At 46.9% G+C, this 72089-nt stretch overlaps 1 protein-coding gene across 1 annotated transcript; it reads right to left on the bottom strand.

Annotated features, from left to right (window-relative positions):
• Window positions 1-20074: 20074 nt before the first annotated feature.
• Window positions 20075-51311, bottom strand: LOC120998317 (gastrula zinc finger protein XlCGF26.1-like). The gene is made up of 4 exons (XM_040428977.1): window positions 51272-51311; window positions 44276-44446; window positions 21114-22400; window positions 20075-20693 (listed from the first exon to the last, which is right to left on the bottom strand). Exons 2-4 carry the CDS (start codon window positions 44283-44285, stop codon window positions 20089-20091), a joined length of 1902 nt encoding a protein of 633 aa, XP_040284911.1. The 5' UTR covers window positions 44286-44446; window positions 51272-51311; the 3' UTR covers window positions 20075-20088.
• Window positions 51312-72089: the final 20778 nt, after the last annotated feature.

The raw sequence follows: 72089 nt of genomic DNA, 5'->3' as shown, positions 1-72089 counted from the left end.
TTCGGTACTGGGCCTACGAGGTCCATCGTGATTCGCTCAAACGGTACCTCGATGATCAGGCTAGTTGCCTGGCAGGTTGAGCAAGACTTACAGAATTCGTCCACCTCTCTAAACACACTGGGCCAGTAAAACTGTTGTAGCATCCGGTCCTATGTTTTCTGCATTCCCAGATGTCCCCCGAGAACATGTTGGTGGGCTTACTCTAACATGAGTTTGCGATAAGCCTGGGGCACCACCAACTGTTCAATATGTTCACCTCGCAGTTGGTCTATCCGATACAACATAACCTGCTAAACCACAAAACGGGGAAACACCGACTCTGCCCCCGGTTGTGGTACACCATCTACTATTAATACATTTCCCCAAGCTTGGGATAGCGTTGGGTCTCGGTGTTGTGCAGTACCAAAATTATCCCCGGAAACATTGAGGTCTGCCAGCTCAGGCCCCGGTGGCAAGTCCTCTACATCTCCCACCATTACATTCAGTAGGGTGGTCCCCCCTCTTCCACCGAAGTGTTCCCAGGGTTCTGGCCTCCCCCTGGAGCAAGCCACTCTGCTGGGGTTACTCCTGTCTCATGGGTATCAGTCACTCTCGTAGCAGGCCATAGTGCCGGGAAATCTCTCCCTATTATAAGTTCGTAGTGTAAATTTGTTGCAACTGCCACTTCGTGAGTCCACCTGCTGGCCCCTGTGGTTAGAGACACCAGGGCAGTGGGATAGTCTTTTAAGTCTCCATGGATGCACATGACCCCGACTTTCCAGCCAGTATACTCCGCGGACCGTACCAGGGGAGCCCTGACTAGGGACACCAGACTCCCTAAGTCCAGCAGCGCCTCCACTGGAGTGTCTCCCACTTCCACCCGGCACAAGCGGTTTAGAGTTTCTGAGGTACCTGCTGCACACAGCTTCCTGGCATATAACGACTAACGGTAGACATAGTTAGTATCCATGGGTTCCACCTGATGTGGACAGTCAGCTCTTAAATGGCCAGGCTCCTGACACCGCCAGCAGACTATCGGAGCCAGGTCTGTAGGGGGTACATCCCGGGTGGGTTTGGTTGGTACAAGTCGCCAGGTCTGGGATGGAGATTTACAGGGTTTGACTGCCCCCCTTCCAAAAGAACTCCCTGTAACATTCTTAGTAGCCTCGTAGCACTCCACCAAGTCCACCATTTCCAGGGCATTGCCAGGAGACACCTGGCCGATCCAGTACTGGAGAGGGGGTGGCAGGGCCCTTCAGAACATATCAGCCAATAGTCTATCCAGCATAGCCGTGGGACTCAGCACATTAGGCTGTAGCCACTTTTGCAAGAGGTGGAGTAAGTCATAATACTGGGGTTTCGTGGCTCAGCTGGCTTAAACCCCCACCGATGTACCCGCTGGGCCTGGACCAACACATTCACCCCCAGTCTTGCCAAAATCTCACCCTTTACTTTTTGGTAGTCGCCGCTTGATCGTTCGGCAAGTCGAAATACACCCTCTGGGAATTGGATGCCAGGACTGGAGTGACTACCTCAGCCCACTGGTCTCGGGGTAACTTCTCCCTGATGGCCACTTGCTCGTACATCGCCAGGTAGGTTTCGATGTTGTCTGCGGGGGCCATCTTAGGAATCGCGGCATGGACTGCTTTCCAGGCATCGTGGATGCTCGAGTTTGCTCCTGAGGTCTGGAAAGCCATCACGTGTTGTAGCAGCAACTGGTTGGTCTCCTGCTGCTGCTTATTAGCCTCCCGTTGATGCAGGTTTGTCTCTCGCTGCTGCAGATTAGCCTCCATGAGGGCCTTCACAACAGCCTCCATTTTGTCATGGGGCACTGGTTGCAATACAGCTGGCTTAATGTACGACATACAACCGTGCCTGGAAAAATGCAGAACCCAAAAATATCGGCGTTCACGCCAACCTCACCGCTTTTGCTTGCTTCCCTCACTAATTGTGGGGACTCGCTCTGGTAGTCAGGACAAGCGGGCGCAGTATAGAGGCAAATACCAGTTTATAATTAAAAAACTTCAGTGTTTATTCACACTTGTTGCAAGTACACAATACGACAGTTCATTTTCAGTATTGGTATTAGTTCACACCCAGATAGCTCAAAAACAAAGCAGTCACCTTTTGTCCTGGGTGTTAAGCCAGACCTGACCGGCATAGCGCAGAACATAGCAGCAGTCCTCCCGGATTCAGGCCTCCAGCCTGGCACAAGGCTCAAATCCTGGTACAGAGATTGCCAGAGCTTCAATGTCAGAGAGAGAGATAATTCCTCACACCTGACACTGCTGGCTGTTTCGGCCTGTAACGTGGGGAGTAGTCACCCACCCAACACTTTGAGTACTCCCAGTAAGAGCCATCCCTGATCAGCTATTTACAGCCATACTAAATAGCAAAGTGTCAAACAGCAACTGCTGCTGACACATGAAAACTGGCTCTTACTCCACCGAGGCCAGGAACCTCGGTGACACATACCTATCATCCACAATGATTCCTTGTACCTTCTTAGATTACCCATATTCGGCATGTATCGGCATCCTAAAAAACCAGGGCAGATTCTAGTAGTATTCGATTCGAGCACCAGGTGCGAAGGCGTCTCGCTAAACGATGTTTTACTGTCTGGTCCAGACCTCAACAACAGACTTCTAGAGGTACTTCTTCGCTTCCGCAGAGATTCTATAGCATTTATGGCCAACATACAACAGATGTTCCACTGCTTTCTCGTCAAGGAAAAACATAGAAACTACTTGAGGTTCTTCTGGTACAGCAACAACGACCCCAATAAAGACATTGTAGAGTACCGAATTATAGTGCACATTTTCGGAAACAGTCCTTCCCCTGCAGTCGCCATCTATGGTCTCAGACATTCAGCCCGAGAGGGTGAAGCAAAGTATGGGTCAGATGTCAGATACTTTGTGGAAAAAGATTTCTAAGTGGACAACTGCTTGAAATCCACACCCACGCACGAGACCGCAATCAGTTTCCTGAAAACGGCTCAAGAGATGCTTGCTCTATCTAATCTGAAGTTGCACAAAATAGCCTCCAACAGCTGAGTAAAGGAAGCCTTTTCACCCCAAGACGATTCAAGTGATCTAAAGGACTTGGATCTTAGTACCGACTCCCTTCCAATGCAGCGGAGCCTCGGTTTGTTCGGGGATTTAAAGGCAGACACATTCACCTTCCAAATCAGCAAAGAAAAAAAGCCCTTCACACGCAGAGGAGTTCTGTCCACCATAAACAGCTTATATGATCCTCTGGGGTACGTAGCGCCTGTAACCATCCAAGGTAAAATTATGTTAAGAGACTTCACCACAGAGACGTCTGAATGGGATGATCCGCTTCCCACAGAGAAAAAGGACAGGTTGAAAGAAATCTATCGAAGATTTGACCAGCCTTCACGTGGCATGACCTTATGCTTCCGTACCATCTACTGAAGTCAAGATGCAAAGACTATATTTCTTCTGCAACGCTTCAGTCAAGGCGATTGCTGCCTTAGCATACCTTAAGACCATTGATGTCAAAGAACAATGCCATATAGGATTTGTCATGAGCCGGACCAAACTGGCGCCACTCCGTGAACACACGATCCCCAGACTGGAGCTCTGCGCTGCTGTGCTTGCAATGGAGTTGCCTGAACTTAGGAATGAACCTGGAAATTTAGGAAGTCGAGTTTTATACGGACAGCAAGGTAGTTCTAGGATATATATGCAACGAAACCAAACGCTTTTAAGATCCACTTGTCCTAGACAGTGGCACTACATGCCCACACACCATAATCCTGAGGACCACGCAACTAATTCTGTTGCAGCAAGCCACATTTGTTATGCCTTTTCATAAGAATACAGCGATGTCTGCTTATTCTAGTCAAGATGGACGTTCATTGCCTTTAAGAATAAGTTCGTCCTGAACCATAGTTACAATTTGAGGCCTCATGCACACGACAGTATTTTTTCACGGTCCGCAAAACGGGGTTACGTTTTTCCGTGATCCGTGACCGTTTTTTCGTCCGTGGGTCTTCCTTGATTTTTGGAGGATCCACGGACATGAAAAAAAAAGTCGTTTTGGTGTCCGCCTGGCCGTGCGGAGCCAAACGGATCCGTCCTGAATTACAATGCAAGTCAATGGGGACGGATCCGTTTGACGTTGACACAATATGGTGCAATTTTAAACGGATCCGTCCCCCATTGACTTTCAATGTAAAGTCAGGAGTTAATATACCATAGGATCGGAGTTTTCTCCAATCCGATGGTATATTTTAACTTGAAGCGTCCCCATCACCATGAGAACGCCTCTATGTTAGAATATACCATCGGATTTGAGTTAGATCGTGAAACTCACATCCGACAGTATATTCTAACACAGAGGCGTTCCCATGGTGATGGGGACGCTTCAAGTTAGAATATACTGAGAACTGTGTACATGACTGCCCCCCTGGCAGCACCCGATCTCTTACAGGGGGCTGTGATCCGCACAATTAACCCCTCAGGTGCTGCACCTGAAGGGGTTAATTGTGCATATCATAGTCCCCTATAAGAGATCAGGGGCTGCCAGGCAGCAGGGGGCAGACCCCCCTCCCTCCCCAGTTTTAATTTCATTGGTGGCCAGTGCGGCCCCTTCCCCCCTCCCTCCCTCTATTGTATTATTTTTATTGGTGGCACAGTGTGCGCCCCCCCCGCCCCCCCTCCCTCTATTGTATTATTTTCATTGGTGGCACAGTGTGCGGCCCCCCCCCTCCCTCTATTGTATTATCATTGGTGGCCAGTGTGCGCCCCTCCTCTATTGTATTAATATCATTGGTGGCCAGTGTGCGGCCTCCCCTCTCCCCCGCCCCCCCCCCCAATCATTGGTGGCAGCGGAGAGTTAGAAGCATCATACATACCTGCGAGCTGCGATGTCTGTGACCGGCCGGGAGCTCCTCCTACTGGTAAGTGACAGGTCTGTGCGGCGCATTGCTTAATGATCTGTCACTTACCAGTAGGAGGAGCTCCCGGCCGGTCACAGACATCGCAGCTCGCAGGTAAATATGATGCTTCTAACTCTCCGCTGCCACCAATGATCGGGGGGGGGGGGGGGAGGCCGCACACTGGCCACCAATGATATTAATACAATAGAGGGGGGGCCAGGGGGGGGCCGCACACTGTGCCACTGTGGCGAAAATAACCTCACCACTGGGTTTTGGAGGGGCCTGGTTGCCAGCCTCTTGCCCCAGGATTACGGGCCCTCTCATCAGCCCATGCAAAACTTAAACCCCATGGCGATTTGACTGTGTTTGTGGCATCTGAGCGCTCAGATCCAAGCCATATGGGGACATGTGGGGTTTTGAGGTGTGTGACAGAACCATCTGTCTGTGTAATTGTATTGTTTGTTATGTGAGGGTACCCAAATAGCTAATTGTATTGTATTTGTGTATTCTGAGTGCCATTCACCTAATGATATGCACTCAGACTTGAGCTATCTGGGAATATGTTAAATGTCTGTGTTTGCTGTGGGGGTGTGACATTGTGTGTTTGGGTGGTGATTCCTGTCCTGTTGTATCCACATGTGTATTGGTGATTTCCCTTTGTCCTGAGAGATAATTGAATTACTCCTCGGGTGTCTCCAGGGCAGAGAGGAGGAAACCATGATGCATTGTGGGGATGTGTTGTGTCTGTGTGTCCTGAGTGCTACGTATCTGTCCTGTGTCACAGTCTTCCTTCTGGTCCCCTAGGGGCGTGTACACCAGATGGGGACCTGCTTAAATACGGGCGGGTAGCCCTCAATAAAGTGTTCCTGTTTTACACTCAACCTAGAGCCTCGTCTCATGTGTGTGGGGATTGCTATACTTGTATACTCCCCTGGCTATTACTCCTAGCTCTTGTAAGAGCTGTTCCTGGTTCCTGTGGTGGTATCGGTGTCGAGCGGAGTGCTTGGAGTCCTCGGGAGGCACTGGGAGCATTTATCAACGGAGGTACCCGGTCGGGGTGCTAGGCGTTCCGTTATATTGGTGGCAGCAGTGGGATCGTTCCCACAGCCAGAAGGACAGCTACGGGAGACACCATTCCATGGATTTTACAATTTGAGGGCAACGCATGTCCTAGTACAGCGACCCTGACAGCACCAGATTGGAAACAGCAGTGGAGTACAATGAGGGTGTCATGGATGACCGAGATGCAGTCCGCAAAGGCATCTGGTACCAGGTACTTGGTATTGTGGAGTATATGCGGGACGAGAGACTCCCCACGGAAGACCAGCGGTTGCAGAAGCGAGTAGCCCTGCGGATGCCCTTCCTGGGAGAGCAGCCCCGGGAGGAATGGGTAAAGGAATTGGAACTCCTAGCATGGCAGGAGCTGTGGCTGGAAGATGCCTACCAGGCACTCTGGTGGTATGGGGCACAGTACCTACCCAGGACAGCTGAGCATGACAAGCCGGAGGGAGAGGAGTTTGATGGTCCTGGCTTGTTATGGGAGACTTTTTCAGAGCCGGAGTTTGGGAGCCCTACACAAGCCCGATACAGGGATCTCTTTGAGTGGCGGGAGAGCAGCTATGACTGGGACGACACTCATGAGATTGAGCAGGACCTGGTCCACCTGGTGACCCGGGAGATGAAGCTGGAACAGGGCTACCAGCAGCTGTTCCACTCCAGTGAGAAGGCTCAGCAGGAGAGCAGAGTGTCAGACCCAGGTCCAGAGCCCTTCAGCTGGGAGGATATTGTGTATGTTTACTGGGAAGAACCCCAGGTGGCCGGTGGAGATGGGACCGAGGTCTCTCCACTGCTCCTGCAGGGAATTGGGAGCCCAGTCTCCATTCCCCAGTGGCAGGCTGAGTTACAGGGGGCAGAGAGAGTCGGTCCTGTCCTCCAGCGGCAGAGTGTCCTACAGGGAACAGAGAGCCCAGTCTCCTTTCCCCAGCAACAGGACACTGTATTGGGAGCGGAAACAGTCGGTCTCCCTCCCCAGAGGCTGGAAGTATGTATGGGAGAGGAGCTTGTCACCCCCTCTCCCTATTGGCAGTGTGAATTGCAGGGAATTGGGAGCCCAGTCTCCATTCCCCAGCGGCTGGGTGATTTACAGGGAATTGGGAGCCCAGTCTCCATTCCCCAGCGGCCGTGTGATTTATTGGGAATTGAGAGCCCAGTCTCCATTCCCCAGCGGCCGTGTGATTTATTGGGAATTGGGAGCCCAGTCTCCATTTCCCAGCGGCAGGCGGAGTTACAGGGGGCAGAGACAGTCGGTCCTGTCCCCCAGCGGCAGAGTGTCCAGCAGGGAATAGAGAGCCCAGTCTCCTTTCCCCAGCAGCAGGAAGAAAATGTGTTCAGGAGCAGCACAACATGCGGCTTGTGTAGAGCAGTGATGGAGGTCATGCAGCAGCTGGGCAAGAGATCACAGATCCAATGCGATCCATAGGCATGTAGAAAAGATAGAGGGCCACAGCAGCATGTCCAGCAATTCTTCTTTATTAGTCGATATCTTCACAGCATGGCATAAAAACAATGGCAACGTTTCGGCTAGAAGTAGCCTTTGTCAAGCAAGATGCTTGACAAAGGCTACTTCTAGCCGAAACGTTACCATTGTTTTTATGCAATGCTGTGAAGATATCGACTAATAAAGAAGAATTGCTGGACATGCTGCTGTGGCCCTCTATCTTTTCTACTTTCCCCAGCAGCAGGACACTGTATTGGGAGCGGAGACGGTCGGTCGCCCTCCCAGCGTCTGGAAGTATGTATGGGAGAGGAGCTTGTTGCCCCCTCTCCCCAGCGGCAGCTTAATGCACCAGGGGGAGACAGTAAGCCCCACAACAGTGCAGATGGGACCGTGGTCTCTGCACTTACAGCACAGGGGGTAGGGACAGTCGGTCCTGTCCCCCAGCAACAGGGCTGTTTAGCCAAAGGGGAGACAGTCGGTCTCCCCCTCCAACAACCAGACTCCAACCAGGCTTCTTCCGTGGTAGCGCTGGCACCAGGGCAGAGTACCGCTGATCCCTGCCCACAAAGCAACCTCCACTCCAAGCCAGGGTGCAACACAGAGACCGGGAGTACCAGCTACCAACATAACCTTGGTGGACTCACTGGACAGAGACAGGCTACCAAATTCAACAGGTCCAGTATTTGGTTCTGGGTGGGCTGCCAGACTAACTCAGGTACCGACCGGCGTGAGGTCGGGTATCTGGTTAGTCTTCCCTGGGAGGGGGAGATGTGTGGCGAAAATAACCTCGCCACTGGGTTTTGGAGGGGCCTGGTTGCCAGCCTCTTGCCCCAGGATTATGGGCCCTCTCATCAGCCCATGCAAAACTTAAACCCCATGGCGATTTGACTGTGTTTGTGACATCTGAGCGCTCAGATCCAAGCCATATGGGGACATGTGGGGTTTTGAGGTGTGTGACAGAACCATCTGTCTGTGTAATTGTATTGTTTGTTATGTGAGGGTACCCAAATAGCTAATTGTATTTGTGTATTGTGAGTGCCATTCACCTAATGATATGCACTCAGACTTGAGCTATCTGGGAATATGTTAAATGTCTGTGTTTGCTGTGGGGGTGTGACATTGTGTGTTTGGGTGGTGATTCCTGTCCTGTTGTATCCACATGTGTATTGGCGATTTCCCTTTGTCCTGAGAGATAATTGAATTACTCCTCGGGTGTCTCCAGGGCAGAGAGGAGGAAACTATGATGCATTGTGGGGATGTGTTGTGTCTGTGTGTACTGAGTGCTACGTATCTGTCCTGTGTCACAGTCTTCCTTCTGGTCCCCTAGGGGCGTGTACACCAGATGGGGACCTGCTTAAATACGGGCGGGTAGCCCTCAATAAAGTGTTCCTGTTTTACACTCAACCTAGAGCCTCGTCTCATGTGTGTGTGGATTGCTATACTTGTATAATCCCCTGGCTATTACTCCTAGCTCTTGTAAGAGCTGTTCTTGGTTCCTGTGGTGGTATCGGTGTCTCGAGCGGAGTTCTTGGAGTCCTCGGGAGGCACTGGGAGCATTTATCAACGGAGGTACCCGGTCGGGGTGCTAGGAGATCCGTTACAGCCACCAATGAAAATAATACAATAGAGGGAGGGGGGGCGCGGGGGGGGCCGCACACTGTGCCACCAATGAAAATAATACAATAGAGGGAGGGGGGCGGGGGGCCGCACACTGTGCCACCAATGAAAATAATACAATAGAGGGGGGGCGGCCGCACTGGCCACCAATGAAATTAAAACTGGGGAGGGAGGGGGGTCTGCCCCCTGCTGCCTGGCAGCCCCTGATCTCTTATAGGGGGCTATGATATGCACAATTAACCCCTTCAGGTGCAGCACCTGAGGGGTTAATTGTGCGGATCACAGCCCCCTGTAAGAGATCGGGTGCTGCCAGGCAGCAGGGGGCAGTCATGTACACAGTTCTCAGTATATTCTAACTAGAAGCGTCCCCATCCCTATGGGAACGCCTCTGTGTTAGAATATACTGTCGGATTTGAGTTTTCACGAAGTGAAAACTCAGCTCTGAAAAAGCTTTCATACAGACGGATCTTCGGATCCGTCTGTATGAAAGTAACCTACGGCCACGGATCAAGGACGCGGATGCCAATCTTGTGTGCATGCGTGTTCTTTCACGGACCCATTGACTTGAATGGGTCCGTGAACCGTTGTCAGTCAAAAAAATAGGACAGGTCCTATTTTTTTGACGGACAGGAAACACGGATCACGGATGCGGCTGCAAAACGGTGCATTTTCAGATTTTTCCAAGTCAATGGGTCCGTGAAAAAAAAACGGAAAACGGCACAACGGCCACGGATGCACACAACGGTCGTGTGCATGAGGCCTTACTATGTGTCTAGAGTAGGCCAATGGAAAGGTCACAGAAAGTGTACTCTGTATAAGGTTCAGACTATGTACGGAGAGCATTGTTCGTTAAAAGTTATTGCCACAGATGTAGGTTTATCTAAAGGGAGTAATTTTACCTCATTGCAAGGATATGAAGGAGGTAACGCCGTTTCATGAGAAACATCTGATGTGTGTGTTTATTCATATAATCGAATGTATAACGTATGTATACATATAGTGGATTTATTTAGTCTTAGCATGAACCAATTGATAATTCATATATATATAATATTCTATATTGACACATATTATAATAAGGTATTGATATATATATATACTTTATGCCGTGTGTGTCTCACTAAGAGAATGTGTATTATTAGGATATATGGAAAGCATTTAAAGGGGTTTTACCATCTTCATGATCATATTTTATTTAATTATATAACCCCCAGGGAACATTTTGCTAAATATATTGCTTTAAAAAAAAACTACTGTTCGCTCTATATTTGAAGTCTCCTATTCGATTGTTTATGTTCGCTGCCCATGGATACGGCCACCGCTCGCCTCTTGCATCCATGAGCCGCGCTTGCGCAGAAGAACTCCGGCGATCCAGTGGCCGGCCTCCATTGCAGCGCGAACAAGCACGGCTCCGGTCGGCCGTGCATGCACAGATCTATATTCCTTTGTGCTGCGCATGCGCGGCTCCATTCTAAACACGGCACAAATAATTATAGATCAGCACATGCGCGGCCGTCCGAATAGTGTAGAGTTAGTGGAAGAGGGGAGCTGTCTGGGCTTTCAGAGTTCAGCAGCGCAGCCCAGATCTCCTCAGTGAATGGTGACGAGCTCGGGGCTGCGCTGCTGTGTATAACTGTGCCCCCCCCACTTCTTTTGATTTCAGGATGGCCGAGTGGAACCCCATGCTGGGACCGCTGTATGGAAGGGGGAGCTCCCTCCACCATCGGGCGCTGCGCTGCTGTGTCAGCCCCGATGGTTACCAATGGCAACCGGACGCCTTCACAGGCATCTGGCTTTCCATGGTATATCTAAGCCTGATCAGGCTCCTGCTAAAGGCTAAGTGTAATAGAAAATACACTGCAGTACACTATACAGTGTACTGCAGTGTATTATAGAGGCATCAGACCCACCGGATCTTCGAGAACCAAGTGGGTCTGAGTCAAAAAAGTGTAAAAAAAAAAAGGGCAAAAAAAATCTAACATTTTCCCATATACGGACGTTTATAATTCAGTAAAAATTAAGAAAATAAAATAACCTAAACATGTTTAGAATCGTCACATCCGTAACGACCGGCTCTATAGAAATGTCACATGAACTAACCCCTCAGGTGAACACTGTTAAAAACTAAAAATAAAAACTGTGCCAAAAAAGACATTTTTTTGTCACTTACTATCACAAAAAGTTCAACACATTTTCTGCCACAGTGCAGGAGGGTACTGGCGGAGACAGATGTAGCAGAGCTGTATAGGAAGCGGTTCTGCCACAGTGCTAGAGGGTACTGGCGGAGACAGATGTAGCATAGCTGTATAGGAAGTAGTTCTGCCACAGTGCTAGAGGGTATTGTCAAAGATAGATGTAGCAGAGCTGTATAGAAAGTGGTTCTGCCACAGTGCAGGAGGGTACTGGCAAAGACAGATGTAGCAGAGCTATATAGGAAGCTGTTCTGCCACAGTGCTAGAGGGTACTGGCGAAGATAGATGTAGCAGAGCTGTATAGGAAGCGGTTCTTCCACAGTGCTAGAGGGTATTGGCGAAGATAGATGTAGCAGAGCTGTATAGGAAGTGGTTCTGCCACAGAGCTAGAGGGTACTGGCTGAGACAGATGTAGCAGAGCTGTATAGGAAGCGGTTTTGCCACAGTGCTAGAGGGTACTGGTGAAGATAGATGTAGCAGAGCTGTATAGGAAGCGGTTCTGCCACAGAGCTAGAGGGATCCGGCAAGCAGTTCCGTTGCCGGAACTGACTACCGCATCCAGCCAACTGATGGCATTTGTAAGAATGATCAGTCAGAAAAATGCATTGAAATGCCGGATCCGTCATTCAAAACTGATCTGGCATTTATTCTTTTCACCTTCGTTTTCGATCTGTGCTCGCGCAGACCGCAAGGACAGATCCGGCATTCCGGTATTTTGAATGCCATATCCGGCACTAATACATTCCTATGGGTAAAAATGCCGGATCCGGCATTCAGGCAAGTCTTCAGTTTTTTTGGCCAGAGATAAAACCGTAGCATGCTACGGTTCCGTCCTGATCAGTCAAAAAGACTGAACTGAAGACATGCTGATGCACGCTGAACGGATCGCTCTCCATTCAGAATGCATGAGGATATGCCTGATCAGTTCTTTTCCGGTATAGAGCCCCTAGGACGGAACTCAGTGCCGGAAAAGAAAACCTTAGGTGTATACACAACTGTAGTAGAGCTGCAATGGAAACAAATCTGCATCAGTGCTGGTCGGTGGGGGATGGTAATATTTTAGGGGAGGCAAAAGCACAGATCATTTGGCTACTAGCTGACATACTTTTGGGCTGATGTATAGTAGGGAATTATTGTTTTGCTGCTCAGAATGGGGTTTGTGTGTAAAACTGTATTAGAATGCAGGACAGCCACATGTTACTGTCTTAGCTCATTCCCATGGCTTTCTGAGTAATGATTCCCCAGCAGGGGGAGGGGCCTCACAGACACTGCAGGCTGCCAGACTGATGACTCATACTCTTCACATGAACTAGGACAAGGACTGAGTTCTCAGTGTGATGTCATAAGGAGGTGTGGCCGGCCTTTACTCAAACTGCCTAAGCCTGCCCTACCTTAGCAGCAGGAAACCAGGAAGTGAACAGCAGAGCTGGCTGCAGGTGAGGGTGAAGTAGCAAGATGGGAATACCCCTTTAAGTTTATTTTCTGCTAATGGAATTTACTCAGAGGAGCTAATGTTACTCTAACCATGATGAATCAGTCGTTTGGACAGTTAGAATATACTAACCCACGATGCGAGTGTAAGGCCCATTGTATTTCTTATCAAACCCATAATTTCCCATCAATATAATTACTTTAGAGTGTCAAAGAAGTATCCCTCCTCATTGATTTAGGTTGCAAAGGTTTAAGATATAATGGGTAACATAAAGTCACATTGTATAAGTTAATTCTTGAAAAGTCTAATGTTAATATGTTACACAACAGTGCCATCTGGAGACAAATGGATATCATGACACCAATCACAATAGTGCATTCTGGGTAAATATGATCTCATAGGATCATTACAATATGAGCACACCCAACCAACATGATTGGAAAATCCTAATCTGGAAGGGTGTGATCATTAGATAAGGATGGGGATAATTACCACGTACCAGGAGATCACAAAAAATAAAGGAAAAGGGGAAAAAGAAAGGAAAAATAACAACAGACTTCACGAGACAGAGAACACATAGGATCCCCACTACATTACAAGGAAATAAAACCCTGGATTAGTTCCTGACTACCAGAGAATCCAATCCCTGAGAGCTGGTTATCCTCTGCAACTCTGCTCATCCTTTGATCTGGTAACATATATTTTTGTACGTATTGTATTCATAAATCACTTTGCTTGGTATATAGTTAAGATCCCCATTTTGTGTGGATTCATAGTGTTAAGTGGCCACAGCAATATTATAATTGATTTAGTGAAAATGCATATCACTAAATAATACATACGATATTGCTATCAGAGAAAGAATCTCCGAATGTAATTTTATATTCCATAGCCATACCAAGTTGAGGAATTTATAAGTTATATCATACTAACATATACAAAAATTGTTCATAGGTGACAGAGCAAAGGGTTAACATCTCTAAAATTTTCGGTATTGAATTGTGTCTGTAAAGATTGTAGCAGACTTGGTATATTCTCGTATCTTCGTCATGGCTTGTTAGAGGGTGCTGGTAAATTAGTGCTGTGTCATCACCATCTTGTGGTATATTTGGGGTATTATTTTACAGCTTCATTGTTTGTCTTTGCAATTGTATTGATTGTATATTCTTGGTTCGTATTGTGTGTAATAAATTACATATATATTTTTGCATAGACAATTGTCCCTTTGTTTCACTGCTTGCACAAAACAAATTTAAGATACTCGATAAAAAAAAACTTAGGCAATTATGTCTACCTGAAGAATCATATAATTTTTATATTTTTCTTTGATCCTCTCTTTTATATGAAAATTATTTTTATATAAAAGATATACGACACCTTATGGACACTACATAGTTTAAGGGTCCTGCGTTCCTGTACCGTTCAATGTCTTGCGACATCAGATCCCACACGTTCAAATTGGTAGACCCAGATGCCGATGAAGTCCGACCTGAAGTATCTGTTCTATGTACAGTGACTTCAGACCACCAACTCAATTGTTTCCACAGGTTCTCCGTCTGGATGTTGCTCGTTTGTGCTATAGCCTGTGTAGTCCATACAGCTCAGACATTACCTGTGAGCAAGAAGCCCTGCAAAGGTTGGCATCACTGCAAACATGCCTTTACCGCTCCTAATCTCGAAAGGTCCAAGAACATAATAATTTGCAAGATACAATGTGAATGTCATGCTAAGGAAATAGACTACCTCAGCAAAGGCCAAACAGCCTCTAGGAATAACGCTTTGAAGAAGCTTGATCCCATCATTGACCAATATGGGTTGCTAAGAGAGAAGGACCCAGTAGTGGCGTCTGTTGACACCAGACAGGGAGTGTTCTGCCCCAGCAGAGGGAGAATCATTTCAGATCACGTTCTGCTTCAGTTTCATAGTTATTAGTTTCATTATAGCACGATCTAGAGGTCTTAAAAATGTATTGCACCTTGTTTTTCTGTTAATAAAGATTATTGTATTGTGTGTGGTGCAAGGTGGGAGTGTAATGCATTCTGGGAAAGAGAAGCCCAGTCTCCTTTTCAAACCCCACCATCCTTGTGCCAGCATATGTGGTAAGAGATCTACCTCTGTCTTAGGGATATTGTGTTATGCAGAGCTGTCCAGCTAGTTCTAATCAGTATTTAGTAAGTTGTTGTTTGTTAGCTATGCAATCCTATGTACACACAGCCATTTTAAAATGTGCCCAGTGTTAAAGGGGTTGTCCGGGATCAAACTTTTCTTTTTTTTAAAAACATCTTACTCACCTTTAGTAGCCGAGTCTATGTTCCCAAGATAGTTTTAGGTAGCTTTTACACTGTTGGGGACGGTAGGAGCCATGCTCCAGATTGTTTACATATCTGTTTATCTGTGCGATCACTTCCTGCCGCACTGCGGGTCTCATGGTTTCTACTGTCTAACATCGCATCCCTGCACCCACCCCCCTTATACATATTCATGCCTCCTGCACATCGTCCACTCCTCCATTGATCCGCCCTCTCATACATATTCATCCTCCTGACTCCATTCATTATAAAGCTCCATTCCCGGTGATGTCACCGAACTGGGGGGGCGGGGCTTAGCGCAATGTCGCCCGGCCTAGTTACCACCCCTCCATCCTCTCTGCATAATTACCTAGGCTGCCAATGACATCACCGGGCTCCCTGAGCAGTGGAAGATGAGGCTTTGCTCGCCTGCCAGGGACCTGGAACATCACTGAAGACAAGAAAATACTTCCGGCCAAGAATTTACTGGATTCAAACAGGGCATGAGAAATATGTTCAAAAGGTAGTACATGCATGTTTGTAATGTGTATGTCAGTAGATTACTATTAGACCAATGTCCCCAATCCCGGACAACCGTAAAGTTATATTCAATTCAAGACGTAAACCCTATATTTGACCCTTGATATATTCAATTTGATAGATCCAAATAATTTTTATATTCGTTATAAAACTTAACATTTAATAAACATATACTTAAAATATAAAATGTCTATTGCCCAAAATACTACCACTAGTAAAATTTGTAAGTGACAATCTGTGTATTTTTGTCTTTTTCAGTGATTTTTTTTTTAACAGGTGTGAGGGATCCACTGGGATATTCACTTCATATCCCTAACCCTTATAATTACTATGCTATGATTTTGTTCACTTTGTATTGCTTTGTAACAGATAGTATCAAATAGTGTCAATATTAGCTGTTATTGTTGCCACCCAATTAGCAGCTTATTGCTAGGCTGCTAATTGGGTGGCAAAAATAACAGCCAATATTGACACTATTTGATACTATCTGTTACAAAGCAATACAAAGTGAACAAAATCATAGCATAGTGACTATAAAGGAATAGGAAGTGAATATCCCAGTGGATCCCTCACACCTGTTAAAAAAAATCCCTGAAAGAGAGCAAAATACACTCAGATGGTCACTTACAAATTTTATTAGTGCTAGTCTTTTGGGCAAAAGACATTTTAGATTTTAAGTATATCTTTATTAAATGTTAAGTTTTATAACGGATATAAAAATGACCTGAAATGTAAAGTTATAATACATGCTGTTCTATGCCTTTTACTTCTACAAGTTCTTGTATTCTTATAGTTTTATCACATCAATACTCCTGTTTTGTGAATAAACAAGTTAGACTACAGAGAACAGTCCTCTTATTTGGAAGACAGCAATGGTTTATACTGAATGTCACACTGCACATTGTGTGAACATGTATGAAGACAGAACAGGCCTGATCATAAAAATTTTGGGCATCCGTAGTTTCACCTTGTTTTTCACCTCCACTGTATCTAACTTACTTTTCCTTCTGAGTTCCTTCCTAATGCTGGACTTATGCTCATTGATTCTGATCCTTATAGCCCAGATGTTTACACAACATATATCTTACCACACGGGCATTTCAAGCAGTATATGACATTACATGTCTCGCACGTTGCAAAATCCTTAATTTGTATCCTGTCTCCCTGTGTGGGGTGCACTACAGCGTCATCTTTAATTATAGCACTACAATTCCCACAGCTCAGGCAGAAGAGAACGCCCCCTCCTCTGAGTTGCAAGGAAACGCTGTCTTTCCATTTTTTTTGTGCGTATGTCACTTCTAATCAGCATGTTATTCAGAGAGGCAAAAAGGGGGTCATCAACAAACATTCCCCCATGTTTTTGATCATGTCTTAATACCTCAGAATTATATTTTTTATTAGTTTAGAATGTCGATCATATTTGGAAACACACAAATTGTTTCTTTTGTTATCCCTCTTTTTAACTCGTCTGATGTCGTCTTATTTTTTTTTTTACCAACCTCTATTTCAATTTCAGTCACCTTTTTCTTAAAACCCCTCTGTATAAATGTATTACCCATCAATAATAATAGTTTTTTTCATATTTTTTTTTATCTGTACTAGATATCCTTCTGCCCAGTGTGAACTCCTAGGGATACTAGAAAAAATGTGAGGGGCGCGGTGGCTGAAATGAAGCAGCAGGTTATTTCGATCTGTGGTCTTTGTGAATAGTGTGGTCCCAAATCCTCTCTTTATGCACCGTAATTCAACATCCAAAAATGAATAACATTTCCATCATAACGTAAATTTGATGGTATTATGGCACTCGTTTAAATGGGTAACAAACTGTGTAAGATTCATCACCCCTCCATAGCATGAACACATCGTCCACATAGCGAAGCCACCCACACAGAATACATGCCTTGTCTCAAAGGCTTGTTAATTGTTACAAGGGGAGACCTTTTGGATAGTGAAACTCCAGTCTTTAATACTTAAGGGGTTAAATGAAATTTGTCGCTTTAGTGCATTTATACGATTGATCACTTTCATATGTTAGGGTTGTTTATGGCGATGTATTTTGTATATAAGGATAAGGTTTGTATATATGTATCAGCTGTTGGTGCTATATAAATCCCACCTTCTCTAACTGCACGCATGAGTAAGGGGTCGTGTGAGGTGTGAACGATGTCTTTCTCAGTGTCCCTCATGATATACCATTTTATATTGGAATGAAGTAAAAAGAAATAAAAGAAACAAGTGTTTTTTTTTTTACCAGCGACTTGTTAGTCTGACTTCTGTTGCTTATTCGCATACAATATTGGCACAATGAGGTAAATGAACACACAAGTCTGCAAGTTTGAAAGACTAATTTCTTTGTAAAACATTATTCTTACACAAAACATCAACATGTCTTCTCCCCTCTGTGGATTCTCTTATGTAGATCAAGACTTAATTTCTTGGCAAAGCAGTTCCCACATTCTGAACATGAAAATGGTTTCTCTCCTGTGTGACTTCTCTGATGTGTAGTAAGACTTATTTTTTCTGTGAAACTCAGAATTATATTTTTTATTAGTTTAGAATGTCGATCATATTTGGAAACACCCAAATTGTTTCTTTTGTTATCCCTCTTTTTAACTTGTCTGATGTCCTGTCTTATTTTTTTTTTTACCAACCTCTATTTCAATTTCAGTCACCTCTTTCTTAAAACCCCTCTGTATAAATGTATTACCCATCAATAATAATAGTTTTTTTCATATTTTTTTTATCTGTACTAGATATCCTTCTGGCTAGTGTGAAATCCTAGGGATACTAGAAAAAATGTGAGGGGCGTGGTGGCTGGAATGAAGCAGCAGGTTATTTCGATCTGTGATCTTTGTGAATAGTGTGGTCCCAAATCCTCTCTTTATGCACCGTAATTCAACATCCAAAAATGAATAACATTTCCATCATAACGTAAATTTGATGGTATTATGGCACTCGTTTAAATGGGTAACAAACTGTGTAAGATTCATCACCCCTCCATAGCATGAACACATCGTCCACATAGCGAAGCCACCCACACAGAATACATGCCTTGTCTCAAAGGCTTGTTAATTGTTACAAGGGGAGACCTTTTGGATAGTGAAACTCCAGTCTTTAATACTTAAGGGGTTAAATGAAATTTGTCGCTTTAGTGCATTTATACGATTGATCACTTTCATATGTTAGGGTTGTTTATGGCGATGTATTTTGTATATAAGGATAAGGTTTGTATATATGTATCAGCTGTTGGTGCTATATAAATCCCACCTTCTCTAACTGCACGCATGAGTAAGGGGTCGTGTGAGGTGTGAACGATGTCTTTCTCAGTGTCCCTCATGATATACCATTTTATATTGGAATGAAGTAAAAAGAAATAAAAGAAACAAGTGGTTTTTTTTTTACCAGCGACTTGTTAGTCTGACTTCTGTTGCTTATTCGCATACAATATTGGCACAATGAGGTAAAATGAACACACAAGTCTGCAAGTTTGAAAGACTAATTTCTTTGTAAAACATTATTCTTACACAAAACATCAACATGTCTTCTCCCCTCTGTAAATTCTCTTATGTAGATCAAGACTTAATTTCTTGGCAAAGCAGTTCCCACATTCTGAACATGAAAATGGTTTCTCTCCTGTGTGACTTCTCTGATGTGTAGTAAGACTTATTTTTTCTGTGAAACTCAGAATTATATTTTTTATTAGTTTAGAATGTCGATCATATTTGGAAACACCCAAATTGTTTCTTTTGTTATTCCTTTTTTTAACTTGTCTGATGTCCTGTCTTATTTTTTTTTTTTACCAACCTCTATTTCAATTTCAGTCACCTCTTTCTTAAAACCCCTCTGTATAAATGTATTACCCATCAATAATAATAGTTTTTTTCATATTTTTTTTATCTGTACTAGATATCCTTCTGGCTAGTGTGAAATCCTAGGGATACTAGAAAAAATGTGAGGGGCGTGGTGGCTGGAATGAAGCAGCAGGTTATTTCGATCTGTGGTCTTTGTGAATAGTGTGGTCTCAAATCCTCTCTTTATGCGCCGTAATTCAACATCCAAAAGTGAATAACATTTCCATCATAATGTAAATTTGATGGTATTATGGCACTCGTTTAAATGGGTAACAAACTGTGTAAGATTCCTCACCCCTCCATAGCATGAACACATCATCCACATAGCGAAGCCACCCACGCAGAATACATGCCTTGTCTCAAAGGCTTGTTAATTGTTACAAAGGGAGACCTTTTGGATAGTGAAACTCCAGTCTTTAATACCTAAGGGGTTAAATTAAATTTGTAGCTTTAGTGCATTTATACGATTGATCACTTTCATATGTTAGGGTTGTTTATGGCAATGTATTTTGTATATAAGTATCAGCTGTTGGTGCTATAAAAATCCCACCTTCTCTAACTGCATGCATGAGTAAGGGGTCGTGTGAGGTGTGAACGATGTCTTTCTCAGCGTCCCTCATGATATACCATTTTATATTGGAATGAAGTAAAAAGAAATAAAAAAGAAACAAGTGGTTTTTTTTTACCAGCGACTTGAGTATGACTTCTGTTGCTTATTCGCATACAATATTGGCACAATGAGGTAAAATGAACACACAAGTCTGCAAGTTTGAATTCTTACACAAAACATCAACATGTCTTCTCCCCTGTGTGGATTCTCTTATGTAGATCAAGACTTAATTTCTTGGCAAAGCAGTTCCCGCATTCTGAACATGAAAATGGTTTCTCTCCTGTGTGAATTCTCTGATGTGTAGTAAGACTTCTTTTTTCTGTGAAACTTTTCCCACATTCTGAACATGAATATGGCTTCTCTCCTGTGTGAATTCTTTTATGTTGAACAAAGCTTGATTTCTGATTAAAGCATCTCCCACATTCTGAACATGAATATGGCTTCTCTCCTGTGTGAATTCTCTTATGTGCAACCAGACATGATTTATCTGTAAAACATTTACCACACTCTGAACATGAATATGGCTTCTCTCCTGTGTGAATTCTCTTATGCTGATGAAGATTTGATATCCTAACAAAGCATTTCCCACATTCTGAACATAAAAATGGTCGCTCTCCTGTGTGAATTCTCAGATGTGTAGTAAGACATCTTTTTTCAATGAAACATTTCCCACATTCTGAACATGAATATGGCTTCTCTCCTGTGTGAATTCTTTTATGTTGATAAAGGCTTGATTTCTGGTTAAAGCATTTCCCACATTCTGAACATGAATATGGCTTCTCTCCTGTGTGAATTATTTTATGCTGATCAAGATGCGATTTCTTAATAAAACATTTCCTACACTCCAAACATGAATACGGCTTCACTCCTGTGTGACTTCTCTCATGTTTTAAAATATCTGATTTATGTCCAAAACATTTCCCACATTCTGAACATGAATACGGCTTCTCTCCTGTGTGGATTCTATTATGTTGATCAAGGGTTGATTTCTGGTTAAAGCATTTCCCACATTCTGAACATGAAAATGGTTTTTCTCCTGTGTGAATTCGTTGATGTATAGTAAGTCTTTTTTTTTCTGTGAAACATTTCCCACATTCTGAACATGAAAATGGTTTTTCTCCTGTGTGATTTCGTTGATGTATAGTAAGTATTTTTTTTTCTGTGAAACATTTTCCACATTCTGAACATGAATAAGGCTTTTCACCTGTGTGAATTCTTTTGTGTTGATCAAGACTTGATTTGTGGTTAAAACATTTCCCACATTCTGAACATGAATATGGCTTTTCCCCTGTGTGAATTCTCTGATGTGCAACCAAATATGAATTATCTGTAAAACATTTACCACACTCTGAACATGAATATAGCTTCTCTCTTGTATGAATTATTTTATGTTTATTAAGATTTGATTTCCTGACAAAACATTTACCACATTCTGAACATGAAAATGGTTTTTCTCCTGTATGAATTCGTTGATGTATAGTAAGACTTTTCTTTTCTGTGAAACATTTCCCACATTCTGAACATGAAAATGGCTTCTCTCCTGTGTGTATTCTCTTATGTTGATCAAGGCTTGATTTGTGGTTAAAGCATTTCTCACATTCTGAACAAGAATATGGCTTCTCTCCTGTGTGAATTCTTTTATGATTATCAAGATATGATTTCTTGGTAAAACATTTCCTACACTCCGAACAAGAATATGGCTTCTCTCCTGTGTGGATTCTCTTATGTTGATCAAGGCTTGATTTGTGGTTAAAGCATTTCTCACATTCTGAACAAGAATATGGCTTCTCTCCTGTGTGAATTCTTTTATGATTATCAAGATATGATTTCTTGGTAAAACATTTCCTACACTCCGAACAAGAATATGGCTTCTCTCCTGTGTGGATTCTCTTATGTTGGTCAAGGCTTGATTTGTGGTTAAAGCATTTCTCACAGTCTGAACATGAATATGGCTTCTCTCCTGTGTGAATTCTTTTGTGTTGATCAAGACTTGACTTCTTGTTAAAACATTTCCCACATTCTGAACATGAATACGGCTTCTCTCCTGTGTGAATTTTCTCATGTCTTAAAAGCAATGATTTATATCGAAAACATTTCCCACATTCTGAACATGAATATGGCTTCTCTCCTGTGTAACTTCTGTGTATAGACAGCTCTGACTTATATCTGAACTGTTTTCCACGTTCCTCACAATTAAACCTTTTACCCCGTTTCTGCCTTATATTTGGAGTAATAATCTGTGATTGGTCAGGAGAAGATTCCTCATGTTTAGGATGATTATATGATAGATTTGGACTTGGGTTAATCTGTGATGTGTCATTAGAAAGTTCCTCATTCTTGGGGGAATTATTTGATGGATCTGCATTGTGAAGTCCTGGATGTACATTACAGGTAATAAGGTTTTCTCCTGAAGAGCGCTGCATGGTATCTTCATCTTCTTTATAATCTAGAGATAACATGATGTTTCCTTCAGGCTTCTCACAGGGATTTTCTGTTAAGATTAATAATAGATTTTATGATTTTTTTGTTAAAACAATTGGATACATTTATCACATTCCAATGAGGCTGGATTCACATGTAACAGACATGTCCATCTATGTTACATGCACATGTATCTATGATGCTGTGAGTTGGTGTCAGCTGAACCTGTGGTCGGGACACACGTGCACAATACAGATGGATAATATGTGCGTAATAAGCTCATATGAATCTGGCCTTAGGCTGGAGAGACACATACAATATAAAATATTTTTTTTGTGCTAGTCAGAAGTGGATCCATCAGGAATGTGAGGAATACACCCTTTCCTTTCTCTGCTATGTATTTGCTGTAGAAATTTAAGGCTGACTCTTGAACGTCTCCTGAGTTTCTACAGTTTCCATGTTGAGGATCTCCTTGCAGATTTAGCCTAAGGCCTCATGCACACGACCGTTCCATTTTTTGCAGTCCGCAAACCGCGGATCTGCAAAAAACGGAAGCCGCCCGTGTTGCCTTCCGAAGTCAGGGCGGAAAAAAGCTAATCAGAACATAAGCTAACATGTTTGAGTGACATCACAGATTCTGGTCTGCACTCAGTAACCCCCCCCCCCCCTCAATCCTGGGAATTAACCCTTTAATGTTCAGGCAATTTTCAATTTTTTTCATTTTTTACTCCCAGCCTTCCCACTCCCAGCCTGTCCAAACTTTTGGTCTGTACTGTATATATATATACAGATGTGTGCACTATAAGGGGCATATATATATATATATATATATATATATATAAAATGCCCCTTATATTGCACACATCTGTATATATATACAGTACAGACCAAAAGTTTGGACACAGCTTCTCATTCAAAGAGTTTTCTTTATTTTCATGACTATGAAGGCATCAAAACTATGAATTAACACATGTGGAATTATATACATAACAAACAAGTGTGAAACAACTGAAAATATGTCATATTCTAGGTTCTTCAAAGTAGCCACCTTTTGCTTGGATTACTGCTTTGCACACTCTTGGCATTCTCTTGATGAGCTTCAAGAGGTAGTCCCCTGAAATGGTCTTCCAACAGTCTTGAAGGAGTTCCCAGAGATGCTTAGCACTTGTTGGCCCTTTTGCCTTCACTCTGCGGTCCAGCTCACCCCAAACCATCTCGATTGGGTTCAGGTCCGGTGACTGTGGAGGCCAGGTCATCTGGCGCAGCACCCCATCACTCTCCTTCATGGTCAAATAGCCCTTACTTTCAAAGTTTTCCCAATTTTTCGGCTGACTGACTGACCTTTATTTCTTAAAGTAATGATGGCCACTCGTTTTTCTTTACTTAGCTGCTTTTTTCTTGCCATAATACAAATTCTAACAGTCTATTCAGTAGGACTATCAGCTGTGTATCCACCTGACTTCTCCTCAACGCAACTGATGGTCCCAACCCCATTTATAAGGCAAGAAATCCCACTTATTAAACCTGACAGGGCACACATGTGAAGTGAAAACCATTTCAGGGGACTACCTCTTGAAGCTCATCAAGAGAATGCCAAGAGTGTGCAAAGCAGTAATCAAAGCAAAAGGTGGCTACTTTGAAGAACCTAGAATATGACATATTTTTAGTTGTTTCACACTTGTTTGTTATGTATATAATTCCACATGTGTTAATTCATAGTTTTGATGCCTTCAGTGTGAATCTACAATTTTCATAGTCATGAAAATAAAGAAAACTCTTTGAATGAGAAGGTGTGTCCAAACCTTTGGTCTGTACTGTATATATGTATGTGTATATTTAGATGTGTATATACATACAGTGGAAATAAAAAAGTCTACACACCCCTGTTAAAATGTCAGGTTTCTGTGCTGTAAAAAAATTAGAAAGATAAAGCATTTAAGAACTTTTCCCCCCTTTAATGTGACCTATAAACTGTACAACTCAATTGAAAAACAAACTAAAATCTTTTAGGTGGAGGGAAGAAAACAAAACAAAATAATAATAAAGTGGTTGCATAAGTTTGCACACCCTCTTATAACTGGGGATGTAGCGGTGTTCAGAATTAAGCAATCACATTTAAAATCCTGTTAAATAGGAGTCAGCATACACCGGCCATCATGTAAAGTGCCTCTGATTAACCCCAAATAAAGTTCAGCTGCTCTAGTTGGTCTTTCCTGAAATGTTCTTAGTCGCATCCCACAGCAGAAGCCATGGTCCACAGAGAGCTTCCAAAGCATCAGAGGGATCTCATTGTTAAAAGGTATCCGTCAGGAGAAGGGGACAAAAGAATTTCCAAGGCATTAGATATACCATAGAACACAGTGAAGATCGTCATCATCAAGTGGAGAAAATATGTGACATTACTAAGAACTGGACGTCCCTCCAAAACTGATGAAAAGACGAGAAGAAAACTGGTCTGGGAGGAGACCAAGAGGCCTACAGCAACATTAAAGGAGCTGCAGGAATATCTGGCAAGTGCTGGCTGTGTGGTACATGTGACAACAATCTCCCGTATTCTTCATATCTGGGCTATGGGGTAGAGTGGCAAGACGAAAGCCTTTTCTTACCAAGAAAAACATCCAAGCCAGGCTACATTTTGCAAAAACACATCTGAAGTCTCCCAAAAGCATGTGGGAAAAGGTGTTCTGGTCTGATGAAACCAAGGTTGAACTTTTCAGCCATAATTCCAAAAGATATGTTTGGTGCAAAAACAACACTGCGTATCACCAAAAGAACCCCATCCCCACAGTGAAGCATGGTGGTGGCAGCATCATGCCAAGGGGTGTTCTTCTTCAGCTGGAACTGGGGTCTTAGTTAAGCTAGAGGGAATTATGAACATTTCCAAATACCAGTCAATATTGGCCCAAAACCTTCAGGCTTCTGCTAGAAATCTGAACATGAAGAGGAACTTCATCTTTCAGCATGACAACGACCTAAAGCATACATCCAAATAAACAAAGCAATGGCTTCACCAGAAGAAGATTAAAGTTTTGGAATGGCCCAGCCAGAGCCCAGACCTGAATCAGATTGACAATCTGTGGGGTTATCTGAAGAGGGCCGTGCCCAGGAGATGCCCTTGCAGTCTGACAGATTTGGAGGGTTTCTGCAAAGAGTCAAAATGTGCCATGCTGATAGACTCAGACCCAAAAAGACAGTGCTGGAATAACATCAAAGGGGCTTCACCTGTAACAGTACATTTGTTGTGTATCTATTGAAGTGCCCTTGCGGTCTTTGCTATGTAGGGGAAACTACTATGCGCATGAAAGACCGCTTTGGCAAGCATAAGTCTACCATACGCAACAAAAACTTGCTATTGCCCATCCCATAGCATTTCAATCAGTTGGGACATAATGTCTCGCAACTTTATTTCCAAATAGTTGAAGAGGTCATGTTGCCCAGACGTGGGGGAAACCGAGCCGAAATGCTACTCAAACGAGAGGCATATTGGATTCACCAATAAATCAGGATTATTCTGTGACCAGCTTTTTATGATTCATTATCTTTTAGTGCATATAATTTTTCAGGATAATTGGATATCTTCTCTTGTCTTATTATGCAGATTTATAATTCTTCTCAGTGCAATTAAGACATTTCCATAACCGGACCACGGAGAGGAACTACAGAATTCGCAGTCACTATGTATATTTTTTTCACTTGCTTTGTTACCGCCCACTGTTTCCCTGGTAACGTGACGCCTAGGTCATGTGACACGGGGCGGGCTATTTAAATCCTTGTTCACTTTGTTACTTTGCAATCAGCTGTACACTCACTGTTTGACAAAGGCGCATGTACGTGCCGAAACGCGCGTCACTGTATTTATGAGTGACCAATAAAGAGAATCATTTAGAAACTTATTGGAGTGCCGGTTTTCTCTTCATCTAGCACCCTGTGCCCTGTCAGAATCCGTTACTCCGTTTCGTGGCACATGGGCGGCATCAGTATTTTGAGGATCCGCAATCTGCAGACAGCAAAACATGGCATGTTCGTGTGCATGAGCCCTAAAAAAGATGCACCACTTCCAAAAACCTACAAGTTTTGCAGATATTGTGTCCGCACTTATGAGAACCATTCACACTAAGCCAAGTATCCGCAGTTTTTTGCGGTCCCAATGTTGGGGCCTTCTTAGGCACAATCTGCGCTCCTTCTGCGGCAGTTTTATCCGGCACGTGGCCCTGTCTCAGAATGGGGAGAAATGATCAAATATCCTCTGTATTTCCTGGAATTGTTCACGGTATTTGACTGCGTCTCGCTCTGTGCTTTGGATTTACCATCACCGCTGATCATGTTAATTCTGCGCTGCCCGATGGACAGTCCACCCGGGATAGCCTCGCTCAGTTAGTCTGGTACTTGTAGTCCCACCTTCAGTGGAGCAGTTTCTCTTTGCCCTATAAAGTTCACCCATAGGGGCGGCTTTTTTACAGTGTATTGGATGACACGAGACGGGTTTACGCTACGTGGACGGACGGATTTCACCTCAGACAAGACCACTGTAAATATTTAAATCCAAAAAACTGATTAAAAAAGAATGAAAATGTGCAGTAATTTGTAGATGTAAAGCATTAGATATGAGACGCTTTATCAGGACCGGTTCACACAGTTTGTTTGCGGCTACTTAGCTTAGTGTGAATGGTTCCCATAAGTGTGGACACAGTATCTGCAAAGCTTGCAGGTTTTTGGAAGTGCGGCATCTGTTTCCATCTTGCACTGCAGATCCAGTCCTACATCCACTGCTCCACTACATACCTAGTGGAATAACTGGCACGTGTTGCAGTGTCCAGTACGTGGCTGCACAACCTGCCCTGCGGAAGCATTTGTCACCAGCAAAAGTGCAGTTAACCCTTCCTCGGCCTCCAAACATTTCATACAACATCACAAGAACAATCCAGATGGTTTCAGATGTGTGGGAAAAAGAAGAGGAAGGAGAGGCGTACTGACAAACATAACATCCCACCATCGATAACCTACTAACTTCAGGAGTGACTCTCCCACCATGCTCAGGTTTCCAATTCCATCTGTTTTCAGTAAGGTTTGTGTAACGGAACCCCTTCCGTTAATGGACGCTTCCTAGCTTGCGCCGAGGACCACAAGCACCGCACTGGACACCACAAGCACCGCAGACTCCACAACCGCCGTTGCTTAACTGGAGCCGCGACGTCTTCCTTCCACCCTGAATGAACCTCCAGCATTCAGGACCGTGTGGGAAAACAACATTGCTTACCGGTAATTGTTTTTCTCGATACCCATGACGGCACCCCATGCGACCAGGGACCTCCCATCCGGGACAGGAAACCTGAGAAGATAAAAGGTTCACACCCCCACCAAGCACCAGTGATAGTAATAAACAGTACTCCGGAGGTGAATACACGTAAGAAAAATAGAGAGAGAGAGATCCAATACGGTACATTATATCTCTTCAATACTTGAGAGAGAACTCTCAGAAACCAATAAGGAAGTAGCGGGCTACTCCGCATATAATCTAATAAAGGACAACTAAAGGCTTTTTAGTTTTTTTTTTTTTTTAAATATACTTCTATTATAGGGAAGGGAAAATTTCGGGGGTGCCGTCATGGGTATCGAGAAAAACAATTACCGGTAAGCAATGTTGTTTTCCCCTCACCCATGACGGCACCCCATGCGAGATAGACTATTAATGAGAAATTAGGGGGGGACAACCGCCTGAAGCACCTTCCTACCAAAGGCGGAATCCGCATGAAGATGGAGCCTGTAATGTTTTAAAAAGGTATGTTGAGAGCTCCAAGTTGCTGCTCTACAAATTTGGGCCAGGGAGGCATCCGCCTTCTCGGCCCAGGACGTAGCTACCGCTCGAGTGGAGTGGGCTCCAAACCCTGAAGGGGGAGAGAGACCCTGCGCTGAATAGGCCTCGGAAATGGCCCTTTTAACCCATCTGGCAATAACCGCCGTGGACACTTTCCGCCCCTTATTTCTACCCCAAAACTGAATAAGGAGGTTTTCATCCAACCTCCAGGCCGAGGTAGACTCTAAATAAGCAAGCAGACATCTTCTGACATCTAGGCAATGATACTCCCTTTCTAAACTATTAGAGGGATTAGGGCAAAAAGATGGAAGGACAACATCCTGACTTCTATGGAAGTCCGAAACCACCTTTGGCTGGAAGGACGGGAGAGGCCTAATGATAACTTTGTCATCCAAGACCTGGGTATAAGGAGGAAAAGCCGAGAAAGCCTGAATCTCTGAGATCCTCCTAGCTGAAGTAATGGCCAGAAAAAAGGACATCTTAAATGAGAGCATATTCAATGGCAAATCTGACAGGGGCTCAAAAGGTTTCTGTGACAGGGCCGTCAAGACCGTGTTTAGGTCCCAAGGAGGGGACAAGGGTCTTATCGAAGGGCGGATTCTGGAGGCTGCCGACAGAAACCTTTTAACCCAAGGATGCAGGGCCAGCTGGGAATCGAAGAAGTAACTCAAGGCTGCCACATGTACTCTTAGGGTGGAAGCCCTAAGCCCCTTATCCAAGCCAGCTTGTAAAAAATCTAGAACCCTAGAGACATCTGGAGGAGAAAAGGGGTCAGGACTGATCCCTAAAAAGGAGGAAAAGACTTCCCAGATCTTATTATATTTTCTGGCCGTGGTGTCCTTCCTACTTCCCAAAATGGTGGAAACTACAGATTGGGACAGACCCCGACCTAACCAGATCTCCCTCTCAGCCTCCATGCTGCCAGATGCAGAATTCCTGGACTGGGATGCAGGATCGGGCCTTGATATAATAGATCCTCCCGAGGGGGGAGAATCCAAGGGGGGGCTATTGCTAGGTCTAGGAGGCAGGAGTACCAGGACCTTTTCGGCCACACTGGGGCCACTAGGGTAATCGTTGCTCTCTCCCTCTGGACTTTTTTCAGGACCTGCGGAATTAGGGAAAATGGAGGGAAGGCATAACCCTCCTCCTGAGTCCAGTCCTGTGCTAAACCGTCTAAAGCTGTTGGATCGTCCAGACGATTTATGGAGAAGAACCTTTCCACTTTCCTGTTTTTTCTGGAGGCAAATAAGTCGATCGTAGGGAGGCCGAACTTCTGTGTTAACTGGGAGAAGACTTCTGAGTTTAGGCACCAGTCCCCCTGCTTTAGCTGGGTGCGACTCAGAAAATCGGCTACTATGTTTTCTTTCCCCTTTATGTGGACTGCCGACAGAGATAGATGTCTCTGCTCCGCCAGCTGAAAGATCTGGTGACAGAGTATTGCCAGAGAAGGTACTCTTGTTCCGCCTTGATGGTTGATGTATGCCACTGTAGTCAAGTTGTCTGAGTATAGAACTATGTTTCTGAAGGATATGTCTGGAGCTATTGCTTTTAAGGCCATCTCTACTGCTTTCAGTTCTTTGAGGTTCGAGGTGGCTTTCCTGGTGTTTAAATCCCACCTTCCTTGCCAACCCTTGTTCTCCGAGTGGGCCCCCCAACCCCACGGGCTGGCGTCCGTTGTTATTACAATGGGATCCCGAAAGACCCATGGTACTCCTGCTGAGAGATTCTCTGTCACAGTCCACCAAAGAAGAGACATTCTCGCCTCTGCGGATAAGTGGAAAAGCCGGTCCAACGACTGCTTGCAGCCGTCCCATTGGCGCAGGATGCATGACTGTAGCTTCCTTGTATGAGCCTGTGCATATAGGACCGCTGGAAAGGTTGCTGTCAGGTGGCCCAGCACTGCCATTGCCCTCCTGAACGAGCAGAGGTAGGATCTGAAAAGATCCAAAACATGCTCTCTGATGGAGAATATTTTGGCGGACGGGAGGAAGGACTTTTCTACTCGGGAGTCTAAAAGGATGCCTAAAAATACACAACTCTGGGATGGAGTTAGGCAAGACTTCTTCCAATTTATTTTCCAGCCCAGGCTCTTTAACAGGGCGCAGGAACCCTCGATGTTTTGAATCAAGCCCTCTTTGGTCTGGGAAATAAACAGGAAGTCGTCCAAGTATGGCAGCAACGGAACCCCTGACAATCTTAGGAAGGAGGCTACTTCCGCAATCACCTTCGTGAAGATTCTGGGGGCTTGAGAAACCCCAAAGGGGAGGGCTCTGTATTGCAGGTGTAGACATTCTCCCTGAACCCAGACTGCTGTCCTTAAATATTTTTGGGAGGACGCATGTATTGGCACGTGGTAGTACGCGTCCTCTAAATCCAGAGTCGCCATCCAGCAATTCTTTGATAGTAGATCTATGGCCGTCCTTATGGTCTCCATGCGGAATCTTTTGTAGCTGAGGAATTTGTTTAATTTCTTCAGGTTCAGGATTACCCGAAAGGATCCATTGGGTTTTTTTACAAAAAAAAGAGGAGAGTAAAAACCCCTGCCCCTCTCAGCCTGCGGAACCGGGACAACCACCCCTTTCCGCAGAAGTAGCAGGACTTCTGACTCTAAGGCCTGTCTCTTGACTAGATCCTTGGGGTAATCTGTTAGCCTGAACGAGTCCCTGGGACGGGTCACAAGCTCCAGCCGGAACCCTTCTCCAATTCCCCCCAGGGTCCAGCCGTTCTTGGTTATGTTTTTCCAGGCTGGGAGAAAGAGTGATAACTTTCCCCCTACCTGGGATTCGGCGTCATTGCTTATCTTTGGGCCTTTGATCTTGGGGTTTAAAAAGGAAACCTCCGGATTTCTTAGGAAATCTATCCTTTTGCCTTTTATCATACTGCCTACCCCTTTGCCTTTTGCCTTGGTATCTACGAAAAAAGGGGGGGCGTTGAGGAGCTGGAAAACCCTTCTTCTTATCTGAGGCTTTTTCAAGTATATCATCAAGGGAAGACCCAAAGAGCCTGTCACCCTCACAGGGGATAGCGCATAACCTAGCCTTAGAACCCTGATCCGCCTTCCAGGACTTCAGCCAAATAGCTCTTCTAGCTGCATTGGATAAGGCGGAAGATCTGGCTGAAAACCTAACTATATCTGTGGAGGCATCGGCTAAAAAATCAACAGCCTTAAAAAAGGTGGGAAGAGAGGCCAGAACTTCTTCTCTTGGTTTCTTCTCACTGAGATGCTGTTCCAGCTGTTCCAGCCAGATATGTAGTGACCTAGAGACCCATGACGCTGCAACCGCCGGCCTCAAGCAGGTAGAGGATGATTCCCAGGCCTTCTTCAAATAAAAATCCGCTTTTTTATCCAGAGGATCGGATAAGTTACCCAGGTCATCGAACGGAAGAGCAGACTTCTTGGCAATCTTTGCCACCGGAGCATCAACAATAGGGGCCTTGTCCCAACAGGCTGCTACCTTTTCATCAAAGGGATATTTCCTTTTGACAGAGCTTGGAATAAAAAATTTCCTATCAGGATTCTTCCATTCCTTTTTAATTAATGCCTGCACATTTTCATGAACGGAAAAAACTCTCTGCTTTCTGGGACCTAACCCCTGAAAGGCAACGTCTGCAGTTGATTTAGGCTGTTTCACCTCTTCTAATTGCATCGTCGCTCTGACCGCTTTAAGGAGGTTTTGGGTATCCTCAGGCGAGAAAAGGGATCCCCCTGTTTCTTCTTCTGCTGATGAAGTATTATCATCAGAGAGTAACTGGCCTGCTTCTCTTTCCTCCGCGTCAGAGCGGTCTATATCCGAACCCCTCACATCCGGAGATCTTCCCGGAGACTGCGGGCGATTCGTAGTTAAGGATTTAAGGGATGCTTTCACTTCAGATCTTATTAAAGATCGCATATTCCTGGAAAGACTCCGTGACTCCTCTGCCACCAATTTATCAATACATGGGGTGCATAACGGCTTAGAATAGGAGGAAGCTAGGGGGGTCTTACATCCTGCACACTCCTTATGCTTCGTCTTTGAGGCCGCTTTTTTGGGGGGCTTTGCCACCTACACAAATAAGCAGATAACACCTCATTAATAAAGAAGGATATATCTCACCAGCCTTCTTTAGCCCCCACTCCTCAGGACTGGTACCGGACTCGCGGGCCTTGAGGGTTCCAGGGGTTCGGCGCGTCCGTCTGTAGGCTCCGACATCTTGCTGACCGCAAAGAGCCTCTTCAGCACCACACTGTGTGCCACATCAGCCGGCTGGGTTCCCCCCCTCTGCCCCATTTATATTTTAAAAGACGCGCCAGGGCACACATCGGCGTTCAACCCGACTTCCGGGTTAAGCCCCGCCCCCCCCGCGTCGGGGCGTGCGCATGCGCAGACGCCCCTTCCGACGCCGACAGGAAGACAGGCAACCCGGGAGCAAGGAGAGAAGCCGCCTGAACACGGCCACGGCGGCTTCCTCAGGCCAGCGCCGGAATGTGGGGGAAGAGGCCCAGACTGTAGGCAGCAGCCCCGGAGAGCTTGACGCCACCTGGGGGAGGCCACCCACCGGATAAGAACCTGGGCCTCCCCCCGGCTGTAGGTAAGAACCAACGTGAACCAACATGAGCTTCCCAGAGACTTCCCATCCGGAGGACAGGAAACCTGAACTGGTGCTTGGTGGGGGTGTGAACCTTTTATCTTCTCAGGTTTCCTGTCCCGGATGGGAGGTCCCTGGTCGCATGGGGTGCCGTCATGGGTGAGGGGAAAGATCTCTCCTCCAGGGAATATGCAGAGCATAGCAATCCCCAGAGTGATACAGCAATTCCCTCCAATAACGAGACGAGGCTGCGTTTTGAAGGGTTAGAAAAACATGAACTGAACTCAACCCTTTATTGAGGGCTACCCGCCCGTATTTATGCAGGTCCCACAATGCATCATGGTTTCCTCCTCTCTGCCCTGGAGACACCCGAAGGCAATTCAATTATCTCTCGGGACAAAGGGAAATCACCAATACACATGTGGGAACAACAGGACAGGAATCACCACCCGAATACACAAAATCCTCCCTTCTGTCTGTGATATAATTATGGATTAACATAACTATCACAGACAGTAAAAATACAGTTTTTAAACATACACTGTAACTTTAAAACCATACATTCCATCTCCATAAAAATTACATATTTAAACTCAGCATACATCAAACATAAACACTTCCAAAAATCACACAAATCCCTCCAGCGGATCAAAAGTTTAGTGGAAGTCCTTTTATGACCGACCGCAAGCACAACTTCCTGCCCAAAACAGTTCCATAGATTTGGGCTGTGCGGTCGGTCAATTCCATGCAGAAAACGACTAAGTCCCATCTTCGAACGGGACTTAGTCTCTGGAGCTGAAAGTTCAGTACGGAAGAAGGTAATATTTCCCGGGACCATAGTCGTAGGGCAGGAGGCTAGCCATAAGTTTTCTACAATGCCCAGTGGCAAATGGCAGTTTGTCACAGTTTGGTAACCACAGGGGCCGGCGCTCACCCCATAGTGAGAGGTGCATCCTGGGAGTCTCAGACTGGACATTATGTAAAGATGGCATTTATTAGTGTAACCCCGGCTGTGACTAAGACATTATGATCGAAAGGCGTAAGAAAAGATATTGAAGATGGATCCGTGTTGATGGTGTGAAATAAAGTACAGAAGATGTGACGCCGCTCACAGGAGAGCTTTGCCATAGACAGCAGCACCGGTGACCAGGAAGGGAGACGGCATGTGCACAGCTGATCGGCGAGGGTGCCAAGCGTTGGACCACCGCCGATCTGATATTTATAGTAAAAGCCTGGAGAACCCCTTTAATTCAAACCCCCCAACAAAAGCCTTAAATGCATCCCATGCTATTTATCTGGAGCGGAGGAAACATTAAACCTGAAAACCCAATGACCACCAATATGCCTTTTTATGGTGGCCTATTCAAAGGGCTACACGGGTCTCGCCGCAAACACTCTGGGGGTTTGGCAGACTCCGAATGGTAGGGCACGATATTGAAAATGGAGAATCGGCACGTGATACTAATCATCTCTCATAACTATTGTGCCCATCACACAGTCCTTGAAACGATACTTGATTGCGGATTGGACGGACTCCGACCTGAATTTCCTTACACGCCAGGTATGGATTCATCTCCCTGAGGTTTCTCCTTGTTTACTGCAGAAGCTCTTTCTGAATTTGCATGTAAATCTGAGATTTTGGATTTTTCTGGGGCTGGGACTGAAGGTGGTAACCCTCCTTTACTATGCTTCTCATCTAACAGCTTGCCAAAATGTTTTCACAAACCTGGGAAAAAAAGCAGAGTGCCCCTTTTTCTCAGGCCCAGTGATCCTGCGTCTTTGTTAATTAGACTTTTTTTTTTTTTTTAAGTTTGACTGGCTCCATCAAAGAAATCCCTTAGTTATCATCAGAGTATCCCTGTCCAGGGGCAGATTGGCCATAGACCCTACAGGGAAATTTCCCGGTGGGCGGATGCCCCAGGGGGCCACTCAAATTCTCCTCTCTGCTGCTGACCGGATAACTAATGAGGTGTCAACAGTAACTAATGCTGTGAGAATCAGGTACTCTGGTACCCAGCCAGCGACCGCACATTGCCCGAACCTCACCTCCTAAGCCCCCTGCTCCATAGATGACTGGAGGAGGAGGAGAGATATCTATTGATGGCCACCACAGAGGGACAGCTTTTGGGGCAGTATATTGTGCTATATTATGTTATTTGGTTCTGCTGGGAAGGTATTTTGCACTATGGTAAGAGGAAATGGAGTTCCTCATCAGAGGAGGTAGAGTCGGATACAGTAATAGAAGATGCTAACTACCCAGATAATGTGGAAGATTCTCAAAAGCTTTAAACGAAGTAGATACTTCCATCCTAATCACATCTAATGTTCTGACTGAGAGATGGGGATTCTTCTTCCATAACCTTATCCACTCAATGCTTATACAATGGTGTAAGCCATGCGGGGCAGGTTTCTTGAGGAACACTCAAACCAAGGAACACGCCAGACAGGTCAGGAATAAAGTTGTGAAGTAGTGTAAAGCAGGGTTAGGTTATAAAAAATATCCAAAGCTCTGAACATCTCAACGAGCACTGGTTAATCCATTATCCGAAAATGGAAGGAATATGGCACAACTGCAAATCTAGCAATACATGATTGTTCACCTTAACTGACAGCCGAGGCAAGGAGAGCACCAATTGGAGAAGTAACCAGGAGGACCATGGTCACACTGCAAAAAAACCACAGCTCAGGTGGGAGAATCTGTCCACAGGACACCTATTAGTTGTGTACTCCACCAATCTGCCCTTTATGGAAGAGTGGCAATAAGAAAGCCATAAGAAATCTTGTTTGCAGTTTGCCACAATCCATGTAGGGGAAAAAGCAAACACGTGGAAGAAGGGGCTCTGGTCAGAGGAGACCAAAGTGTAACTTTTTGGCACAAATGCAAAATGCTGTGTGTGACAAAAACTACTACTGCACAGCACCCTGAACCCACCATACCCACCGTGGAAGATGGTGGTGGCAGCATCATGCTGTGGGGGGGGGGCTTCTTTTTAGCAGGGACAGGAAAGCTGGTCAGAGTTGATGAGAAGATGGAAGGAGCTAAATACAGGGCAATCCTGGAGGAAAACCTGGTAGAGGCTGCAGAAGACTTCAGACTGGTGCGGGGTTCACATTCCAGCAGGACAACAACCCCAAACATCCAGCCAGAGCTACAATGGAAGGGTTTAGTCTTGTCTGTGACAAGACTTATAAATTGCTGTTCACAGACGCTTCTGCAGAGAAACCTCACACAGACTTGTACTTTGTGTTGGTCGATCACATAAAATCCCAATAAAATACATTTAAAGACTATGTATGGGGAACATTATTTTTATGATTGCATTTTACTCATTTGGGGCTAAAAATTATTTTTTCAATTGGTCTTTAGTAAAAATATTGAGCCGTTCTGTCACAAAGGGTTAATTGTTTTTCTAGCTGTGTGACTGGTACTTGTGCTGGTCATCTAATAATCCTGATCTCTAAATTACTAAGGCCTGTATTACACCAACAGATTATCTGACCAATATCTGTCCAATGAGACCAATAGTTGGTGTGTATAACAAAAGATCTGTGTGTGTAATAGGCCATCTGACCAATGAATGATCAGAAAATCTGTCAGATAATCTGTTCTTATAATACAGGCCATAGAGGCTATCAGTAAGATAAGAACTGATCTATAATGAGTGTCTATAATGTCAGAGATAAGGAGCCCGTCACCTCCCTGCCTGACGGAGCAGAGAGAAAATTCAGATCCTGTCAGTAGAGCAGGGCTCGACAAATCCCGGGCGCCAGGTCGCCATGGCGACCAGGAATTTGGTCTTGGCGCTTGGGTATTTGTCAGCCCGTTTTCAAAGATGCGCTCTCGGCGCGCACCATGGTTTCCTGAGTCGGCACAGTGGAGAAGGAGAGGAGTCCCTCCCTCCCCACTGTGCGCGGCTGCCGCTGGCCACTAAGAACAGAGTAGGAGGAGGAGGGGAGGGACTGCGGCCACTGCGCCACCAATGAATGTGCCGGCCATATCCCGGCCCCTATGACTGCACGCTGTGATCCGCGCGATTAACTCCTCAGTTGAGGGGTTATTCGCGCGGATCCCAGCGTCCTGTCAGAGGTCGGGTGCCGGGTTCTTCAGTCTCGACTCTCTGCATTGGTGGCAGTGGGCAGTTCCGATCGGAGTTCCAGCAGTGTAATGCTGGGGCTCCGATCGGTTACCATGGCAGCCAGGAGTCACGCTACTGAAGTCCTGGCTGCGATGGTATGTTAGTAAGCAGCATTATACTCACGTGCGCCGTGGCCGCCGGGCGCTCCTTCTTCTGTCTGTGCGGCTCATTGCTAATGCTTATAGCATTAGCAATGCGCCGCACAGACCTATGAGAAGAAGGAGCTCCCGGCGATCACGGCGCACGTGAGTATAATGCTGCTTACTAACATACCATCGCATCCTGGCTGCCATGGTAACCGATCGGAGCCCCAGCATTACACTGCTGGGACTCCGATCGGAACTGCCCACTGCCACCAATGATGGGGGGAGGAGGAGGAGGGGGACCCTGTGGCCACTGCCACCAATGATTAATACTGGGGAGGGAGGCGGGGTGGGTTTGTTACCAGAGGGGGCTGATAAGAGGGAGGGGGGGGAGGGGCTGATCAGAGGCTGGAGGGGCTGATAAGAGGGAGGCTGGAGGGGCTGATAAGAGGGAGGCTGGAGGAGCTGATCAGAGGGAGGCTGGAGGAGCTGATCAGAGGGAGGCTGGAGGGGCTGATCAGAGGGAGGCTGGAGGGGCTGATCAGAGGGAGGCTGGAGGGGCTGATAAGAGAGACGCTGGAGGGGCTGATGAGAGGGAGGCTGGAGGGGCTGATGAGAGGGAGGCTGGAGGGGCTGATGAGAGGGAGGCTGGAGGGGCTGATGAGAGGGAGGCTGGAGGGGCTGATGAGAGGGAGGGGGGGAGGGGCTGATAAGAGGCTGGCTGCCATGGTCAGCTCCCTGCTGTGTGTACTATGCACAGGGCAGCAGGGAGAGTGTAAAGTCCTATTCACCCTGATAGAGCTCTATTAGGGTGAATATGACAAGGGTTCTAGCCCTTAAGAAGGCTAATAGTTATTAAATAAAGTTAAAAAAAAAAAAAAAAAAAAGTTTAAACCCCCCCCCCAAATATAGAAAACAATATATTGCGATATACATGCCTAAAATTATATCGCAATATAGATTTTATGACGCGGCTCCGCCTGGCTCCTAACTTTTTTAGCTGGCTCCTAGATTCCAAGGAAATTTGTCAAGCCCTGCAGTAGAGCATCTCAGCTCTGTACAGAGAAAAGGACTCCATATTTTTAATAGATCAAATGAAAAAAAGATTTGAAGCTCAAAATAAGTACAATACGCTAATATGCCCCCAAAGGTATCCATAGCCTTTAAGTTTGTGGGTATAACATGAGAAATTTGAAAATCTGATCATTCATAATAAAAGTCATCTGATGTCACCTACCTGAGGTATAACAGCCATTACTACATGTCTCCAGCTTTTATAGTGTAGTAGTAATGTCATCTATAACACCCGACATCTGATGTCACCTACCTGAGGTATAACAGCCATTACTACATGTCTCCAGCCTTTATAATGTAGTAGTAATGTCATCTATAACACCCGACATCTGATGTCACCTACCTGAGGTATAACAGCCATTACTACAAGTCTCCAGCCTTTATAGTGTAGAAGTAATGTCATCTATAACACCCGGCATCTGATGACACCTACCTGAGGTATAACAGCCATTACTACATGTCTCCAATGCCTTTACTAGTATAAAACCATTAGCCTGCTATTTAAAGACTCAAAGCTGGGTCACTGCCCGGAGTGCTCCTTTACTGCAGCTCTGAGGTGAAGCCTCTCCTGAAGAAACCTCCCAATTCCCTTCCTCCATTCATGATTCCATACCTGTGGTCACATGGACTGGAATGTCCTCCTCCACCTCACTCTTACACGGGGGATCGCCCATCATCCGCTCTTCTTCATCCTCCACTTTAATATCAGTCACATCTTCCCCCTGATTTGTCATCTGTAACAATTCAGGACAAAACAGCAGACAGGTGGGAAATCTAACAGATCCACATAAGAGACCCCCACCATCTATGACCCTTCTATGACTGCAGGACCCCCCTATATAGATGTGTATAGGGCTCAGCTCCATCTACCTGATGGTTCTCTGGGAGCTTCTCCTCTGGACAGTCCTGGGAATACAGAGGACGGGGACATCTCTCGGGGGGATTTCCTTCCATGAGTCCATCTGTAGGAAACACACAGGGACAGGAGAGATTATTACATGTGATGATGGGAGTAGTATCAAGGTGACCCATGACAGCCCCCTCCTTACCCTGCTGATCGCCCCATAAATCTGTCTCTTCTTCTTCATCTTTAACCTCAGCCTTAATATCCATCAGATTTTCATCCTGAAGAAGAGAAATGTAAAATGATCTTTGGTTCAGTCCCTTTCTGGTCAGATTCTGGGGAGACTTCAGCTCCATCTACCTGATGGTTCTCTGGGAGCTTCTCCTCTGGACAGTCCTGGGAATACAGAGGACGGGGACATCTCTCGGGGGGACTTCTCCTCCCGGAGTCAGAACCTATAGGAGATAACACACAGACTGAATACAATACTGAGCGCTGAAATGCGGCAGAGGAGAGCAGGAACCTGTGTGTGCACTAGAGTTGGGTGATAACAAAAATATTCAGACGATAACGATATTAAAAAATGTACACAAGGAGCCGTTACACTGTATGGGGGCAGCCACAAGGAGACGTTATACTGTATGGGGGCAGCCACAAGGAGACGTTATACTGTATGGGGGCAGCCACAAGGAGACGTTATACTGTATGGGGGCAGCCACAAGGAGACGTTACACTGTATGGGGGCAGCCACAAGGAGACGTTATACTGTATGGGGGCAGCCACAAGGAGACGTTATACTGTATGGGGGCAGCCACAAGGAGACGTTATACTGTATGGGGGCAGCCACAAGGAGACGTTACACTGTATGGGGGCAGCCACAAGGAGACGTTACACTGTATGGGGCAGCCACAAGGAGACGTTATACTGTATGGGGGCAGCCACAAGGAGACGTTATAGTGTATGGGGGCAGCCACAAGGAGACGTTATACTGTATGGGGGCAGCCACAAGGAGACGTTATACTGTATGGGGGCAGCCACAAGGAGACGTTATACTGTATGGGGGGCAGCCACAAGGAGACGTTACACTGTATGGGGCGGCCACAAGGAGACGTTATACTGTATGGGGGCCACAAGGAGACGTTATACTGTATGGGGGCAGCCACAAGGAGACGTTATACTGTATGGGGGCAGCCACAAGGAGACGTTATACTGTATGGGGGCAGCCACAAGGAGACGTTATACTGTATGGGGGCAGCCACAAGGAGACCTTATACTGTATGGGGGCAGCCACAAGGAGACCTTATACTGTATGGGGGGCAGCCACAAGGAGACGTTATACTGTATCGGGGCCACAAGGAGACGTTATACTGTATAGGGGCCACAAGGAGACGTTATACTGTATGGGAGGGGCTACAAGAAGACGTTACACTGTATGAGGGCCACAAGGAGACGTTATACTGTATGGGGGCCACAAGGAGATATACTGTATGGGGGCCACAAGGAGAGGTTTTACTGTATGGGGGTAGCCACAAGTAGACGTTACACTGTATGGGGGCCACAAGGAGACATTACACTGTGTGGGGGCCACAAGGAGACGTTACACTGTATGAGGGCCACAAGGAGACATTATACTGTATGGGGGGCCACAAGGAGACGTTACACTGTATGGGGGCCACAAGGAGATATACTGTATGGGGGCCACAAGGAGAGGTTATACTGTATGGGAGGCCACAAGGAGAGGTTATACTGTAATGGGGGGCCACAAGGAGAGGTTATACTGTAATGGGGGGCCACAAGGAGATATACTGTATGGGGGCCACAAGGAGATATACTGTATGGGGGGCCACAAGGAGACGTTACACTGTATGGGGGGCCACAAGGAGACGTTACACTGTATGGGGGGCCACAAGGAGACGTTACACTGTATGGGGGGCCACAAGGAGACGTTACACTGTATGGGGGGCCACAAGGAGACGTTACACTGTATGGGGGGCCACAAGGAGACGTTACACTGTAGGGGGCGGGGCCACAAGGAGACATTATAATAAAGTCTTGTGGCCACAGGCCACCATACATACAGTAATACTTTACGATATACTTTTCCCGCGGCTCCCTCGCTTGTGTGCTCCGATTCTGACATTAGATACCGGTGGGCGGAGATTTGAATATGGGAGCGAGGAGGAGGGAGAGTCGGGGGCGGCCGCTGCGGGAAGTAATACGTTTGTAACTTTGTCATCAGAGCACACGAGCGAGGCAGCCGCAGGAACAGTCTCTCCAGAGACACCAGTACTCACACAGAGATCGCCACAAACAATAGAGCCGGCACTGGTGGGTGACGACGGTGATGTCAGATGGTGGGTGGAGACTTGACTAGGGGGGCGGAGCAAGAAGGAGCCAGGAGCGAGAGGAAGTAATGTTACTCAGCGCTATGCAAGGTGCAGGGGCGGGCGGACACACGGTTAGAAGCGCTCAGCGCACATGACCGCTTTGATGACGTCACAAAATACTGCGGTAATTAGGAAACAGCGATATCGCCATTATTTTATTACCACGGTATATCGTGATACCGGTATATCGCCCAACCCTAGCGTGCACTAGGGTGGAGTTCAGAAGCCTGGAAGTCTATGGGAAGCCGGCAGCAGTTCGTGAGCCACAGATAAATCTGCTATTTTATGGTTTCCAGGAGAATTTCTGACCCTTCAGTTTTCTAATTGCAAAGAAAATCCTTGGAAAGTGTGACCCCCATAGAGCGACCAGAGCGCCCCGCAATATCAGGGCTGAACCCCCATAGAGAGACAAGAGCGCCCCCCCCCCCCCCGGTATCAAGGCTGAACCCCCATAGAGGGAGAAGAGCGCCCCCCGATATCAGGGCTGAACCCCCATAGAGGGAGGAGAGCCCCCCCCGATAACAGGGCTGAACCCCCATAGAGGGAGGAGAGCGCCCCCGATATCAGGGCTGAACCCCCATAGAGAGACAAGAGCGCCCCCCCCCCCCGGTATCAAGGCTGAACCCCCATAGAGGGAGAAGAACACCCCCCGATATCAGGGCTGAACCCCAATAGAGGGAGGAGAGCACCCCCCGATATCAGGGCTGAACCCCCATAGAGGGAGGAGAGCGCCCCCGATATCAGGGCTGAACCCCCATAGAGGGAGGAGAGCGCCCCCGATATCAGGGCTGAACCCCCATAGAGGGACGAGAGCGCCCCCGATATCAGGGCTGAACCCCCATAGAGGGACGAAAGCGCCCCCAATATTTGGGCTGAACCACCATACAGGGAGTGCAGAATTATTAGGCAAGTTGTATTTTTGAGGATTAATTTTATTATTGAACAACAACCATGTTCTCAATGAACCCAAAAAACTCATTAATATCAAAGCTGAATATTTTTGGAAGTAGTTTTTAGTTTGTTTTTAGTTTTAGCTATTTTAGGGGGATATCTGTGTGTGCAGGTGACTATTACTGTGCATAATTATTAGGCAACTTAACAAAAAACAAATATATACCCATTTCAATTATTTATTTTTACCAGTGAAACCAATATAACATCTCAACATTCACAAATATACATTTCTGACATTCAAAAACAAAACAAAAACAAATCAGTGACCAATATAGCCACCTTTCTTTGCAAGGACACTCAAAAGTCTGCCATCCATGGATTCTGTCAGTGTTTTGATCTGTTCACCATCAACATTGCGTGCAGTAGCAACCACAGCCTCCCAGACACTGTTCAGAGAGGTGTACTGTTTTCCCTCCTTGTAAATCTCACATTTGATGATGGACCACAGGTTCTCAATGGGGTTCAGATCAGGTGAACAAGGAGGCCATGTCATTAGATTTTCTTCTTTTATACCCTTTCTTGCCAGCCACGCTGTGGAGTACTTGGACGCGTGTGATGGAGCATTGTCCTGCATGAAAATCATGTTTTTCTTGAAGGATGCAGACTTCTTCCTGTACCACTGCTTGAAGAAGGTGTCTTCCAGAAACTGGCAGTAGGACTGGGAGTTGAGCTTGACTCCATCCTCAACCCGAAAAGGCCCCACAAGCTCATCTTTGATGATACCAGCCCAAACCAGTACTCCACCACCACCTTGCTGGCGTCTGAGTCGGACTGGAGCTCTCTGCCCTTTACCAATCCAGCCACGGGCCCATCCATCTGGCCCATCAAGACTCACTCTCATTTCATCAGTCCATAAAACCTTAGAAAAATCAGTCTAGAGATATTTCTTGGCCCAGTCTTGACGTTTCAGCTTGTGTGTCTTGTTCAGTGGTGGTCGTCTTTCAGCCTTTCTTACCTTGGCCATGTCTCTGAGTATTGCACACCTTGTGCTTTTGGGCACTCCAGTGATGTTGCAGCTCTGAAATATGGCCAAACTGGTGGCAAGTGGCACCTTGGCAGCTGCACGCTTGACTTTTCTCAGTTCATGGGCAGTTATTTTGCGCCTTGGTTTTTCCACACGCTTCTTGCGACCCTGTTGACTATTTTGAATGAAACGCTTGATTGTTCGATGATCACGCTTCAGAAGCTTTTCAATTTTAAGAGTGCTGCATCCCTCTGCAAGATATCTCACTATTTTTGACTTTTCTGAGCCTGTCAAGTCCTTCTTTTGACCCATTTTGCCAAAGGAAAGGAAATTGCCTAATAATTATGCACACCTAATATAGGGTGTTGATGTCATTAGACCACACCCCTTCTCATTACAGAGATGCACATCACCTAATATGCTTAATTGGTAGTAGGCTTTCGAGCCTATACAGCTTGGAGTAAGACAACATGCATAAAGAGGATGATGTGGTCAAAATACTCATTTGCCTAATAATTCTGCACGCAGTGTAGAGGGAGGAGAGGACCCCCTGATATCAGGACTGAACCCCCATAGAGGGATGAGAGCGCCCCCGATATCAGGGCTGAACCCCCATAGAGGGAGGAGAGCACCCCCCGATATCAGGGCTGAACCCCCATAGAGGGACGAGAGCGCCCCCGATATCAGGGCTGAACCCCCATAGAGGGACGAGAGCGCCCCCGATATCAGGGCTGAACCCCCATAGAGGGACGAAAGCACCCCCCCGATATCAGGACTGTACCCCTATAGAAGGACGAGAGCGCCCCCCGATATCAGGGCGGAACCCCCATAAAGGGACGAGAGCGCCCCCCGATATCAGGACTAAACCCCTATAGTGGGACGAGAGCGCCTTGATATCAGGGCTGAACCCCCATAGCGGGACGAGAGCGCCCCCGATATCAGGGCTGAAGTGCCTGATAAAGATAACTTCTGCTTTTCCCATACATCTCGCACATCCCCCTTCATCTCTCCTACTGTAGAGTTCATAAACTGTGTCCATAGGATGGTTCAGACTGGAGAAGTCCAGTTCATACTGGTATAGTACTGGGCAGGAGACCCTCTGTATGGACATATAAAACACACCTGGAGACATTGTATCTGTGTCTTTCTTTCTCTCAGTGACAGACTTGGAGGCCTTTGAAGTCTCCCCCAAATTCCAGAGAAGAGGGCTTCCATCTACAGTCCAAGGTGTTAGAAACCCAGAAACGACAACAGACTTCTTTTACATGACCAGGACTATCTCCCACGGGACTACTGAAATTCAACAACCACAGTGGGCAACCCTTTGTGTTACATGGACTCTATACTGTAAGAGCAGTAAGACTGTGGACTCTATACTGTAAGAGCAGTAAGACTATGGACTCTATACTGTAAAAGCAGTGAGACTATGGACTCTTTACTGTAAGAGCAGTGAGACTATGGACTCTATACTGTAAGAGCAGTGAGACTATGGACTCTCTACTGTAAGAGCAGTGAGACTATGGACTCTATACTGTAAGAGCAGTGAGACTATGGACTCTTTACTGTAAGAGCAGTGAGACTATGGACTCTTTACTGTAAGAGCAGTGAGACTATGGGCTCTATACTGAAAGAGCAGTGAGACTATGGACTCTATACTGTAAGAGCAGTGAGACTGTGGACTCTTTACTGTAAGAGCGGTGAGACTATGGACTCTACTGTAAGAGCAGTGAGACTATGGACTCTATACTGTAAGAGCGGTGAGACTATGGACTCTTTACTGTAAGAGCAGTGAGACTATGGACTCTTTACTGTAAGAGCAGTGAGACTATGGACTCTCTACTGTAAGAGCAGTGAGACTATGGACTCTTTACTGTAAGAGCAGTGAGACTATGGACTCTCTACTGTAAGAGCAGTGAGACTATGGACTCTTTACTGTAAGAGCAGTGAGACTATGGACTCTTTACTGTAAGAGCAGTGAGACTATGGACTCTTTACTGTAAGAGCAGTGAGACTATGGACTCTATACTGTAAGAGCAGTGAGACTATGGACTCTATACTGTAAGAGCAGTGAGACTATGGACTCTTTACTGTAAGAGCAGTGAGACTATGGACTCTTTACTGTAAGAGCAGTGAGACTATGGACTCTTTACTGTAAGAGCAGTGAGACTATGGACTCTATACTGTAAGAGCAGTGAGACTATGGACTCTATACTGTAAGAGCAGTGAGACTATGGACTCTTTACTGTAAGAGCAGTGAGACTATGGACTCTATACTGTAAGAGCAGTGAGACTATGGACTCTTTACTGTAAGAGCAGTGAGACTATGGACTCTTTACTGTAAGAGCAGTGAGACTATGGACTCTTTACTGTAAGAGCAGTGAGACTATGGACTCTATACTGTAAGAGCAGTGAGACTATGGACTCTATACTGTAAGAGCAGTGAGACTATGGACTCTTTACTGTAAGAGCAGTGAGACTATGGACTCTTTACTGTAAGAGCAGTGAGACTATGGACTCTTTATTGTAAGAGCAGTGAGACTATGGACTCTATACTGTAAGAGCAGTGAGACTATGGACTCTATACTGTAAGAGCAGCGAGACTATGGACTCTTTACTGTAAGAGCAGTGAGACTATGGACTCTACTGTAAGAGCAGTGAGACTATGGACTCTACTGTAAGAGCAGTGAGACTATGGACTCTATACTGTAAGAGCAGTGAGACTATGGACTCTATACTGTAAGAGCAGTGAGACTATGGACTCTCTACTGTAAGAGCAGTGAGACTATGTACTCTTTACTGTAAGAGCAGTGAGACTATGGACTCTTTACTGTAAGAGCAGTGAGACTATGGACTCTTTACTGTAAGAGCAGTGAGACTATGGACTCTTTACTGTAAGAGCAGTGAGACTATGGACTCTTTACTGTAAGAGCAGTGAGACTATGGACTCTACTGTAAGAGCAGTGAGACTATGGACTCTCTACTGTAAGAGCAGTGAGACTATGGACTCTATACTGTAAGAGCAGTGAGACTATGGACTCTTTACTGTAAGAGCAGTGAGACTATGGACTCTATACTGTAAGAGCAGTGAGACTATGGACTCTTTACTGTAAGAGCAGTGAGACTATGGACTCTATACTGTAAGAGCAGTGAGACTATGGACTCTATACTGTAAGAGCAGTGAGACTATGGACTCTTTACTGTAAGAGCAGTGAGACTATGGACTCTACTGTAAGAGCAGTGAGACTATGGACTCTCTACTGTAAGAGCAGTGAGACTGTGGACTCTACTGTAAGAGCAGTGAGACTATGGACTCTATACTGTAAGAGCAGTGAGACTATGGACTCTATACTGTAAGAGCAGTGAGACTATGGACTCTTTACTGTAAGAGCAGTGAGACTATGGACTCTATACTGTAAGAGCAGTGAGACTATGGACTCTTTACTGTAAGAGCAGTGAGACTATGGACTCAATACTGTAAGAGCAGTGAGACTATGGACTCTTTACTGTAAGAGCAGTGAGACTATGGACTCAATACTGTAAGAGCAGTGAGACTATGGACTCTTTACTGTAAGAGCAGTGAGACTATGGACTCTTTACTGTAAGAGCAGTGAGACTATGGACTCTTTACTGTAAGAGCAGTGAGACTATGGACTCTATACTGTAAGAGCAGTGAGACTATGGACTCTATACTGTAAGAGAAGTGAGACTATGGACTCTATACTGTAAGAGCAGTGAGACTATGGACTCTTTACTGTAAGAGCAGTGAGACTATGGACTCTATACTGTAAGAGCAGTGAGACTATGGACTCTATACTGTAAGAGCAGTGAGACTATGGATTATTTACGGTAAGAGCAGTGAGACTATGGACTCTATACTGTAAGAGCAGTGAGACTATGGACTCTACTGTAAGAGCGGTGAGACTATGGACTCTTTACTGTAAGAGCAGTGAGACTATGGACTCTATACTGTAAGAGCAGTGAGACTATGGACTCTTTACTGTAAGAGCAGTGAGACTGTGGACTCTATACTGTAAGAGCAGTGAGACTATGGACTATATACTGTAAGAGCAGTGAGACTGTGGACTCTTTACTGTAAGAGCAGTGAGACTATAGACTCTTTACTGTAAGAGCAGTGAGACTATGGACTCTTTACTGTAAGAGCAGTGAGACTATGGACTCTTTACGGTAAGAGCAGTGAGACTATGGACTCTTTACTGTAAGAGCAGTGAGACTATGGACTCTTTACTGTAAGAGCAGTGAGACTATGGACTCTTTACTGTAAGAGCAGTGAGACTATGGACTCTATACTGTAAGAGCAGTGAGACTGTGGACTCTATACTGTAAGAGCAGTGAGACTGTGGACTCTATACTGTAAGAGCAGTGAGACTGTGGACTCTATACTGTAAGAGCAGTGAGACTGTGGACTCTTTACTGTAAGAGCAGTGAGACTGTGGACTCTATACTGTAAGAGCAGTGAGACTGTGGACTCTATACTGTAAGAGCGGTGAGACTATGGACTCTTTACTGTAAGAGCAGTGAGACTATGGACTCTTTACTGTAAGAGCAGTGAGACTATGGACTCTATACTGTAAGAGCAGTGAGACTGTGGACTCTATACTGTAAGAGCAGTGAGACTATGGACTCTTTACTGTAAGAGCAGTGAGACTATGGACTCTATACTGTAAGAGCAGTGAGACTATGGACTCTTTACTGTAAGAGCAGTGAGACTATGGACTCTATACTGTAAGAGCAGTGAGACTATGGACTCTTTACTGTAAGAGCAGTGAGACTATGGACTCTACCGTAAGAGCAGTGAGACTATGGACTCTATACTGTAAGAGCAGTGAGACTATGGACTCTTTACTGTAAGAGCGGTGAGACTATGGACTCTTTACTGTAAGAGCAGTGAGACTATGGACTCTACCGTAAGAGCAGTGAGACTATGGACTCTATACTGTAAGAGCAGTGAGACTATGGACTCTTTACTGTAAGAGCAGTGAGACTATGGACTCTACCGTAAGAGCAGTGAGACTATGGACTCTATACTGTAAGAGCAGTGAGACTATGGACTCTTTACTGTAAGAGCAGTGAGACTATGGACTCTATACTGTAAGAGCGGTGAGACTATGGACTCTATACTGTAAGAGCGGTGAGACTATGGACTCTTTACTGTAAGAGCAGGGAGACTATGGACTCTATACTGTAAGAGCAGTGAGACAATGGACTCTATACTGTAAGAGCAGTGAGACTACGGACTCTATACTGTAAGAGCAGTGAGACTATGGACTCTTTACTGTAAGAGCAGTGAGACTATGGACTCTTTACTGTAAGAGCAGTGAGACTATAGACTCTTTACTGTAAGAGCAGTGAGACTATGGACTCTTTACTGTAAGAGCAGTGAGACTATGGACTCTACCGTAAGAGCAGTGAGACTATGGACTCTACCGTAAGAGCAGTGAGACTATGGACTCTTTACTGTAAGAGCAGTGAGACTATGGACTCTTTACTGTAAGAGCAGTGAGACTATGGACTCTTTACTGTAAGAGCAGTGAGACTATGGACTCTTTACCGTAAGAGCAGTGAGACTATGGACTCTACTGTAAGAGCAGTGAGACTATGGAATCTGCCTGAGGAGGTGGTGATGGTGAAGTCACTATAAGAGTAGGTGGTAGCTTACACTAATCGCTGTTTCGAAATTATGATAAAAAGTTTACATTATTTTGTTATGAACTGGTGGGGGAAGCCTCGGGGGTCTTGTATATGGGCACAGGGTAAACAGAAGCCGCCGGGATACTGCTGGGATCCCCTGAACTCATCAAGAAGATGGAGGATAGTCCTCCAAGGTCCTCTCATAGACATTCCAGACACCTCTCCAGTGACTCCACAAATATGAGGTTGTGCTTATTACAACCCCCAATCTTGTAATGCAGCGAACCAGCTCTGCTGCTGTCCGTGGGTTCAGAAAGGGGGGGATAGGAAATGACTGATAAAAAGGGGGGCATTGGGAGACCACTGACCATTGATGAGACCACTGTCTGTGATGATATATGTACATGGTTGTCGGACATGGAAACCAAAGTGTCAGCACAGTATCACCTATGTCTGTCTCACTGATCCTTATACTGAGTGTTCTGTAGACGGTCCTAGATGGTGGAAAACAGACCACGGGAATTTCATCACCAGGCATGCCACGGTGCAGAAGGGTGAGGCAACGATACATAAACCACTGCATTTTAGGTGAAGCCCTCACTGCAGCATGTAATCTGGGTGAAGACAAGGAGGTGGACATCTACATCACTGCAGGGTGTAATCTGGGGGAGGACATCTACATCACTGCAGGGTGGTATCTGGATGAGGACATCTACAACACTGCAGGGTGTAATCTGGGTGAGGACAAAGAGGTGGATATCTACATCACTGCAGCCTGTAAACTGGATAAGGACAAGGAGGTGGACATCTACATCACTGCAGCCTGTAATCTGGGTGAGGACATCTACATCACACTGCAGGGTGTAATCTGTGTAAGGACATCTACATCACTGCAGGGTGTAATCTGGGTGAAGACATCTACATCACACTGCAGGGTGTAATCTGGGTGAGGACATCTACATCCCTGCAGGGTGTAATCTGGGTGAGGAAATCTACATCACACTGCAGGGTGTAATCTGTGTAAGGACATCTACATCACTGCAGGGTGTAATCTGGGTGAAGACATCTACATCACACTGCAGGGTGTAATCTGTGTAAGGACATCTACATCACTGCAGGGTGTAATCTGGGTGAAGACATCTACATCACACTGCAGGGTGTAATCTGGCTGAGGACATCTACATCCCTGCAGGGTGTAATCTGGCTGAGGACATCTACATCCCTGCAGGGTGTAATCTGGCTGAGGACATCTACATCCCTGCAGGGTGTAATCTGGCTGAGGACATCTACATCCCTGCAGGGTGTAATCTGGCTGAGGACATCTACATCCCTGCAGGGTGTAATCTGTCTGAGGACATCTACATCCCTGCAGGGTGTAATCTGGCTGAGGACATCTACATCCCTGCAGGGTGTAATCTGGCTGAGGACATCTACATCCCTGCAGGGTGTAATCTGGCTGAGGACATCTACATCCCTGCAGGGTGTAATCTGGCTGAGGACATCTACATCCCTGCAGGGTGTAATCTGGCTGAGGACATCTACATCCCTGCAGGGTGTAATCTGGGTGAGGACATCTACATCCCTGCAGGGTGTAATCTGGGTGAGGACATCTACATCCCTGCAGGATGTAATCTGGGTGAGGACATCTACATCCCTGCAGAGTGTAATCTGGGTGAGGACATCTACATCCCTGCAGGGTGTAATCTGGGAGAAGACATCTACATCCCTGCAGGGTGTAATCTGGGTGAGGACATCTACATCCCTGCAGGGTGTAATCTGGGTGAGGACATCTACATCAGTGCAGGGTGTAATCTGGCTGAGGACATCTACATCCCTGCAGGGTGTAATCTGGCTGAGGACATCTACATCCCTGCAGGGTGTAATCTGGGCGAGGACATCTACATCCCTGCAGGGTGCAATCTGGGTGAGGACATCTACATCCCTGCAGGATGTAATCTGGGTGAGGACATCTACATCCCTGCAGGATGTAATCTGGGTGAGGACATCTACATCTCTGCAGGGTGTAATCTGGGTGAGGACATCTACATCACTGCAGAGTGTAATCTGGGTGAAGACATCTACATCACACTGCAGGGTGTAATCTGTGTAAGGACATCTACATCACTGCAGGGTGTAATCTGGGTGAAGACATCTACATCACACTGCAGGGTGTAATCTGGGTGAGGACATCTACATCCCTGCAGGGTGTAATCTGGGACCTGTTCCAGACATGGACGGAGGCAGGGGCCGCACAGGAGCCTCTAAGGTCTGCCGGCCCCGTGTCTCCATGATGGCCGCCCTGCCTCACCCCTCACATCTCACATGTCTGCCGCAGTCTGGGAGGACTGATATGTGCAAGGCATAACCCAGGGGGGTCTACCCGAGATGTGCCCGGAACCACGGCCGAGAGTGAGCCGCCGGGAACCTCCCCGCACATCCAGCAGTGTCAGCCCGGAGCAGGCCTGTTACCTGGGAGGGGAGCCTCCATCATGGCGGCCGGGGGCAGCTTCTCCATAAGGACTGACAGAGGAAGGACCTGCGGTGACGTCATCGTCATGTGACCAGAGCAGGGGGCGGAGCTCAGCAGTGCAGACAGGTGGTGGTACAGGACCTGCGGTGACGTCACTGTCATGTGACCAGAGAAGGGGGCGGAGCTCAGCAGGGCAGACAGGTGGTGGAACAGGACCTGGGCTGATGTCATCTTCATGTGATCAGGAAGGGGCGGAGCTCAGCAGTGCAGACAGGTGGTGGAACAGGACCTGGGCTGATGTCATCGTCATGTGATCATAAAGGGGCGGAGCTCAGCAGTGCAGACAGGTGGTGGTACAGGACTTGCGGTGACGTCACTATCATGTGACCAGAGCAGGAAAGGGCGGAGCTCAGCAGTGCAGACAGGTGGTGGTACATGACCTGGGGTGACGTCACCGTCATGTGATTTCAGCAGTTGTGGGCGGGAGCTATATAGCTCTAAGGATTGATTGTCCAGAAGCTGTAAAGATGTCATGTGACCTGAAGGGGCGGAGCTGAGAATGGAAGAGAAGATCCTCTGATATCACATAGCAAACTGGGAGTTGTAGTTCTCTCCATTTTATATCTCCTACTGTAATATCTTCTGATACCACATAATAACAGGCTGGACATGATGGGCGTTGTAGTCCTCTTCTACCTCCTGTAATGTCCTCTGATATCACTAATAACAGTCTGAACATGCTGGGAGTTGTAGTCCTCTCCTCTTCTACCTCCTCCTGTGATGGGTGTCAGTTGGGGGTCCACTCCTCTCTGCAGTCGGTGGTCTCCTCTTCTATCTCTCTGTTGGGGGCAGTGCTCTTCTCTGCTCTCACAGCTCGGCCATTAGTGGAGGTCCGCTCCTCTCTCTGCAGTCAGTGGTCTCCTCCTCCATCTCTCTGTTGGGGGCAGTGCTCTTCTCCGCTCTCACAGCTCGGCCATTAGTGGAGGTCCGCTCCTCTCTCTGCAGTCGGTGGTCTCCTCCTCCATCTCTCTGTTGGGGGCAGTGCTCTTCTCTGCTCTCACAGCTCGGCCATTAGTGGAGGTCCGCTCCTCTCTCTCTGCAGTCGGTGGTCTCCTCCTCCATCTCTCTGTTGGGGGAAGTGCTCTTCTCCACTCTCACAGCTCGTCCATTAGTGGAGGTCCGCTCCTCTCTCTGCAGTCAGTGGTCTCCTCCTCCATCTCTCTGTTGGGGGCAGTGCTCTTCTCCGCTCTCACAGCTCGGCCATTAGTGGAGGTCCGCTCCTCTCTCTGCAGTCGGTGGTCTCCTCCTCCATCTCTCTGTTGGGGGCAGTGCTCTTCTCCGCTCTCACAGCTCGGCCATTAGTGGAGGTCCGCTCCTCTCTCTCTGCAGTCGGTGGTCTCCTCCTCCATCTCTCTGTTGGGGGAAGTGCTCTTCTCCACTCTCACAGCTCGGCCATTAGTGGAGGTCCGCTCCTCTCTCTGCAGTCAGTGGTCTCCTCCTCCATCTCTCTGTTGGGGGCAGTGCTCTTCTCCGCTCTCACAGCTCGGCCATTAGTGGAGGTCCGCTCCTCTCTGCAGTCTGTGGTCTCCTCCTCCATCTCTCTGTTGGGGACAGTGCTCTTCACCGCTCTCACAGCTCGGCCATTAGAGGAGGTCTGCTCCTCTTTGCAGTCAGTGGTCTCCTCCATCTCTCTGTTGGGTGCAGTGCTCTTCTCCGCTCTAACAGCTCGGCCATTAGTGGAGGTCTACTCCTCTCTGCAGTCGGTGGTCTCCTCCTCCATCTCTCTGTTGGGGGCAGTGCTCTTCTCCGCTCTCAAAGCTCGGCCATTAGTGGAGGTCCGCTCCTCTTTGCAGTCGGTGGTCTCCTCCAACACTCTGTTGGGGGCAGTGCTCTTCTCCGCTCTCACAGCTCGGCTATTAGTGGAGGTCCGCTCCTCTCTGCAGTCGGTGGTCTCCTCCTCCATCTCTCTGTTGGGGGCAGTGCTCTTCTCCACTCTCATAGCTCGACCATTAGTGGAGGTCCGCTTCTCTCTCTGCAGTCAGTGGTCTCCTCCTTTATCTCTCTGTTGGGGGCAGTGCTCTTCTCTGCTCTCACAACTCGGCCATTAGTGGAGGTCCGCTCCTCTCTGCAGTCGGTGGTCTTCTTCTCCATCTCAATGTTGGGGGCAGTGCTCTTCTCAGCTCTCATAGCTCGGCCATTAGTGGAGGTCCGCTCCTCTCTCTGCAGTTTGTGGTCTCCTCCTCCATCTCTCTGTTGGGGGCAGTGCTCTTCTCCGCTCTCACAGCTCAGACATTAGTTGAGGTCTGCTCCTCTCTCTGCAGTCGGTGGTCTCCTACTCCATTTCTCTATTGGGGCAGTGCTCTTCTCCGCTCTCATAGCTCAGACATTTGTGGAGGTCGGCTCCCCTTTCTGCAGTCAGTGGGTCTCCTCCTCTGTCTCTCTGTTGAGGATGCCAGTAAAGCATGCTGCCAGGAAGTTAAAATGGATTCCTCAGCTGTAGGACAGCCACCCGTAGAGCAATCTGGTTGAGGTCTTGGTCAGGTGATGCTGGTATTTTTTTAGAGGTAGAGGAAGAAGGTTTCTTTTAAAAAAAATTTATGATGCCATAAGTGTCATGGGAGGCAGGCTCACAAATTTCCATAAGGCCTGGGATTCTATAGAAGCCTCCTGGTCCTAGACCAGATTCTCTCTGGTCACAGCATAGAATTTAATCCTTCTCTCCCAAAAAAGGTTTATGATAAACAAGACTATGTCACATTCCCTCAAGCAGATAGCTCTAGAGTCAGAGGTAGTGACCATGCCAGAAAAAGAAGTAGAACAGGTACTAACAGGTAATTCAGAACCATCTTAAGTCTAAAGTATTTGAACCGCTTCAAAATATTCAAGATGGAGTCGATAAGATCTACGATAAATCTTCCAAGCTGAGACTATTATATGGTAACACTCAATCTAGCAGGCTTACTTATTTTGAGCTTAAAATCATTTTTTCAATTAGTCTTTATTAATAAATATGGAGCCCTTTTTTCTGTACGGAGCTGAGATGCTCTAATAGCAGCCTCTGGATTTTCTGTCAGACAGGGAGCTGACGGCTCCTTATTTCTGACCAGGGCTGTCTTTAACAAGGGGCAAAAGGGGCAGCTGCCCCGGGCCCAGTTGCTCCTTGGGTGCCCAAGGCAGCTGCCTCTTGAGCCCTGCTAGCCATTGCCCCGGGTGTCAGGCTGTCAGCTACTCAGGGGGTGCTGCCATGCCTGCTGGCACTCCAGGCAGCGTACTGTGAGAGCTGTGATTCTCTAGGACCTTAGATGACATCATCACCATGTGACCAGTAACCTAGCAATATTACTGGTCACATGGCTATGAGGTCATCAAGGTCCTACCAGGAGTGTTGCTGTAGAAGTTTGCCTTAACTGTGGAGATTTTTTTGTGAAGATTACATCAGAAAAAGGTGACAGGGGCTGTTATGCTAATATACTGTAAACTACTGTATAGTGGGGTGCTGTATAGTGTGGGAGCCTGTATACTGTGGGGGCCTGTATACTGTGGGGCCTGTATATTGTGGGGGCCTGTATAGTGTGGGGGGCTGTATACTGTGGGTGCTGTATATTGTGGAGTGCTATGCTGCTGTTCTGTATACTGTGGGGGGCTGTATACTGTATACTGTGGGTGCTGTATATTGTGGAGTGCTATACTTCTGTGCTGTATACTGTGGGGGGCTGTATACTGTGGGTGCTGTATATTGTGGAGTTCTATACTGCTGTACTGTAATGTGTGGGGGTCTGTATACTGTGGGTGCTGTATATTGTGGAGTGCTATACTGCTGTACTGTATACTGTGGGGGACTGTATACTGTGGGCGGCTGTATACTGTATACTGTGGGTGCTGTATATTGTGGAGTGCTATACTTCTGTACTGTATAATGTGGGGGGCTGTATAGTGTGGGGTGCTGTATCGTGTATAGTTTGGGGTGCTGTATACGGTGAGGTGCTATACTGCTCTACTGTATACTGTGGGGTGTTGTATACTGTGGGGTGTTGTATTCTGTGGGGTGCTGTATACTGTGGGCTGCTATACTGCTCTACTATATACTGTGGGGTACTGTATAGTGTGGGTGCTATACTGCATACTGTGTGGTGCTGTATACTATAGGGTGCTATACTGTATACTGTGAGTTGCTGTATACTATAGGGTGCTATACTGCATACTGTGGGTTGCTGTATACTATAGGGTGCTATACTGCATACTGTGGGGTGCTGGGGTGCACTGTAACACTAGGGTGAGTCGAGCCCTGGTCTCCTTCCTGCAGAGCGGTGCCCACTTCCAGCCTGAGCCCAGCTGCCCAGAGCACTGATCCTGAGCCGCTGGAGTCTTCAGAACTGGAAGTATTTACAGTCATTCACTGGACTCTACCAGATGTGTGGATTTATTGTGTGTGTGTTGTGGTGGAGGCCGTGATTGCCTGCTAAGGTGTGGGAAGGCGGAATCCAGGGGGCCCAAGTAAATTTTTGCCCAGTGTCCAATCAATATTAAAGACGGCCCTGTCTGTAGTAGTATACTGTCCTCTTCAGTGTTAATTACTTTACACAGTTTAGTGTCATCTGCGAAAATTTATATTTTACTATGCAAGCCTTCTACTAGATCATTAATAAATATATTGAAGAGAATAGGGCCCAATACTGACCCCTGAGGTACCCCACTAGTGACAGTGACCCCTGAGGTACCCCACTTGTGACAGTGACCCAATCTGAGTGTGTACCGTTAATAACCACCCTCTGTTTTCTATCCCTCAGCCAGTTACTTACCCACATACAGACGTTTTCTCCCAGTCCGAGCATTCTCATTTTATATACTAACCTTTTATGTGGTACAGCATCAAATGCTTTGGAGAAGTCCAGATGTACAACATCCATTGATTCGCCGCTGTCAAGTCTAGAACTTACCTCCTCATAGAAACTGATTAAATTAGTTTGGCATGACCGATCCCTCATGAAGCCATGCTGATATGGCGTTATTTGCTTATTTCCGTTGAGATGCTCTAACATAGCATCTCTCAGAAAACCCTCAAACAGTTTACCCATAGCAGATGTTAAACTTATCGGCCTATAGTTTCCGGGCTCTGTTTTTGGACCCTTTTTGAATATTGGCACCACATTTGCTATGCGCCAATCCTGTGGAACATTCCCTGTCAGTATAGAGTCTGCAAATATCAGAAATAAGGGTCTGGCTATGACATTACTTAATTCCCTTAGGATACGGGGGTGTATGCCATCTGGTCCTGGCGATTTGTCTATTTTAATCTTTTTAAGTCGCTGTTGTACTTCTTCCTGGGTCAGACAGGACACTTTCAATGGGGAATTTATTTTTACATTCAGCATTTCATCTGACAGTTTATTTTCCTCAGTGAATACAGTGGAGAAAAAAATATTTAACAGCTTTGCTTTCTCCTCGTCGCTCTCTGCGACTCCCTCCTCATTACTCTTTAAAGGGCCGACACCTTCAGATTTATATTGTCATGGATGGTGTACAGGAAACAAGACAAAGCAAAAGAATCTATGACTCACTGGATCCAAAACTAAGGAACAAAAGGGAGACCCCTGCATAAGACCTGTCACTCTCCCTGACTGCTCAGCCTATGCGAACACCCCAAAGGTGGATGGTCGCATATCCACGTACCTCGACTATCTACCACCTGAATACCCTACAATAGTGAGGGGACACGACCACCGGCTCCCTACACTAGACACGGAGGGAGTCAGGGTCAACTGAGATCCAGCAAACAGAAAATCACAAATAAAAGTACAGCACTTATCTTAGTAGAAGACTGGGCAATAGGAACAGCATGCACACACACACTCCAGGAAGTTGTATAAGCCGCACACTATTGCATTATGAGGAGGAATTTAAAGGGATGCAATCAGTCCAAACACATGACAGCTGAGAGAGGCTAACGAGATGAGGAACTGAAAACCAAAGCAAAGAAAACTCAAGGAGGAGGTTCTAAAAGGCTTCTGTCAGAGATTCTCAGCTGTCTGGTTGTGACAGTACCCCTCCCTATGGAAAGCCCTGATGAGACGAGTGGCCTTAATGTCCGTCACTGGGACCCACATCCTCTCCTCAGGACCATAACCCTCCCAATGAACGAGGTACTGGAGAGAACCGCGGACAAGACGAGAATCCACAATCCTAGAGACCTGAAATTCAAGATTCCCATCAACCATAATCGGAGGAGGAGGCAAAGGCGAGGGTACAATGGGTTGAACATAAGGTTTTAATAAGGACTTATGAAAAACATTATGGATCTTCCAAGTCTGAGGAAGATCAAGACGGTAGGCAACAGGATTGATGACAGACAGGATCTTGTAAGGCCCAATAAACCTAGGACCCAACTTCCAGGAGGGAACCTTCAATTTGATATTCTTGGTAGACAACCACACCAGATCACCAACATTCAGGTCCGGACCAGGCACACGTCTCTTATCCGCCACACGCTTATATCTCTCACTCATGCTCTTTAGATTATCCTGAATCTTTTGCCAAATAGATGACAAAGACGAGGAGAATCTGTCCTCATCAGGTAAACCAGAAGACCCCTCTCCCGAGAAAGTCCCAAACTGCGGATGAAACCCATATGCACCAAAAAATGGTGACTTATCAGAGGACTCCTGACGACGGTTATTTAAAGCAAACTCAGCAAGGGACAAAAAAGAACACCAATCCTCCTGATTCTCCGCCACAAAACAGCGCAGATATGTCTCCAGATTCTGATTGACGCGCTCTGTCTGGCCATTCGACTGCGGGTGGAAAGCAGAAGAGAATGACAACCGAACCCCCAAGCGAGAACAGAAAGCCTTCCAGAATCTGGAAACAAACTGCGTGCCCCTATCAGAGACTATGTCTGAAGGAATACCATGCAATTTGACAATGTGATCAATAAATGCCTGCGCCAGCGTCTTAGCATTGGGCAAACCAGGAAAAGGGATGAAATGCACCATTTTGCTAAAACGGTCCACCACCACCAGAATCACAGTCTTCCCCGAGGAACGATGCAGGTCCGTTATGAAGTCCATGAACAGATGTGTCCAAGGACGGGAAGGAATGGGTAAGGGAAGGAGAGGACCTGATGGCCGTGAATGAGGGACTTTGGCACGAGCGCAAGTCTCGCAGGCTACCACAAAACCCTCAACCGACTTACGAAGCGCAGGCCACCAGAATCTCCGAGCGATGAGATCCAGTGTGGCTCTTGCCCCCGGGTGCCCAGCAAGGACCGTATCGTGGTGTTCCTTAAAAATCTTGTGTTTTAAAGCGAGAGGCACAAACAACCTCCCAGGAGGACAAAGATCAGGAGCCTCCGACTGGGCTGCCTGCACCTCTGCCTCCAATTCAGGAAAAAGAGCAGAGACCACCACACCTTCAGCCAAAATGGGACCCGGGTCTTCAAAATTCCCACCTCCCGGAAAACAACGTGACAGGGCATCTGCCTTCACATTCTTAACCCCAGGGCGGAACGTGACAACAAAATTAAACCTTGAAAAGAACAAAGACCATCTGGCCTGTCTCGGGTTCAGACGCTTGGCTGACTCCAAGTAGGCCAGATTTTTATGGTCAGTAAACACGGTAATAGGGTGTCTGGCTCCCTCTAGCCAATGGCGCCATTCTTTAAAAGCCAACTTGATGGCCAACAATTCCCTATCTCCCACATCGTAATTTCTCTCTGCGGAGGAGAGTTTCTTCGAGAAAAAGGCACACGGTCGCCATTTGGCCGGAGAGGAACCCTGAGACAAGACCGCACCCACACCTACCTCTGAAGCATCAACATCAACTATGAAGGGTAAAGAAATATCAGGTTGTACCAGGATGGGAGCGGAAGCAAAACTCTCCTTGATATTAGAAAAGGCCTTACGCGCCTCTACCGACCAGGAAGAAAAATCTACCCCCTTTCTGGTCATATCAGTGAGTGGTTTAACAACAGAGGAATAATTCAAAATAAACTTCCTGTAATAATTGGCAAAGCCCAAAAAACGCATCAGCGCCTTCTGATTCTCAGGAAGCTCCCACTCAAGCACAGCGCGGACCTTCTCGGGGTCCATGCGAAAACCAGAAGCGGAGAGAAGAAACCCCAGAAATTGAACCTCTGGAACCACAAACACACATTTTTCCAGTTTCGCGTATAATTTATTCTCCCGCAGGATGACGAAGACCTGACGTAAGTGTTCCTTATGAGTTTTGAAATCAGGAGAAAAAATCAAAATGTCATCCAAATACACTAATACAAATTTTCCCATTAAATGATAAAAAATGCTGTTCACGAAATGCTGAAAAACGGCTGGGGCATTCATCAAACCAAAAGGCATAACCAAATTCTCAAAATGGCCCTCAGGGGTATTGAAGGCCGTCTTCCATTCGTCTCCTTCTCTGACCCTGACCAAGTTGTATGCCCCTCTTAGGTCTAATTTGGAAAAGACTTTAGCCCCAACAACCTGGTTAAACAGGTCCGGGATCAGAGGAAGCGGATAAGGGTCACGAATAGTGATACTGTTCAGCTCCCTGAAATCCAGACAAGGTCTTAAAGAACCATCTTTCTTCTTAACAAAGAAAAAAACAGCGGCAACAGGTGACTTCGAGGGTCGTATGTGTCCTTTTCTCAGACTCTCAGAGATATAAGCACGCATAGCGACCCTCTCAGGTTGGGAAAGATTGTATAAACGAGATTTAGGCAGCTTGGCGCCTGGGATGAGATTAATAGGGCAATCGTACTCCCTGTGCGGGGGCAAATCCTGAACTCCACTCTCAGAGAAGACATCTGAAAATTCAGAGAGGAAAGGTGGTACAGTCTTAGTAGAAACCTCAGAAACAGATGTCGTGAGGCAATTCTCTCTGCAAAAGTCACTCCAACCATTTATTTGCCTAGCTTGCCAATCAATGGTGGGGTTATGTTTAGTGAGCCAGGGTAGCCCCAACACTAGAGGAGTAGGCAAACCGCTAAGGACGAAACATGACACATCCTCAACATGAGCATCACTCACAATTAAACGGATATTGTGAACTATGCCCTTTAATGATTTCTGAGAAAGTGGAGCGGAATCAATAGCAAAAACAGGAATATCCTTTCCCAAAGTGCATACCTGGAAACCATGAGTTATTGCAAATTGATTATCAATGAGATTGAAAGCTGCTCCACTATCCACAAAAATCTCACAAAAAATGCTCTTGCTCTCTAGCGCCACCCTAGCAGGCAGGACAAAACGGGAACTACAAGCAAACGAAAAACCTTCAATTTCCGCCTCAACCCTGCCAATAGTAACAGACGGAACATTTTTAAAAGATTTTTTCCTTTTTGTTCCTTTATTACTCCCAGAAAACTGCCTGTATCTCCTAGAGGGACAAACATTTGCCAAATGATTTATACCTCCACAACAGAAACAAACCTTCCCATGAGAGCTGAATCTTCTATTGTCAGAGGCAATCAACCCCAGCTGCATGGGCTCCTGCTCAGAAGGGGCTGACAACGACTGAGACCCCTGCGCACAGAATGAGACCGCTGCACTGTCCCGGGACTGAGTATGACAGGAAGGAGAGATCTCTCCTCTCTCTCTAAGACGCCTGTCAATACGAATGGCCTGGGACATAGCAGAGTCCAAGGAGATAGGCCTCTCATGAAAGGCAAATGCATCTTTCAATCCCTCTGAAAGACCATGGCAAAATTGACTTCGGAGTGCAGCATCATTCCAACCAGTATCAGCTGCCCATCTCCGAAATTCTGAGCAGTATATCTCTGCGGATTGTTTACCCTGGCATAACAGACGTAGTCTAGACTCAGCCAGAGCAATACGATCCGGATCATCATATATCTGACCCAGGGCTAAAAAGAATTCATCCACTGAACGGAGGGGCCGTGCCCCCTCCGGCAGCGAAAAGGCCCAGGACTGAGCGTAACCCCTGAGCAGCGATATAATGATCCCCACCCTCCGTTCCTCATCACCAGAGGAATGGGGATGAAGGCAAAAATGGAGTTTGCAAGCCTCTCTAAAACACACAAAATTCTCACTACCCCCGGAGAACGTATCCGGGAGCGAGATCTTAGGCTCAGAACAAACTCCATGAACGCAAGCTGAACCGGTCACTTGAAACTGAGAAAAAGTCTTACGGAGATAAGCTACCTTCAATAAAAGACCCTGGAAGCGTTCAGCCAAAAGTGAAACCGGATCCATGCTTGAGACGGTTTTGGTGGCTTATAATGTCACGGATGGTGTACAGGAAACAAGACAAAGCAAAAGAATCTATGACTCACTGGATCCAAAACTAAGGAACAAAAGGGAGACCCCTGCATAAGACCTGTCACTCTCCCTGACTGCTCAGCCTATGCGAACACCCCAAAGGTGGATGGTCGCATATCCACGTACCTCGACTATCTACCACCTGAATACCCTACAATAGTGAGGGGACACGACCACCGGCTCCCTGCACTAGACACGGAGGGAGTCAGGGTCAACTGAGATCCAGCAAACAGAAAATCACAAATAAAAGTACAGCACTTATCTTAGTAGAAGACTGGGCAATAGGAACAGCATGCACACACACACTCCAGGAAGTTGTATAAGCCGCACACTGTTGCATTATGGGGAGGAATTTAATGGGATGCAATCAGTCCAAACACATGACAGCTGAGAGAGGCTAACGAGATGAGGAACTGAAAACCAAAACAAAGAAAACTCAAGGAGGAGGTTCTGAAAGGCTTCTGTCAGAGCTTCTCAGCTGTCTGGTTGTGACATATACTTTTTAACATTTATATAATTGAAGAACATTTTGGCGTTAGTTTTACTCTCTTTGGCAATTAATCTCTCGGTCTCTAGTTTGCCCGCTTTTATTTGTTTTTTACATGTTCTATTTTTTTCCCTATAGTTTATCAGTGCTTCCGTGCTACCCTCCTGTTTTAGTGATTTATATGCTTTCTTTTTGTCATTTATTGCTTTCTTTACAGTTCTGTTTATCCACATTGGTTTCTTTTTGTTCCTTAGCCTTTTATTCCCATACGGTATGTACCTCTCACAAAGAGATTTTAGGATGTTTTTAAAGATATCCAATTTTGTGGCTGTATTTTTATTTGTGAGGACTTTGTCCCAGTTAGTTAGGCCTATGGCCACTCTTAGTTGGCTAAATTTAGCTTTTTTGAAGTTTGGTATTTTTGTTCAAAGCACTTACCCACACAGCTATAAGAGCTGCATAGCTACTGACTGAAAAAATATGAGACTTCTACTGTAGACTCTGTTATAGCCAGTGTACATCTATAAAAATGACAGCTGCCCCAACACACTCAGCTCTACCATATCTCTATATATGATAGCTGCCCCAGCACAACCAGCACTGCTACATCTATACACATGACAGCTGCCCCAGCACACTCAGCTCTACCATATCTCTATATATGATAGCTGCCCCAGCACACTCAGCTCTGCTATATCTATATATCTCTAAGTATTACTATACAGTAGATAGATATATAGAGATATGGCAGAGCTGAGTGTGCTGGGACAGCTGTCATGTGTATAGATGTATAGATGTAGCACAGCTGGGTGTGCTGGGGCAGGTGTCATGTGTATAGATGTAGCAGAGCTGGCTGTGCTGGGGCAACCATCATATATAGAGATGTAGCAGAGCTGAGTGCACTGGGGCAGCTGTTATGTGTATAGATGTAGCAGAGCTGGGTGTGCTGGGGCAGCTATTATATATAGAGATATAGCAGAGCTGAGTGCGCTGGGGCAACTGTCGTGTATGGATATACACTAGCTATCAAAGCTATAAACGAGTGTTCAGTAGAAGTCTCATATTCTTTTAGTCAGTGGCTATGCAGCTCTTGTAGCTGTGTGGTTAAGTGCCTTGCCTCTGATACAGAAGGTCATGGGTTCGAGTCCCAGCAGAAACTTTTCTGAAATACAGGCTAAATTAGAATACACAAGTACTGACTCTATATATGTACATACAGCGCGGGACACAGGAAGAGACTGCCTCGCTAAGTGTTTTTTTAATACCGGACTGTTACTGCCACATGGGGGAGCGGGAGGCACTTGATACTGGCACATGGGGGGTGTGGCACTATAATACTGGCACATATGGGGGGGAGGAGAGAGGCACTTGATACTGGCACATTTGGAGGGGGGGAGATGGCACTATGATACTGGCACATGGGGGGGAGTTGGCACTATGATACTGGCACATGGGGGGTGGGTGGGAAGGAGAGAGGCACTTGGTACTGGCACATTGGGAGGGGGGGAGATGGCACTATGATACTGGCACATGGGGGGGTGGGTAGGTCGGAGAGAGGCACTTGATACTGGCACATTTGGAGGGGGGAGATGGCACTATAATACTGGCACATGTGGGGGGGAGAGGAGAGAGGCACTTAATACTGACACATTGGGGGGAGATGTCACTATGATACTGGCACATTGGGGCGGAGATGGCACTATGATACTGGGATATGGGGGGAGGAGAGAGGCACTTGATACTGGCACATGGGGGGGTTTGGCACTATGATACTGGCACATGGGGGGTGGGTGGTCGGGAAGGAGAGAGGCACTTGATATTGGCACATTTGGAGGGGGGAGATGGCACTATGATACTGGCACATGTGGGAGGGAAGGAGAGAGGCACTTAATACTGGCACATTGGGGGGAAAGATGGCACTATGATACTGGCACATGAGGGGTGGGTGGGTGGATGTTAAGGAGAGAGGAACTTGATACTGGCACATTTGGAGGGGGGCAGATGGCACTATGATACTGGCACATGTGGGGGTAGGGGTGGGGGTGGGAAGGAGAGAGGCACCTAATACTGGCACATTGGGGGGGAGATGGCACTATGATACTGGCACATGGAGTGGGTGGGTGGGAAGAAGATAGGCACTTGATACTGGCACATTGGGGGGGGGAGATGGCACTACGATACTGGCACATGGGGTGGGTGGGAGGGAGAGAGGCACTTGATACTGGCACATTGGGGGGAGATGGCACTATGATACTGGCACATTGGGGGGGGAGATGGCACTATGATACTGGCACATGGGGGGGAGATGGCACTATGATACTGGGACATGGGGGGAGGAGAGAGGCACTTGATACTGGCACATGGGGGGTTTGGCACTATGATACTGGCACATTGGGGGGGAGATGGCACTATGATACTGGGACATGGGGTGGAGGAGAGAGGCACTTGATACTGGCACATGGGGGGGAGGTGTTTGGGAAGGAGAGAGGCACTTGATATTGGCACATTTGGAGGGGGGAGATGGCACTATGATACTGGCACATGTGGGGGGGAAAGAGAGAGGCACTTAATACTGGCACATTGGGAGGGAGATGGCACTATGATACTGGCACATGGGGGTGGGTGGGTGGGTGTTAAGGAGAGAGGCACTTGATACTGGCACATTTGGAGGGGGGGAGATCGCACTATGATACAGGAGCATGGGGGGGGGGGGGGGGGGAAGGAGAGAGGCACCTAATACTGGCACTTTGGGGGGGAGATGGCACTATGATACTGGCACATGGAGTGGGTGGGTGGGAAGGAGATAGGCACTTGATACTGGCACATGGGGTGGGTGGGTGGGAGGGAGAGAGGCACTTGATACTGGCACATTAGGGGGGGAGATGGCACTATGATACTGGCACATGGGGGGAGATGGCACTATGATACTGGGGCATGAGGGGGAGGAGAGAGGCACTTGATACTGGTACATGGGGGGTTTGACACTATGATACTGGCATATTTGGGGTGGAGATGGCACTATGATACTGGCACATGGGGAGATATGGGGGGGGGGGGAGAGGCACTTGATACTGGCACATGGGGGGGTTTGGCACTATGATACTGGCACATGGGGAGTGGGTGGTTAGGAAGGAGAGAGGCACTTGATATTGGCACATTTGGAGGGGGGAGATGGCACTATGATACTGGCACATGTAAAGGGGGGAAAGGAGAGAGGCACTTAATACTGGCACATTGGGAGGGAGATGGCACTATGATACAGGCACATGGGGGTGGGTGGGTGTTAAGGAGAGAGGCACTTGATACTGGCACATTTGGAGGGGGGGGGATCGCACTATGATACAGGAGCATGGGGGGGGGGTTGGGAAGGAGAGAGGCACCTAATACTGGCACTTTGGGGGGGAGATGGCACTATGATACTGGCACATGGAGTGGGTGGGAAGGAGATAGGCACTTGATACTGGCACATGGGGTGGGTGGGAGGGAGAGAGGCACTTGATACTGGCACATTGGGGGGGGGGGAGATGGCACTATGATACTGGCACATGGGGGGAGATGGCACTATGATACTGGGGCATGAGGAGGAGGAGAGAGGCACTTGATACTGGCACATGGGGGGTTTGGCACTATGATACTGGCACATTGGGGGGGAGATGGCACTATGATACTGGCACATGTAAGGGGGGAAAGCAGAGAGGCACTTAATACTGGCACATGGGGGGAGTGGGCACTATGATACTGGCACATGGGGGGGTGGGAAGGAGAGAGGCACTTGGTACTGGCACATTGGGAGGGGGGGAGATGGCACTATGATACTGGCACATGGGGGGTGGGTAGGTCGGAGAGAGGCACTTGATACTGGCACATTTGGAGGGGGGAGATGGCACTATAATACTGGCACATGTGGGGGGAGAGGAGAGAGGCACTTAATACTGACACATTGGGGGGAGATGTCACTGATACTGGCACATTGGGGCGGAGATGGCACTATGATACTGGGACATGGGGGGAGGAGAGAGGCACTTGATACTGGCACATGGGGGGGGTTTGGCACTATGATACTGGCACATGGGGGGTGGGTGGTCGGGAAGGAGAGAGGCACTTGATATTTGCATAATTGGAGGGGGGAGATGGCACTATGATACTGGCACATGTGGGAGGGAAGGAGAGAGGCACTTAATACTGGCACATTGGGGGGAAAGATGGCACTATGATACTGGCACATGGGGGGTGGGTGGGTGGATGTTAAGGAGAGAGGCACTTGATACTGGCACATTTGGAGGGGGGCAGATGGCACTATGATACTGGCACATGTGGGGGTAGGGGTGGGGGTGGGAAGGAGAGAGGCACCTAATACTGGCACATTGGGGGGGAGATGGCACTATGATACTGGCACATGGAGTGGGTGGGTGGGAAGAAGATAGGCACTTGATACTGGCACATTGGGGGGGGGGAGATGGCACTACGATACTGGCACATGGGGTGGGTGGGAGGAAGAGAGGCACTTGATACTGGCACATTGGGGGGGAGATGGCACTATGATACTGGCACATTGGGGGGGAGATGGCACTATGATACTGGCACATGGGGGGGAGATGGCACTATGATACTGGGACATGGGGGGAGGAGAGAGGCACTTGATACTGGCACATGGGGGGTTTGGCACTATGATACTGGCACATTGGGGGGGGAAAGAGAGAGGCACTTAATACTGGCACATTGGGAGGGAGATGGCACTATGATACAGGCACATGGGGGTGGGTGTTAAGGAGAGAGGCACTTGATACTGGCACATTTGGAGGGGGGGAGATCGCACTATGATACAGGAGCATGGGGGGGGGGGTTGGGAAGGAGAGAGGCACCTAATACTGGCACTTTGGGGGGGAGATGGCACTATGATACTGACACATGGAGTGGGTGGGTGGGAAGGAGATAGGCACTTGATACTGGCACATGGGGTGGGTGGGTGGGAGGGAGAGAGGCACTTGATACTGGCACATTGGGGGGGGAGATGGCACTATGATACTGGCACATGGGGGGAGATGGCACTATGATACTGGGGCATGAGGGGGAGGAGAGAGGCACTTGATACTGGCACATGGGGGTTTGACACTATGATACTGGCATATTGGGGGGGAGATGGCACTATGATACTGGCACATGGGGAGATATGGGGGGGGGAGAGAGGCACTTGATACTGGCACATGGGGGGGTTTGGCACTATGATACTGGCACATGGGGAGTGGGTGGTTAGGAAGGAGAGAGGCACTTGATATTGGCACATTTGGAGGGGGAAGATGGCACTATGATACTGGCACATGTAAGGGGGAAAGGAGAGAGGCACTTAATACTGGCACATTGGGAGGGAGATGGCACTATGATACAGGCACATGGGGGTGGGTGGGTGTTAAGGAGAGAGGCACTTGATACTGGCACATTTGGAGGGGGGGAGATCGCACTATGATACAGGAGCATGGTGGGGGGGTTGGGAAGGAGAGAGGAACCTAATACTGGCACTTTGGTGGGGAGATGGCACTATGATACTGGCACATGGAGTGGGTGGGTGGGAAGGAGATAGGCACTTGATACTGGCACATGGGGTGGGTGGGTGGGAGGGAGGGAGAGAGAGAGGCACTTGATACTGGCACATGGGGGGGGGAGATGGCACTATGATACTGGCACATGGGGGGAGATGGCTCTATGATACTGGGGCATGAGGAGGAGGAGAGAGGCACTTGATACTGGCACATGGGGGGTTTGGCACTATGATACTGGCACATTGGGGGGGAGATGGCACTATGATACTGGCACATGTAAGGGGGGAAAGCAGAGAGGCACTTAATACTGGCACATTGGGGGGGAGATGGCACTATGATACTGGCACATTGGGGGGGGGAGATGGCACTATGATACTGGGACATGGGGGGGAGGAGAGAGGCACTTGATACTGGCACATGGGGGGGTTTGGCACTATGATACTGGCACATGGGGGGTTAGTGGGTGTTAAGGAGAGAGGCACTTGATACTGGCACATTTGAAAGGGGGAATTGGCACTATGACACTGGCACATGTGGGGGGGGGGGGGAGGGGAGAGGCACTTAATACAGGCACATTGGGGGGAGATGGCAATTATGATACTGTCACATGGAGTGGGTGGGTGGGAAGGAGATAGGCACTTGATACTGGCACATTGGGGGGGAGGAGATGGAACTATGATACTGGCACATGGGGTGGGTGGGTTGTCCGGGAAAGAGGCGCTTGATACTGGCACATTGTGGGGGAGATGGCACTATGATACTGGCACATTGGGGGGGGAGATGGCACTATGATACTGGCACATGGGGGGGAGAGAGGCACTTGATACTGGCACATTGGGGGGAGGAGATGGCACTATGATACTGGCACATAGGGTGGGTGGGTGGGAGGGAGAGAGGCACTTGATACTGGCACATTGGGGGGGAGATGGCACTATGATACTGGCACATTGGGGGGAGATGGCACTATGATACTGGCACATGGGGGGAAGAGGCACTTGATACTGGCACTTTGGGGGGGCGAGATGGCACTATGATACTGGGACATGGGGGGATGGAGAGAGGCACTTTATACTGGCACATGGCAGGGTTTGGCACTTGATACTGGCACATGGGGGGGTTGGCACTATGATACTGGCACATGGGGGGGTTTGGCACTATGATACTGGCACATGGGGGGTGGGAAGGAGAGAGGCACTTGATACTAGCACATTGGGGGGGAGATGGCACTATCATAGTGGCACTTTGGGGGGGGCGAGATGGCACTATGATACTGGGACATGTGGGGGGGAGGAGAGAGGCACTTGATACTGGCACATGATGGGGGGCATCTATGGGGACACTTACTGGCACATTATTGGGGGGCATTATGGGGGTCCCTTTTTACTGGCACATTATTGGAGGGCATCTACCGAGGTCACAAAAAAGGGGTATTTTATATGGGGGGGGCTCTGTGTGGTACTAGTATTATCAGGGGGTTTATCTGTTTCTGCAGTATAGTATTGGGAAGCACAGCGGCACAGTATTGGGGCGCACAGCGGCACAGTATTGGGGCTAGTAGGATGATTTGTCCAAAAGATGCGAGTATGATGGAAATGTAGTAAACTAAGATTTTGTTTCTCAAACTGCAGAGACAAAAAATGGCTGGAAAATGATGGTCTGATCTGAAGGTCTGAAAGGAGAAGATGAGGACAGAGAACATCTACGTCAAAGAGACATCACTGGATGTCAGAGGTATGTGTGCTGTATTACCCTGTATTTCCATTTTTTTTCGAATCCAAATCCGAATACTTTGTTAAAAAAGGACTCTTTATTTTTTCATATTAAAAGAATATTGAGTTTGGATCACTTTGTTTCTTACACCGTTCACACAATTCTTATGTACAGGATTCGTAGGATTCGAGATTCGAAAGATTCGAGAGGTTCGAGAACCTTTTCGAATTCGGATTTGAAAAAAATTGGATTCGTCCCACCTCTACTTTAAAGTAAAGTTCTTTGATTATTCTTAGTTCTGACCCAATTGGATGGGATAATGGTCTACTGTAGTGTATCCCTACCAGGATGCCTCCAGCTGTTGCAAAACTACATTTCCCAGCATGCCCTGACAGCCAAACGCTGTCTGGGCATACTGAGAGTTGAAGTTTTGCAACAGCTGGAGGCATCCTGGTTGGGAAAAGCTGGTCTACTGTGATAATATAAACAATGGGGGTTCTACAAAAGAGCTATTGTGGGGCAAAGTTCATATTCGTGTTTACACACGTGTTTTAAAATGAATGCTTTCCCCTTTTATAAACAAGTAAATAATGACGCAACGCTGTAGGGCTGGTGTGCAACTTTTTCCAGGGCTGGTTTTTATCCCCAGTCCGGCCCTGTTGCACAGCGTGCAAACCACTCGTGTCTTGTCGTAAGCACATTGTCTGAAGAACTGCCACGCCGGGGAACTCCTTGGAGCTGGCTTTGGTGTGCTTGGTCCCTTGCTGCAGTGGGCAGTAGCAGGCGTACTGTCTAGGGAACGGCCACTCCGCTTTTGCACCCTGCTCCCTCTTCTGCTGTGCTGGTGGCTCTGTGCGACCACCGCCTCTTCCTCCGAACTACACAGGTCACTCGCATGACCTTGATTCCATGTGGGGTCGAGACGTGCTGCGATGGTCCTCCCATGTACTCATCTTGAAACATAAGTGTTTGGGCATCGGTGCACTCAATCTCTCCCACTTCTAGGGCAGGGCTAGGTGGATGGCCATGGGAAACCCTGCTAACAGAGTCATCAAAAAGCAGAAGAGACTGCTGCATGACTTGGGGCTCAGACTGCTTGGCTGATTTGCAAGGGGGTGAGGTGAAGGACTGAAGGACATCGGCTGCAGGTGCCAACTGTGGTCTTTCAGCAGGAGACTGGGTGGGAAACAATGTAAAGGAACTTGATCCACTGTCAGCAACCCAATCTACTATCGCCTGTACTTGTTCAGACCTCACCATTTGTAGAGCCGCATTAGGCCCGACCAAATACCGCTGCAGGTTCTGTCGCCTACTCGCACCTGAGGAAGGGGTTTCACTTGTACGTGGAGCTGGCACAGATCGACCACGTCCTCTCCCTGCAACAGGAGCTCCACCAGCAGCACCACGACCTGGGCCACGTCCCTTATTTGACGCTCTCCTAATATTTCTCAAATTTAGGATCTTGCCCTAAATGGGTGTTTTTTTAATAACAGAATAGAACCACAGTATCTAAAGGGAGTATCTCACACGTACAGATGCAGACTAGTCCACAATTTAAGATTTTTGCCCAAAATGGGTGTTTTTCTAATAGCAGAATAGAACCACAGTATCTATAGGGTGCATCTCACACGTACAGATGTAGACTAGGCCGCAATTAAAGTTTTTTCCCCCAAAATGGGTGTTTTTCTAATAGCAGAATAGAACCACAGTATGTAAAGGGTGTATCTCACACGTACAGATCCAGACTAGGCCGCAATTAAAGATTTTTGCCTAAAATGGGTGTTTTATTAATAGCAGAATAGAAGCACAGTATCTAAAGGGTGTATCTCACAATGACAGATGCAGCAAAGGCTGCAATATTAAGTATTTTGCCCAAAAAGGGTGTTTTTTTTACTAACAGAATATGACAGCAGTATATAACGCTTGAATTTCACACGTGCAGATGCAGCAAGGGCTGTAAAATTGTGTATTTTGCCCAAAAAGGGTGTTTTTTAAAACCCAGAAAATTATAGCTGTATTTCTAGCTTAAATTGCACACTGACAAAGGCCCCAGATGTAGGATATTGCCAAAAAAGGGTGTTTTTTTAAAAACCAGATTATTATTGCAGTATTTGGATTTGAATGTCACAAATGCACATATGCTGTGCTGGTGCACTGAGCTTGCATAAAATGGCCGCCTCCACCCACCTAACTAACAGACGGATAAAAGTTATTTTTCTCTGTCACTGGGCTCAGGCCAGGGTAAAAAGATTGTGCACTGCACCCACACAACTAAATCTATGTAGATCGCTGAGTTCAATTCGAGTTCTGATTAAAGATTCTGTCCTATTGTCTCCCTCACAGCAGCAGCATCCTCTGCCTACACTAAGCACAGCAGAGAGACGTGCAGCGCTACGTGACTCCAGCTTATATAGAGGCATGGCTGTGATGGCTTCTAAGGGCACACAGTTAAACGCTTGTTGATTGGCTGCTCTGCACCCTTTCAAAAAGCGCTAAGAAATTGCCGAACACCGAACCCAAACTTTTACAGAAATGTTCTGGTTCGGGTCCGGGGTCCAAAAAGCCTAAAGTTTGGTACGAACCCGAACTTTACAGTTCGGGTTCGCTCAACCCTAGTCGTGTTGAATGAAACACGGCATCAGATGTATATACAGCCAGGTCCATAAATATTGGGACATCGACACAATTGTAACATTTTGGGCTCTATACACCACCACAGTGGATTTGAAATGAAACAAGATGTGCTTTACCTGCAGACTGTCAGCTGTAATCTGAGGGGATTTACATCCAAATCTGGTGAACGGTGTAGGAA

The sequence above is a fragment of the Bufo bufo genome, chromosome 4 (genome assembly GCF_905171765.1).
Source record: "Bufo bufo chromosome 4, aBufBuf1.1, whole genome shotgun sequence".
Taxonomy (NCBI): domain Eukaryota; kingdom Metazoa; phylum Chordata; class Amphibia; order Anura; family Bufonidae; genus Bufo; species Bufo bufo.
This window is presented reverse-complemented; position numbering and strand designations above follow the sequence as displayed.

Excerpts from the sequence above, each read along its gene's own strand:
- LOC120998317 (XM_040428977.1), bottom strand. Across the intron at positions 20,694-21,113 it reads ACACAAAAGAATTCACACAG|GAGAGAAGCCATATTCATGT; the intron begins GTGAAAAGCCTT and ends TAATTCACACAG.